Raw genomic sequence first — 72,089 nt, 5'->3', positions numbered from 1 at the left:
GACGTGTAACCAAGGAAAGGGCATGCCCAAGCCTCTGCGTTAGAGAGGAAAGTTCACAAGAGGCTGGTCCAGAGTGCAGAGGAGAGCAAGCAGCCTGGCAGGACTCTTGGCTCCCTTCCAGCTCCTGTTACTCCTTTTGCCTTCAGAGACCCCCGTTTCCTCCATGGATCCCCTAATGCTATGTGCTGGCCAAGAGAGACAGGCTTAGCCTTCACTGTGTGCCCAGGACCATCACAAATGTCAGGAGGTGTGCCCTCTTAGCTCCAGGATTCTGTCTTCGGAACACCTAGGAGCATCTTGGGGTAGAATGGAGAGGGTCAGGGCCATTCCACTGGACTCCTGAATTTTTTTGTTTTTGTTTTTGTTTGTGTTTTAGACAAGGTTTCTCTGTGTAGCTTTGCGCCTTTCCTGGAACTCACTTGGTAGCCCAGGCTGGCCTCAAACTCACAGAGATCCTCCTGGCTCTGCCTCTCGAGTGCTGGGATTAAAGGCGTGCGCCACCACTGCCCAGAACTCCTGAAATTTAAAACTAGACCACTGGAAAGAAAAATATTGGGTTTGGGGATTTAGCTCAGTGGTAGAGCACTTGCCTAGCAAGTGCAAGGCCCTGATCAACTCCAGCAAAAACAAAAACAAAAACAAAACAAAAAAACAACAAAAAAAAAAAGAAAAAGAAAAGAAAAATATCACCTCTGAAGAGCCAGTGACCTGGAGAATGGGGGGGCTGGTGTAAGCTCAACTGTGTGACAGGGGCAGGTTAGCCCCTCTCTCCGTTCTTCAGTTTCCTCATCAAACAACACCACCTGAGGTGTGAGCATAAGGGACTTGGAGTTGTGCCTGGTACATAACAAGTGCTCAACAAACAGGGCTGCTGTTGTCTCCTCTCTTGGGAAGCCTCAGTGGGGTGTCAGAAGCCTGTCTCTTGGCACATTTTCTTCATTTTTTTTTTTTTAAACTCAAAAGCAGGTGATCTAGTATTTGTGTTTGCTGAATCAGCTCTTCCTACGTTGGTGTCTCTGCATAAAGGACACAGGTTGTAAATCAATTTATTGCTATTATTATTTTTCATATGCTTATTATTCATTTTATTTCATTTTGGGGATGGCCATTCAATTATTTGGTATTTTGTAATACAAAAATTCTATACATTCATTCTCATGTATTTATGTATTATAAATACATAATAAGGTATTATAATTTTTTTAAGATTTATTTATTTAATATGTATAGTGTTCTGTCTGCATGTATGACTGCAGGCCAGAAGAGGGTATCAGATCTCATTACAGATGGTTGTGAGCCACCATGTGGTTGCTGGGAATTGAACTCAGAACCTATGGAAGAGCAGCCAGGGCTCTTAACTGAGGAGCCATCTCTCCAGCCCAAGGTATTATAACTTAATATATGTCATATAGAAATTAGAATAACAAAAAGTTTGTTGCTAAATGTTTATAAAAATAAGATAGTATATTAAAGTTATAATAATATTTATGAGAGTCATCCCCCAATCATAGTTTGCTTACATCTCATAACAATGTATTACAGGTATTTTCTTTTATAAGATGGCTTTCTGTTCATACAGTATATTCTGACTGTAGTTTCTCCTCCCTCAACTCCTCCCAGCTCCTCCCCACCTCCTCTTCCATCAAGATCCACTCTCCTTCTGTCTCTCACTAGAAAACAAATGTCTTCTGAGGGATAACAATAAAATAAAGTGTAGGATAATACGAGAAACAAAAGCTAACACATCAGAACATGACAAAACAATCAATCAGAAGGGAAAGAGCCCAAGAAAAGGCACAAGAGCAGATATAGACTCAGGAATCCCGTAAAAATACAAAACCAGAAGCCATCACACATATGCAAAACCTGTAGGGAACAAATAAAATAATTAAAAACAAAGTAAAACACAAGTAAGCCGAGCAGCGGTGGGTGGCACACGCCTTTAATCCCAGCACTCGGGAGGCAGAGGCAGGCGGATCTCTGTGAGTTCGAGGCCAGCCTGGGCTACAGAGTGAGTTCCAGGACAGCCAGAGCTACACAGAGAAACCTTGTCTCAAAAAACCAAAATAAGAAAAGAAAAAAAAACAGTCCTGATATGACATTGTAAGATAAGGGACCTCTAGTGATGCCGTTGACTTTGTTTCCTGTTGGCCGGCTGCTGGGCTCGCCGCCTACCCTTAAGAGTACTGTGCTTCCCCAGTGAGACGCCCTTGGTGTTTTCATTTGCAAATGATGGCTTCTAGGATAGGGGTGGGTCTGAGTTCATTTCTCCTTCAGCTCTAGGACCCCATCTGGTGCGGACCTGCACAGGCCATGGGTGCTGCCTCAACCTCTGGGACTTCGAACATGCAGCTCTTGTGCTGTGTTTAGTGGGCCTTATTTCCTTGGTGTCCTCCATCCCTTCTGGATCTCACACTCTTCCTGCTTCCTCTTCTTCAGGGTTCCCTGAGCTCCAGGGGAGGGATTGGATGGAGACATCCCATTTAAGGCTGAGTGTCCCAAGGTCTCTCATTGTCTGCATAATGTCTAGCTGTGAGTCTCTGTATCTGTTCCCATCTGTTTCAGGAGGAAGCTTCTCTGATGGTGGCCGAGGAAGGCACTGATCTATGAGTCCAGCAGACTGCCACTTTATTGCTATGTTCCTTTTGTAGAACAGTAGTATTTGCTTTTACCCTAGGTCCCTGGGCTATCTGGTCTCTGGTTCTCGGTCACCCAAGCAGTGCTGAGCATGGGTTCCAATCTGTGGTGTGGGCCTTAAATCAAATCAGATATTGGTTGGTTACTGTAGTTAGAATTTTTCTGCCTGGCCCAGTCAGGACAAATCTCTCTTACCCGCCAGTCCCACAATCGCTCAGACCAAACCAAGAAAGCACACAGAAACTTACATTGTTTAGAAACTGTATGGCTGTGGCAGGCTGCTTGTTATCTACTTCTTCTATCTTAAATTAACCCATTTCTGTTTATCTATACTTTGCCACATGGCTTGTGGCTTACCAGTGTCTTTACATGTTGCTTTTCATGGCGGTGGTGTCTCTCTCTAACCTTCTACTTCCCAGAATTCTCTTCTCTCTTGTCCCACCTATACTTCCTGCCTGGCCACTGGCCAATCAGAACTTTATTTACACAGAGCGATATCCACAGCACTTCCCCTTTTCTTTTTTTTTTTTAAGGAAGGTTTTAACTTTTACATAGTACAATTACATATAACAAAACAATTATCAAGCAAGAATTACAGTTACAATATTAAAGAAGATATCCTATCTGTCTTATATTTGTGAGTCTAACTTATCTTTTATCATAACTGAGGAAATTATAACTATCTAGCCTTCAACTACATCAAAGACCACAGAAGGATATAATATTACCTGAGAACCAGGAGAAGGATGCAAGCAACTTTTGGGAGTCTTGTAAGGTAGACAGAGACAGCTGGCATCCTGGATAGTCACCTAATATTCCTTTGTAATGTTGGGGCATTCAGCCCACAGGGCTAGAGTCTCTTGGTCACTTCTGTCAGTGTCCTGTAGAATGTCTGGCAGTTTCCTCTGCGAAGCAGGAACCTGAAGGACCATTTTGTCAAGCAAAGTTTAGTGGTCACCTTTCTATGGGTCCTGCATGTCCAGTTGATCAAGCATTCCAGGCAAGAACAGTTTCTTGCCCAAATGGCTATTTTTGCCAAGGTGAAGATAAGATATGAAGTAACTTCAATGCCCATCCTCCTCTCTGAAGTAAATCGTTGCTGCCAGGAGCAGACATGTCTCACTGTCCAGAAAGTCTAAATTTTAAAAATATTTTAAATGCCATATTCTGTAGACCTTTGAAGTGTTTGAAGATTACCTGTCTATCTGAAATATATCTATGTATACCTAGAAGACTTAACATGACTATAAATTTGACTATCATAGAAGACTAATTGGTCTGTATTTCTTAATTATCCATTACAATGTAAATGAGTTGCATAAACACAATACCTCAAACGAGGGTAGAAATATATATACAGTATAACAAAATTAAGTTTTTATCAATAGACTAAAATCTATACCAATGTAAAACGTTTTAAACAAGTTGTTGTTCTTTAAAGTAAGTTCATTAATCTACCCTTTCATCCTATTATATCTATATCATTTGCCTCTTTTTCTTTAGAAAGAGACAACATTTATAATCAACCTGATTTAAATAAAAATGTTGGTTTTTCTCTGTCCCACACCAGAGGGCTCTTCTGATTTGGAACACAAGAATCTCTTAACCTTTTTTTTTTTTTTTTTTTTTTTTAGCAATATGCCTGGGTTTAGAGAAGGAGTGAGCCAATTCCATCTCTAAAGCCAGGTTGGGAATTTGGGTGTTGTTTCTCTTACTACTTCCTGCTGGAGGGGGGCACTGTATCTTATGGGGACACAAAGAAAATTTTAGGATTATGGAGTAGTCCATTAGGGTGAACCTCTGAGCCAGTTGCCTTGAAACCATTCTGGATGTTGGATTATCTGGGCCATGGTGTCATCGGAGACTTTTCAGGTGGTCTTGGGTGATCAAACCTGATGTATCTTAATCTGGAACAAATCCATAGCCTCTGACTTTCTGTGGAAACAAAAGCAGAGACTCTTTTCCAAAGCAACATATCCTTATATCCAAAATTTGAAGTCAAGGTACCTTTAAAATTTACATATTTGTTTAACTCAACAGCTTTTACGATCAAATCTTTTTCTGCAGTTAAAAATCCCAAAGACAAGACAAACCAGATTCTCAGTGTAATATCCATCTTTGTAAGACTGAAAGGCTGCTGTGGCTGCTGGCTCCGCCCACCTCAGCTTTCCAACATGGCGGTGGTTCAGTTTACCACCAACTCTGTGTCTGGAGCCATGTGCACCATCAACTATCAGAAGCAGTTCTATCAAAGCAGTGCATAGCCCAGAAACTTTTTTTTTTTTTAATCTAGCAAAGGCTAAATCCACCCTGCAGCAGAGTAAAGTGCGGCTTGTAGATTCCTCATTCCAGCCATACTGCAGGTCAGATGCACACACCAGGAACCCGCCATAGTAGCTCAAACCAGCAGGCTGCCGCTAACTTGAGAGAGACAACTAGGAAGCTGTTTTTAGCTCCGTTTTAGAATCTTTTTTCTCAGGTTTTAGGTGGAAATTCTTGCCAACACGTTGGGCGCCATTTGTAGTTAGAGTTTTCCTGCCTGGCCCAGTCAGGACAAATCTCTCTTACCCGCCAGTCCCACAGTTGCTCAGACCCAACCAAGAAAGCACTCAGAAACTTACATTGTTTAGAAACTGTATGGCCATGGCAGGCTTCTTGTTATCTACTTCTTCTATCTTAAATTAACCCATTTCTGTTAGCCTATACTTTGCCACATGGCTTGTGGCTTACCAGTGTCTTTACATGTAGCTTTTCATGGCGGCGGCTGGCGGTGTCTCTCTCTAACCTTCTACTTTCCAGAATTCTCTTCTCTCTTGTCCCACCTATACTTCCTGCCTGGCCACTGGCCAATCAGAACTTTATTTACACAGAGTAATATCCACAGCAGATTACTCCCACCAGCCTAGCAGACGGGTCACCACTGTAGATCAAAGGGTTTGTGGCTGGGTTAGTGTTTATGTTTCTCTTTGGGTAGCATGCAGAGTACCTTTGGGTACCAAGAACACTAGCCAGTAGAGGTGGAGGCTGTCTAGCAAGGCCCCAGCTTGACTGTGCGTTCAGTGAGTTGTGTAGGTGTGATTTTCCGCAACAGGACCTTGCCATCAATTTGATATTATTGTTATTATTGTGTGTATATGTAAATGCATGGTGTGTGTGTATGTGTGCACAGTGTACATGAGCCACATTTCAAATGTGGAGATTAGAGGATAACTTCCAGGAGTCAGTTCTTTCCTTCCACCATGGGTCCGGAGCACTACTCAGGTCCTCAGACTTGAGCAGCGAGCTGCGAACACCTTTACCCACAGAGCCATCTCATTGTTCCCAGGCAGCAGTTTTTTTCTTAGAGTAGTGGGTGTATCTGGAAGAGCTCTTGAGACCCCTCAGTGGAGATGCTGACCCATTTCCCTGTCAGTGTCTCACTTTCCAGGGGCTTGGCACTGCTGAGGCCTGCCTGGCCTCGCCTCCTCTTTAGCCTGTCCCCTTCGCTCTTTCCACTTGGCCGTCCTGGTTCTGCTGCTGGTGGCAGGGGTCACCTCCTCCTCCTCCTCCTCCTCCTTCTTTTCCCTCCTCCTCTGTGTGTATAAGTTCCTGTGTGCACACTCCCGAGTTTATGCCCACATGTGTGCAGTGCCTACAGAGGCCAGAAGAAGGCGTCAGATTCCCTTGAGCTGGAGTTATGGATGGTTATGGGCAGCAGTGGATGCTGGGAAACAGATTCGGGTTTTCTGGGAGAGTAGTAAGTGCTCGTAGCCATTGAGCCGATTCTCCAGCTCCCTGCCAACCTTGGTTTGTTTTTTTTTTTGAGCTGAGGATCGAACCCAGGGCCTTGCGCTTGCTAGGCAAATGCTCTACCACTGAGCTAAATCCCCAACCCCCTTGTTTTTTAAGATATATTTTCTCCCTGAACCTGGACCTTGCCAATATGACAGGCTTCCCTGTAATCAGCCTGGCAGAAATGAATATATTCTAAAGAGACTCTTTGGTTACAACTATTAAAAATGGTCCCCAAGAAACTGCATTTTTCCCAGGAGCCTCATGCTGGTAGGCCAGCCTGGGCCAGCCAGAGCGGGGGGCTCTTCTCTCCTCCTGGAGAGATTTCCAACCTTCCAAAGGTAATCCTAGGGCAATGTTGGGTGGGACCTCACCTTGCCCAAGACAGCTCAGATGTGCACAGAAATGCCTCAGTTTAACTTCACTCTAGGACCCTGAAGGTGGGTTTGGGGGAGTCGCTGGGTCTCTTTGTTCTTCTTCCCGAAGTGACCACATTGACCAAATCTCCTTTTTCTGTTTTTCACTCTTAATTTGACTTTTCTAATTGGCTTATTGAGGACAGGTGACTGAGCCTGGCTTCTTGAGACCCCAAGTTCTATGTTAAGTGAGCCCCAGGGATCTGTTTGTCTTCTCCTGCCCAGTGCTGGGATGACAAGTGGGTGCCACCACACCCAGCTTGTTTCCTGTGGGTGTTGGGTTCTAGCATCTCATTACTGCCTCAGACCTGCTTCATTCCTGCTTCTCATGGACTCATTCTCACCTTGCCCCAGACCCTTTGCATTTGCTGTTCCCAGCTCCTGGCATGTTGCCCTTGTAGCTCTTGGAGACAGGCTCTCATATATCCCAGGTTTACAGCCCAGGATGACTTTGAAGTCCTGATCTCTGTCTCTACCTCCCCAGGGTTGGGATGACAAGTGTGCTTCACCCTTGTCATGAAGTGCTGGGAGTTGAACCCAGAACTTTCTGCATGCTGGATGAGCACTCTACCAACCGACCTGCAAGCTCTACCAACTGAGCCCCAGCCCCAGTCACTAAGATCCATTTTGGTCATTGTGTTCTGTTGCTCAGCAAATGTATGTTTTCTTGTTTGCCTGCTCGAATCAAGACACAAGCTCCATGAGACAGGAGTTCCCTGACTCCTTTATTATTGTTCTGCCCCCAGCTGTGGCCAGATTTACAGCGATGCCCATGTCCTCATGGTCATTGATACTCAGTCCCTGCAGCTGGCCCTCCACCCATCCTGACTTGCTGTGTGGTAGTCTGCTCAGCCCCAGGTGCTGACGGTCTGTGCTGCTCTCAGCCTTGGATAGAGAGCCTGCTTTTCGCAGTGAGCAGTCAATGGAGAGATGGTCAAAGTGCTGACTGAGGCTTAGAATGAGTGCTTACCCTAAAAAGGACATCTGCATTAAGCCTGTCACCCCCAAGTCTCAGGGCACATCTCAGATGACGTAAGAGCTGGAGGGTAGAGATGACCAGCCATCTTCTGGTCAGGACATGGCTGCTGTGGGATGTCTTTCTGTATACTGTGAATATGTGTTGTTCCCACTGGCTAATAAATAAAGTTGCATTGGCTTATGGCAGAGCAGGATGGAGCCAGGCAGGATGGAGCCAGGCAGGAAAATCCAAGAGAGATAGTGAGAGAGGACGGGAGAGTGAGGAAACGCTGCACGCTGCCGCCAGGAGAGGCAGGGTGTGAAAGTACCAGTAAGCCATGAAGCCACATGGCAAGACATAGATGAATAGAAATGGGTTGATTAAATTATAAGAGCTAGCTGAGACATAGGTCATACAGTCTGTAATTAATATTAAGCCTCTGAGTGATTATTTTATAAGCAGCTGCAGGGCCACGGATGGGAGAGATTCGTCTGGCCCTCTGGGCCTGGTGGGGCCGGAGAAACATGGCCATCATGATAATGTTGTTACCTGCGCATGATCAAGCCAGTCAAAGTCTCAGCAGATACGGGGGTGATGGTCCCCAGGCCCCACCTCTTACTGGGGAGCTATTGGCAGTGGATAGTTGCTGGGGAGGGATAATTGTTCTTTTTTGAGAATGTGGCCACTGGCAGATTTCCCGTGGTCTAGTGGATGTCCACACACCCATGCTCATACGTATGAGCATCACTAACTGCACTAGGTGGATTATTACAAAAAAAGACATCAAGTTGGGAAGGGGAGGTGTTACAGAAATACGGGGGGAGTGGAGGGGGGGAGGTAGCAGAAGATGCCACCATTTCATTGTGTACACGTATGAAATGCTCAAAAATAAAGGAAATATTTAAAAAGTGGTGTAACTGCTGTCAGGGAAACTGAGACATGTCGGGAGAAGGAAACCTCCCTGGCTCACCACTAACCGGTGACAAACGGGAGCTGGAGTGTCAGTCTTCACCGGTTTAGGGGAACCACGCTAAAGTGAGATCCCAACAATAACCACTAGAGGGCCAATGTGCTGTCGTGTTCCTCCTAGGGAATCTAACCCTGGATATTCCGTACAATGCACAAGCACATTTTCTTTTGTTTATAATTTTCCTTAAACTAATTACTTTATTTGTCTGTGCACCTGAGTGCATGCATGTCATGGGCTGAGTGTGGGGTTTCTAGAACACCTTGTGGGAACTGGTTCTCTCCTTTCATCTTGTGGGTCCTGGGGATAGAACTCAGGTCGTCAGGGGTGGCAGCAAGTGCCTGTATCCCTTCAGCCATCTTTCCGGCCTCACCTTGTTTTTTGAGCCTGAGTCTGTCCTATGACCTGGGACTCACTAGTTTGGCCTGACAGCAAGCCTCAAGATTCATTTCGTCTCTGTCTCTCCAGCAGCGGGATTCTAAGTGTGAACGAACCACCACGCCAGCTTTTCACGTGCGTTCTGAAGATCAAGGTCAGGTCCCCATGTTTAGTGGGCAAGCGCCTTAGGCGGTGACACCTCCCCAGCCTCAATTTTATTTTCTTTCCATCTCTTGGTATTGGGGTTGAAATAGCAGAGAATAGTGAGGGGAATATTGGGGTGTCAGAAAGAACTCCTAGCCCTATATGGATTTTTTTTTCCAGAGCTGAGGACCGACCTCAGGGCCTTGCGCTTGCTAGGCAAGCGCTCTACCACTGAGCTAAATCCCCAACCCCGATTTTTTTTTTTTTTTAGGCATGTGTGATGTAGGTACACACACTTGCCTGGGTGTGTGCATGGAGAACAGAAAAGAGCCCACATGTCTTTTATCACTCTCTGATTTATACTCTTTGAACCTGGACTCACATTTTTGGGGGCTAGATTGGGAGCCAGCAAGCCGAAGCAATTCTACTATCTCTGCCAGACTTAGTGGGGCCGTTGATCAGGAGGCCTGCTGGCATGTTAGTCCTGAGGCTTGTGCAGCAAGTGCTCTTAACTACCATGCTGTCCTTCAGTTCTGTCTGGCTTGTATTAGTTTCCTGCTTCCTGTCTATCATCTATTACACAGTTCAGGCACCCTCTCCACTATTGCTGGGAGTCTTAGCTGAGGCCATCCTTGTGGATTCCTGGGATTTTCCCTGGCACCAGGTTTCTCCCTAGCCCCCAAATGCCCCCCATCAAGATATCTCTCTCATCACTCTCCCCCTCCATCCTGCCCCCACCTGCCCAACCTGCTCCCTTAAATTCCCATCCTCTCATACCGCCCTGCCCCAGTTTACCCAGGAATCTCATCTATTTCCCCTTCCCAGGGTGATCCACGCATCCCTCTCAGGGTCCTTCTTATTAGCTAGCTTCTCTGGAGCTGTGGATTGTGGTCTGGTTATCCTGTGCTTTACATCTGGTATCCACTTATGAGTGAGTACATACCATGTTTGTCCTTCTGGGTCTGGGTTACCTCACTCAGGATGATTTTTATCTAGTTCCATCCACTTGCCTGTAAATTTCATGATGTCTTTTTTTTTTTTTTTTAATCACTGAGTAATAATACTCCATTGTGTAAATGTACCACATTTTCTGTATCCATTCTTCAGTTGAGGGTCATCTAGGTTGTTTCCAGGTTGTGGCTATTACAAACAAGGCTGCTATGAACATAGTTTAGTAAGTGCCCTTGTGGTGTGGTTGAGCATCCTTTGGGTATATGCCCAAGATTGGTATAGCTGGGTTTGAGGTAGATTGGTACCCAATTTTCTGAGAAACCATTATACTGATTTCCAATGTGGCTGTACAAGCTTGCATTCCCACCAACAGTGGAGGAGAGTTCCCCTTACTCCACATCTTCTCCAACATAAGCTGTCTTCTGTGCTTTTGATCTTAGCCATTCTGACAGATGTAAGATGATATCACAGAGTCATTTTGATTTGCATTTTCCTGATGACTAAGGATGTTGAGCAATTACTTAAATGTCTTTCAGCCATTTGAGATTCTTGAGTTGAGAATTCTATGTTTAGATCTGTACGCCACTTTTTAATTGGATTGTTTGGTATTTTGTTGACTAGTTTCTTGAATTCTTTATATATTTTGGAGATCAGCCCTCTGTCAGATGTGGGGTTGGTGAGGATCTTTTCCCATTCTGTAGGCTGCTGTTTTGTCCTATTGACCGTGTCCTTTGCCAAGGCAGCTCTTATACAAGGAAGCATTTAATTGGGGCTTGCTTACAGTTTCAGAGGTTTAGTCCATTATCACCATGGCAAGGGAGCATGGCAGCCCACATGGCATTGGGCCAGGCTTGGCCTTTTGAAACCTCAAAGCGCACCTCCAGTTACACATATCTTCCTCCAGCAGGGCCACACCTCCTAATCCTTTAAATGCTTCAAACAGTTCTACTCCCTGGCGACCAAGCATTCAAGTATAAGAGCCTATGGGGTCATTCTCCCTCAAACCACCTGTGCTGGCTAGTTTTATGACAACTCGACACAAGCTACAGTCCCCTGAGAGGAGGGGACCTCATCTGAGAAAATGCCAACATAAGATCAGGCTGTAGAGCATTTTCTTAATTTGCGATTGATAGAGGAGGACCCAGCCCACTGTGGGTGGTCCCATCCATGGGCTGGTGGTCTTGAGTTCTATGAGAAAGCAGGCAGAGCAAGCCAAACAGAGCAAGCCAGTAAGCAGCATTCCTCCATGGCCTCTGCATCAGCTCCTGACTCCAGGTTCTGCTGTGTGCCAGTTTCTGTCCTGACTGCCTTCAATGAGTAACAGTGATGTGGAGGTGTAAGCCAAATTAACCCTTTCCTCCCCCAAGTTGGGTCCCCCCACCCTGGTTTTTTGAGACAGGGTTTCTCTGTGTAGCTTTGTGCCTTTCCTGGAACTCACTTTGGAGACCAGCCTGGCCCCAAGTTGTTTCTTGGTCATGGTGTTTCATTGAAGCAGTAAAACCCAAACTAAAATACCACCACATCCCCTGAGCCTGAGCCATCTCATTAGCCCATGCCTAGCATTTTATGTGGGTTCTGGAGATCAAAATCAGTTCCTCAAGCACTTAATCAGCTGAGCCATTTCCCCAGCCGTGAACAAGCTTATTCATCCAGCACCAAGTCTTCTGCATTCTAATCAATAGGAATCAGAATAGCATGGAGGGCGGTGTAGCTGGACAATTTCCTGTATCCTAACCTGCAGGCAGTCGGGATAAATCTCTTCCACTCTTGACCCCCAAGTAAACACACAGAGGCTTATATTAATTATAACTGAATGGCCATGGCTCAGGCTTTTTGCTAGCTAGCTCTTATATTTTTTTTTCTTTTGGTTTTTTGGTTTTTCGAGACAGGGTTTCTCTATAGCTTTGGAGCCTGTCCTTGACTAGCTCTGTAGACCAGGCTGGCCTCAAACTCACAGAGATCCACTTGCCTCTGCCTTCTGAGTGCTGGGATTACAGGCACGTGCCACCACCACCCAGCTTAGCTCTTATATCTTAAATTAGCCCATAACTATTAAGCTATGTATTACCATGTGTTCCGTGGCTTTACTTGTGTGCCATTACAAGCTGCTCCCTGGACAGCGGGCTCGCAGCTCCTGACTCAGCCTTCCTCTTCCCAGAATTCTCCTTCTCTGCTTATCCCACCTATATTATACTTCCTGCCTGGCTACTGGCCAATCAGTGTTCTATTAAGCCAGTGTACAGAAGCGTTATTTCACAATAGGGAGGCATGGCTGAGAGCTGCCCCATCCACTTAGGGAAGAGAGTGTTTGTCTCTCTGAGGAGGATCCTGACTTGGTCCCCCCAGGACAATAGAGACAGAAACCGCAGGACAGGACCAATTTCTTAGCCAGGTGGTGTTCCCTGCGGCCACTCTTTCTCAGGGCTGTCATCCCAAGCTTGGTTCTCTCCAGAGGTAAGGAGACCTGGTCCCTGCACAGCCATCCCCAGCCTGCAGAGGGGGCTCTGTAGGAAGACCACAAGGCTGGAGCAGAAGGGACTGGCTGGTTTCTGTCCTTGAGGATTGGAAATGGTGACAGACTCAGGTGCCCTCATCACCTGCCTCCGTGGACTTTGGGATAGTCCAGTTAGGATCACTGACAGGTGTCTCCCCAGAGATGGTCCCTAAACTGGGATTAGAACCTCAGCCTTCCTGATACACCGTGCAGGGAAGTGGTAAGAGCCAACCACTTAAACAAGTCTGTGGCTAGGAAGATGGCTCAGTGAATAAAGGTGCTTGCCACTAAGGCGATGGATGAGCTGAGTTCAGTCCCCGGGCCCCACGTGGTGGAGGGAGAGAACCAGCTGCTGTCAGTTGTCCTTGTTATGGAATCTGTGACCCTGGGAAAAGAACACAGCCTCGACCCAATTATAACTACAAGATTCATTCATTAGCTGCTAGCAGGACGAACAGTCTTTGAGCCAAATTTGAGACTGCTGTGAGGAAGGGGTAGAGGGAAGGCTTTTGGTAGGGGAAAATTTCAAGAAGTCCTTCAATACTCATGCAAACAAGCAAAAACTGGTCTGTTCTGCCAAGGTAAGTGGTTAAGGCAGCTCAAAACTATCTTTGGGTGCCCAAGCCCTGCTTTGGTGAGTGGGGGCTAGGGGATGTGGTGGGGGTAGTGTTTGAGTCCCAAAAGGATGTGTGGAGTCCGTGGAGGAAGGAAGGGGGTGGACACGGTCTGAGGGTGAATGGAGAGGGCTGCTAGTGCCCTTTATTGAAAAAATACACCTTTTGTACTCAATAGTTTAGCCACGGGCAAGATTGAAAGTACACTCAATGCTTCAGGGACAGAAAGTGCAGATTAACCTCACTATAGCATTTTTCCTGAGACAAAAGCAAGTGTCTAATGCCTATTGTTCTCCAAGGTTCAGGAGCCCTCTTAATTAATAGAGGGACAAGTTCCTCCTGCCAGAGATGAGGAGATGACTGCTTTAGCAAGCAGGAACTTTCCCCAAGCCCCTGAGGGAATAGAGGCCCTTACCCAAATGCCTGACCTTGGGAAAAGGACTTCCTTGGGGACCAGACACTCCACTCCAATTTAAGAGCAATTTTCTTTTCTCAAGGGGCCTGATGCAGTGTAAGCATTGAGCTGTTCCCTAATTGTGTTCCTTTGTGTCTTAGTCTTACTCTATGGGCCTGTTCCCCTCATACACTCCCCAAAGGGCAGGTCCTGGTGTCTCACTCTTTGCTCATTATACCATTCTGATTTCTCTACACTTGTTAACTCAACTCTTGACCTTAATGGCTCTAGATCTGGATTGTAGGCATTTCATCCTTGGGATCAGGTGTGCTGGTAAATCTCTAACATTTCAGTTCTTGGTGTAATTAGGAGGGCACATTGGGATTCCTAGTTCCTTGGTGGTGGGGATTTTTTTTCCAAAGAACTATTTTGTTAAGAGGCTGCCATTTTATATATTTTCACCCTGCAAAGCCTACACAAAATTTCACAAAAGAAAAGGCACTGTATGGCCATGGCAGGCTTCTTGTTATCTGCTTCTTCTATCTTAAATTAACCAATTTCTATTAGTCTATACTTGGCCGCTTGGTTTGTCTCTCTTGTCATGGCGGTGGCTGGCAGCGTCTCTCTGCCCCAGCCTTCTACCTCCCAGAATTCTCTTCTCTCTTGTCCCACCTATACTTCCTGCCTGGCCACTGGCCAAACAGCATTTCATTTATTCAGAGTGATATCCATAGCACTTCCCCCCCCCTTTTTTTTAGTAAGGAAGGTTTTAACTTTAACATAGTAAAATTACATATAACAAAACAATTACCAAGCAAGAATTACAGTTACAATATTAAAGAAGATATCCTATCTATCTTATATTTGTGAGTCTAAGGTTTTATATCTAACTTATCTTTTATCATAATTGAGAAAATTATAACTATCCTCTTCAACCACATCAAAGACCTCAGAAGGATATAATATTACCTGAGAACCAGGAGAAGGATGCAAGCAAATTTCGGGAGTCTTGCAGGGTAGACAGAGACAGCTGGCAGCCTGGACAGTCACCTAATGGCTATACAGTTTGTAAGCAATATAAGTTTCTGTGTGTTTACATGGTTGGGTCTGAGCATCTATAGGCCTGGCAGGTGAGAGAGATTTGTCCTGACTGTGGGCCAGGCAGGAAAACTCTAGCTACATATGGCTACTGCTGTTTTTGCTTTGTAACTTGCTTATGCAGACAGCCAAATGGCATGGACCACATGGCAACCATTACTGCTTGACAAAGTTCCAGCATTTTGATATTGCAGGTCACAGTTCTCCAGCACCTTTTAACTTTCATTTTTAATGATTCTCTGAGAACACACAGAGATCCACCTAGCTCTGCCTCCCAAGTGCTGGGATTAAAGGCGTGCACCACCACCACCCAACTTCTGCTATAGCTTGCTCTGACCCATTTTCTAGCCACCATTTTTGGCTTTGTTCTAGTGGCTGTCTGTTCTCTGACCCAACTCCAGATAAATTTATTAGGGTGCACAATATTGTGGGGAACACAATACCACAACAATTTCTCTTTTTTGGTCTAAAATTAAAAAATGGTTATAACTAATACAAGAAAAATCATATCCAATAAGTATATACAATATACACAGTGAAGATTACATTAATGATGTCTAGTCCATTAACATTTGACAGATTCAGGTGAAAAACTCCATTAATATATAACAATGTCCAGACCAGTAACATTTGATAAACTCAGGCAAAAAAATTTTCAGTACTTATCCTATTTAAAACAAGTAGTTCCTTTTTTTAAAAGTAGATTCCATAATCTCCCTTTTTATCTTATTGTATCCATATTCTCTCTTTTCTTTTCATAATAGAGTCAATAATCTACCTTTTTTCATCTTTATATATTTTTCCCTTTTTCTTTTTAGTGTAGATTCAATGATCTACCCATTTATCCTATTATTTCTTTATCTTTTTTCTCAGGGTAGATTCAGTGTTCTACCTCATATCTATATTCTCCTTTTTCTTTTTTAACCAAAAACTCTATTTTTGGGTTAATTGTCAAGTCCTGTATCATTTGTCCCACCGCTGCATGATGAGAAAGTGCAGGGCTTGTCACAAGTCCTTGTTCAAGTAGTCTGTCAGGCTGGATCATCTCAGCCAGTCATCTCGAAATTATGCTGAGCCGTTTGTAGTCCAGAGTCGATCTTTCCGTGGTGTTAATCAGCTTAGTGGCTTTACCATAGTCCATGTGGCATCATCGTTGTGGGATCCTGTCATCTTTTTGAAAATTTCGAAGTCATTGTTAGGTGTGGTCATAGTTCCCTTTAGAATTTGTGTGTGTGTGTGTGTGTATGTGTGTGCCTCCTCTGTGGTTTGGAGCAATCACAGTCTGATAAATGTCTGTCTCTCAGAACCATGAACGTCATTCCCTAGAAGAGAATATCTTCACAGCAATTTCTCTCCACCATCTGTCTTGCCAAACGTTTCCAAACTGACCTTTGCCGATGCTTTCTTGTAACGCGATGATCCTGGCAATTCTTCTCTGAACAAGCAGCAGTAAAGTCTTTGTTCCAGGTAGCAGCATCACCAAAGTCACCAACACGATGAGAAGCAGCCGGTAACTCGGAGCAGCAGTCACTGCCTCCATGGTTCCACCACTGTTTGTGGCTCGGCCCCAGCCGAAGCTTCTCCTAGGCTGGCCTCAAACTGGGGATCCTCCTGCCTCTGCTTTCTTCAATGAATCCAACCAGGGTGCCACCACAACCAGCCGAGTGTAGATCGGGCCTGAGCTGGGGCCCACAAGGATACAGGCCAGCGTGGAGACACATGCCTTTAATCCCAGGGAGTGATAGCAGAAAGAGAAAGATAGATAAGGCGTGAAGACCAGAGCTAGTTAAGCATTTGGCTGGTTAAGCATTCAGGCTTTGGAGCAGCACAGTTCAGCTGAGATTCATGTGGAGGAGGACTCAGAAGCTTTCAGTCTGAGGAACTGGCAAGGTGAGGTAGCTGTGGCTTGTTCTGTCTCTCTGATCTTCCAGTGTTCACCCCAATAACTGGCCTCAGGTTTGAGTTAATCAATAAGACTTTTAAGATTCCAACTACAGCCATATCATAACGAGTAGATGGTCAGGGCTGTGTATTTCTAGGTGGGAGTCACTCCATTGAGGTTACTGGGAACTTATCTTCCAGGGTCTGGAGTCAGAGACAAACCACTGGTGGCTGCCAAGATGGATGCCCAGCATAAAATGGAACTTCTTTAGCCATCATACCCTCTGACCTTCACACACTTGCCATGGCACACAAATGCCCACACACAGTACATACATACCAAAAATATTTAAGATGTTTTATTGGAGGGTATTAGTAATATATAGTAGTGAGTTTCATTCTGACATTTTTGTAAGTGTATATACTGTGTCTTGATCACATTCGACCCTCAGTAGCCTCTTTCCCCATCTTGCTCCCATTGATCCCCATCCCTTTCCAAGCTAGTTCTTCTGCCTACTCTTGCCTTTTTGTGTGTGTGAAGTGGAGTTTCACTCTTGCAGGAGCATGGCTAAGAGGTTATTTATGGGAGTATGGACACCTTACTAGTAGAGGCTGCACCACTGAAGAAAAGCTCTCCACTCAACAACTGATAACTGTCTCTGTGGATGCTTCAAAACTGTTGATGAAGATTTTTGTTATTTTAAATGATGCGTACGTGTTTGTGTCTATGTGTTTGTGCATGTGAGTGTAATGCCAGTGGTGGCCAGAAGAGGGCGCCAGATCTCCTGCAGCCGGAATTGTAAGCAGTGTGAGCTCTTTGATGTGGGTGCAAGAATGGTACACATTCTTTTTTTTTTTTTTTTAATGTAAACCATTTATTTATTTATTTAATTTTTTCCCCCCTGGAGCTGAGAACAGAACCCAGGGCCTTGTGCTTGCTAGGTAAGCGCTCTACCACTGAGATAAATCCCCAACCCAAACTATAATAATTTTTTTGTTTGCTTGTTTTTTTGAGACAGGGTTTCTCTGTGTAGCTTTGGAGCCTGTCCTGGAACTCACTTGGTAGCCCAGGCTGGCCTCGAACTCAGAGATCCACCTGACTCTGCCTCCCCAGTGCTGGTATTAAAGGCGTGAGCCACCACCGCCCAGCTTGGTACACATTCTTAAAAGCTGAGCCATCTCTCCAGCTTTAAAACTCAACCAACCAACCAGTTAATCAGTCAATCAATTACTGTGTGTGTGTGCACACATACCTGTCATGTGGAGATTAGAGGACAACTTGCTGGATCGGGTTCTTACCTTCTATCATGTGGGTTTTAGGTACTGAACTCTCATCTCAGTAGCAAGTGCCTTCTCCCATGAGCCATCTTGCTGGCTCCTGGATGCTCTTGAATAAAGTTGTCTTCTTGAGTTGCAGCTCTTGCTCTGAGGCAAGATGGGACTTTTTGGGACTCGGTTTTCCTGATCTTAGAGCCTTCATGGAGTGCTTTCCACTGGTGCAGGATAGAGCCTAAGCCAGGTCAGGCAGGGGGAACAAAGGAGAACCTCGAGGCTGTTCTGGAAGCTTGTGTCTGACCCGTCTTGACGAAGGTGCAGGAGGTGCGGGAGGACTTCATTCAGCTGAAGAAAGGCGAGAGGGATGGGAAGGACGCCTCCACATCTTCTCTTTAACCACCCCCCTTTCTCTCTGGGAATTACAGTGAGGTAAGGACTTGCAGATGCCCAACTTGACCCGGATTTCATCCAGGATATTAGAGGCAAAAGTGGTGAGGGCGGGGAGGGACCGGGAGGAGAAGGGTCCTCCCCTCCATGTGGGTCACATGGTCTCTCAGCAGCAGGGGCTACAAAAGAGTCCCCCACACAGAGGGCTTCTTGGGAAGTTTCAGTTTTTGAAAATGTACATTTACTTATTTGTGTGAGTGGAGGTCAGAGGACAGCTTTGTGGAGCGGGTTCCCTCCACTATGCGGGACCCTGGTATCGAATTTGGGTGCTCTTAACACCGAGACATTTCTCCCGTCTTGAGAAAAGGAAGGGAAGGAGGGAAAGAAAAGAAGAAGAGAAAAAGAAACAGAAAAAAGAGAAAAGAAAAAGTTGCCCCAGAGTTGAGCTGAAGCGCTGCCATAGTTCTGCACACTAAGCAGTTGGAATGAACCCTCGCCCCCTCTGCCAGCTCCTCTCCAGAGCTCTGCCTGTCAGTCACTCAAGTCTCCTGAGCATTATCCCAGGAAGACACCACAGAGCTCAGCAAAGATCCTCTTCCGGGTAGTCTAGTGTCCCCATACCTCAACTCACCCAAGTTCTCTTCCACAGCAGTACCTGGGACTTTCAGGGATGCTTGGGACGAATCCAAAGTTGACACAGGATCCCTTCATCTGTGCAGTGAAGCAGCAGCCAGGGAGCTGCCAGGAGGTGAGCTTTGAAGGCACCGCTCAGGGCTGAGTTGCACAGATGGACCACATTCTGGAAGAACACGCCTCCCTCCTCCACAAGCCTCAAGCGCAAACTCTGGCAGGGATGGAGCAAGTACAGGCGCTTGCTGCCAAGTGTGACGGTCCAGTTCAATTCCCAGGAACCATAGAGTGGTAGGCGCGCACAGACTCCAGCGAGTTGTCCTTTGGCTTTCCCATTGTAGTGGGAGAATTAGTAAAGCCCGGCATGAGCACTGGAATGTTGGGATTGTTTTAAACGCACCTAAGTCCTGAGGAAGTCTTTAGTATCTGATCAGTGATTTTTTTCTGAGATTTATGGAGCTGGTTTTCTGAAGGAGCTTTATGGCCTTCGCATGACTAATCACAAGACATTCCCTGCGAACCTGGAATTCTTGTATTATTTGGTACTGCAAACAGTGCACATAAGGACTGAGAAGTGTGTGGGTCATGTGTTCTTTCAGGCAGCACATAGATCATATCAGAGGCTGTGGTATGAGAAATCTGACTTACTCTAAAAATCACTTTTGTGTAACCATCAGTAAATAGGTTTCTGCAAAGCTGCTGGGGGTTCAGGCCATTTGAGCTGCTGCAAAGCTCCATTGCATCCTCGAATGTCTCTCTTTGGTTGTCCTGAGTAACTTAGTATACTAACACACTGTGGCATGTGAGCCTACACACACACACACACACACACACACACACACACACACACACACACACAGAGAGAGAGAGAGAGAGAGAGAGAGAGAGAGAGAGAGAGAGAGAGGACTCTACACCACCACATACCAAGTGAGAGTTGCAAACTCCTTCTGAAATGGATGGCCACTCCTTCACAGCTCTGAACGTCTTTTCAGGCATGAATGACATCACAGGAAGCTAGCCACCTATCTTGTGTGTGTATCATATAGATAGGACCCCACATGTGGATGAGGGTCATTCAAAGGGGAAGGTCCTTTGAAATCAAGCCCCTCTCAGTTTTTTAAGTCTTATTTTATCATTTTTACATGTATATTATGTGTATATACACGTGCAGGTGTGTGTGTGTGTGTGTGTGTGTGTGTGTGTGTGTGTGTGTGTGTGTGGAGTTGAGGTCGATTCCATTTTTTTTCAGTTGCTCTTTATCTTTGATTATTTATTCATCTTTTATTGTTTTATTTGTGTTGTATTTATACTACTATCACCATTTTTCAGTTCATTGAGACTGAGCCTAGAGGCCACCGAGTGGTTAGACTGACTAGCCAGTGAGTTCCAGGGATCCCCTTTTTCCGTCCCTGATGGACATGTGCTTGACTTTTGCCTGGGTGCTGGGAATCTGAACTCACGCACAGCACTCTTCACCACGGAGCCATCTCCCACCCTTACATTATTTTTATCAAAATATTTACATTTATAGAATAAGGTTTGTGAAGGACAAACTTTAGAAAGCACCTCAGCGGAAACCACCGAACGTGTGGCCGTGAGTAAGGACCACCACACACTTGAGCAGCATTGCTGGTCAGGAACACCCGGGAGTGCCCTTGAACCGCAGCTCCTGATAGAACAGTCAGGGGATGCAATGAAGTACAGTCGCCTTATTTATTGGTCAGCTGATTGTGGCTTGTGTGTGCGACATCAAGTGTGTGGAGGTCAGAGGGCAACTTGCAGGAGTCGGCTCTCTCCTTCCACCGCGAGGCTCTTGGGGAACGAGTGTTGTTATTCACCAAACTGTCATTAGTTTAGAAGCTGTCGTAAGGGGTCAGATACTAATCCAGTAAACCATGACGTCTCAGGTTTAAATGTAGCATAGCTAATGTTTCCGGAGGGTTAGCTGAGGTATTTAAAGGTACTTCCCCTCTTCTGATGGGTCCTTTCCCAGGATTCTCCGCCACTCCTACTTAGAGATGCATAATCACAAACCACAAGCCAATCCTCCACGACGGGGTGGGAAGCCCAGTGCGGTTGCTGCCTTTGCAGAGGGACATGGACCCCACTCCCTGCATGCACTCGGTGGCTCAGAATGGCCTCTAACTCCAGTCCCAGGGGACTCATTGCCCAATTCTGACCTCTGCAGGTACCGGCACACCAATGGTACTCATTCACCCCCCAGAATAAACCACTCTAAAAGCCACATAGAACAGAACATGTGACATTTGTTCTTCTGAACCCGTCACACTGCTTCAAATTTTATTTTCCAGTTGCCTCCATTTTTTTTACAGTTGAGTAATATTCCATTGTAATATATCCCCCATCTTAACTCTACTGTGCAGTTGTGTTTTGTCTGATTCCATTTCCAGGCCTTCGGGAACAGAACAGCAGTGAACAGGGATGTGCACGTGTCTCTGGTGGTGGTGCACGCCTATAATCCCAGCCCCTGGGAGGCAGAGGTAGGTGGATCACTGAGTTCAAGGCCAGCCTGGTCTACAAAGCAAGTTCCAGGACAGCCAGGGCCCAGGGTGACAAGGGAAACCCTGTCTCGAAAAGCAAACAAATCCCTATTTCTTGTGTGGGTGTTTTGCTTGCATGTAGGTCTGTGGGCCCTCCCACTTGGCTTTTTATGTGAATTCTGAAAACTGAACTCAGGTCCTTGTGTTTGCCTGGCAAGCGCTTGACAGCTCTCCAGCCCATCATTTCACACCCATCGGTTATAAAAAAAGCTAGCACTAGGTTTTAAGAAACTGTTTACGGGTTGGGGATTTAGTTCAGTGGTAGAGTGCTTGCCTAGCAAGTACAAGGCCCTGGGTTCGATCCTCAGCTCAAACAACAAAAACCTGTTTACTGACTCTATCGAGATTCCCCTGAATTGACTTGACATTGCTGGCACATGAGGGGGTTCATGAGATTAGTGTTGCAATAGCATCCCAGGCTGAAGAGATGGCTTCATGCTCTTGCAGAATAGCTAAGTTTAGTTCCTAATACCCATTTCAGATGTCTCAACTGCCTGTAATTCCAGCTGCACTTCCGGAATCCCTGGCACTGACACACATGTGAGTGTGCACACACTACACACATACCACCCACCTCTTCTCCTCCCTCCATCTTTTTATACCTTCCTTGACAACACATGGAATGGTGCACTTTGGAGGAAGGCAGCTGGAAAAGTAACTTTTTGTAAGAACATGGTAAATTCTTTTTGCAATTGCATTTTTTTTAAAGAGAATTAAATCATTTGATTACACATAACAGATGATACACAAGCTTCACTCCCATGGTTATTTTATCTGATACCATTATTCAATTTTGAGATGCATAGTGCCAAGAACCATTTTATAACCAAAATTGTGACTTTGCTTGAATAACCCTTTTAATGGTGAGTCTCATTGAAGACAATAACTGGCCGCTTAACTACAATTCTTTTTTTAAAAAAGATTTATTTATTTATTATGTATATAGAAGAGGGCGCCAGATCTCATTACAGATGGTTGTGAGCTACCATGTGGTTGCTGGGAATTGAACTCAGGACCTCCGGAAGAGCAGTCAGTGATTTTAACCTCTGAGCCATCTCTCCAGATGTACAATTCTTAAGATAACTAAAGTTGCCAGGAGTGGTGGCAGAAGCCTTTAATCACCCCAGCACTAGGGAAGGGGAGGCAGGCTGGATCATTGAGTTTGAGGCCAGCCTGGTCTACAGAGTTCCAGGACAGCCAGAACTGTTACACAGAGAAACCCTGTCTTGAAAGTCCTCCCCCACCTCAGAGAAAAGGATAACTAAAATTTCCTACATTAAGAAACTAGGGATGGTGAGATGGCTCAGTCAGTAAAATCACTTGTGACCAAGCCTGATGACCTACCCGAGTCAGATCCCTGCAACCTGAACTCACGGGCACCCCCCCCCACACACACACAATGTAACAGATATAAAAAGCATAAAAAGAGGTACTATTTTAGTATGAATGATTGAGTAAACTTTGTGCGGAGGAAAAAAGACATTTTTATTAGAAAACAAATGTGGAATATATAAATGATAAGGTACAGCCACAACTAGCCAGACAAAATCTGGACAATTTACAAAGTCAGATTTTATTGGTCCCTTGATCACAAAAGCACTTAAATTATGTCGATCAAACATGTATAACTAAGCCAGGCGGCAGTGACACACGCATTTAATCCCAGTACTTGGTTGGGAGGCAGAGCCAGGTGGACCTCTGAGTTCGAGGCCAGCCTGGGCTACAAAGCGAGTTCCAGGACAGCCAGGACTGTTATACAGAGAAACCTTGTCTTGAAAAACCAAAAACCCAAACAATCAAAAAACAAACAAAAACAAAACAAAACACAAAACAAACAAAAAATGTATAACTAAATCAAAATTTAGCAACAGAATTATGACTAAGAATCAGAAATCCACACATTTAGCAGTGAGCTAGAGAAAGATCACAGGACACTATCACATTTCTTTCCAATTGTGGCTTCTGGACAGCACAGGAATCAACAGATTTTAAACTTCTTAGGTTTATGAGATTTGGGGACTCACTTCATTCCATGGGTTTAAAAAAACGTTAACATTGCAAGTATTCCTTCATTTACAGAGTCTGGGTCTGTGGCTTATTGAAGACTTTCCCACACTGCTGAAACTCAAGGTAAAACTTTCCCCATGCATGCTATTAACAGTGATAGGTTTTCTTTCCGCTGTGTCTTCCCATGTGTGCTAACAAGGATGGGCCAAAAGCTTTCCCAAGTTAGCATTCTTCTCAGGTCCTCAGCGCTGAATTGCTTCCCAACAGGATGTCAACTCGTAGGGTCTGACACATGAACAAACTGTGGCACGTATTCTGACTGAAACCAGACTTCCGCACACACTGCACCGGCAGGCTCATTTTTAACCCATGTGCTGGAATGTGTGGGGCTCTGCTTCTACTTACACTCAACTTCTTCTAACTCATACTTAAAACTATCCACCACCAATTGACTGTGTATATGCATGTGTCTCCTAAGACTTTTGGAATACGAGAACCCCTTACCACATTCTTGACATTTGTAGGGCTGTCCATTGTGTGTTCTCATGTGGTTCTGGATGTAACTGGGACAACTGAAGGTTTTCCCACACTCCTTACATTCATACGGCTTCTCTCCAGTGTGAGTGGTCAAATGGTTTCGTAAGGAAGCACTATATTTAAAGGTTTTCCCGCACTGCATACATTCATAAAGTTTCTCCTTGGTGTGGCTTTTTTCATGGTTTCGAAGCGAATACACATATGGATAAGCTTTCCCACACACATCACATTTGTAAGGCCAGGCTCCACTGTGTGTCCCTAAATGTCTTCGTGCGCAGTGGCCAGAAGTGAAGGTCTTCCCACACTCTTTACATTCATACGGTTTCTCTCCAGTGTGAATTCTCTCATGTGCTTGAACATGGCTGGAATGTCTGAAGGTTTTCCCACACTGCTTACATTCATAAGGTTTCTCCCCAGTGTGAATCCTTTCGTGTAGTTTAAAGGAACAGTAACTCTTGAAAGTTTTCCGGCAGTGTTTACATTCATAAAGTTTTTCTGTTGTATGAAGCCTTTTGTGCATGTCGAGGGAACTGACAGTCCAGAACATCCTCCCACATTCCTTACATTCAGGTATCTCTCCGGAGTGAATTATCTTATGTCCCCGCAGGGCATCGGCATTAGGAAATGTTTCTCCACACACCTTGCATTTATGCCTGTCTGCACTGTGAGTCAGCATATGCCTATTGGCACAGTGACGGTAACGGAAGGCTTTCTCGCAGTGCATACATTTATAAGGTTTCTCCCCGTTGTGGATCTTTTTATGTTTTTTAAGGGAGCTTGGGCACATGAAGGCTTTACCACACGTTTCACATTCACAGTATTTCTTGACATATTTCTGATAGTCACATGGTCTCTGTTTAGGGTTGAATGTAACTTGCCTCTTCGGGGACGACTGACTGATGTTGTGGCAATCAGGAAGTTCAGGAGTCTTGTTTGTGATATCGACTGGATCTTGGGCTATGGCTTCTCTATGCTGGCCATTGTCTGTAAATTCATGGTCTCTCTTTACCATTTGGATTCTGTGAGAATAAGAAATATAACCTTAAGAGTTTACTTATTAGCAGTGTTATACTTATTAGTAGATATTAGATTTACACTGGGAACATTCACAAGGTCCTTTGGGCTTTTGTGCCCCAGTGTGGGCAGAAGTCCTGAGTGAATGCATGTTGCTGACATGGGCAGAGCCATGTCTCAGACTAACGACAATGGCGAAGCCTTCCTCCAGTCTGCGTGCTAATGTCGACAGTGTAAAGTATTTACAAACGAGTGACCCGTGTGTGTAAAGACTAGCAACTGCAGCTTCCTCATCCCAGATGTTTACAGCCTGAGATTGCTGCCTCCAGCCACCTCCTAGAGAGACCAGCTCCGTGGTGTGCTAATACATGCACTCAGGGGCCAAGCATCGCCTGGCTGGCGCCACTCCAGCACTGCCTGCCTGACCCCAGCTTCCCTTACAAGTCTGCCCTTCCCTCACTCCCTGTGGCCCCAGCCACACAGAGTATAGCACTGGAGAGAAGTTTTAACATAAGTGGGTTCAAGGGCCTGTAAGATGGCTGGACCATAGTTCCTATCATTTTTTAAAAAGATTTAGTTATTTAATTTTTTAAAAAAGTAATTTATTTAGCTTTATGTGCACTGGTGTGAAGGTGTCAGATGCCTGGAACTGGAGTTACAGACAGTTGTGAGCCGTCATGTGGGTTCTAGAAACCGAACATGTGAGTTCTCTGGAAGTGTTCTTTTCTTCTTTTTTTAAAAGATTTATTTATTTACTATGTGTACAATGTTCTGCCTGCATGTGTCCCTGCAGGCCAGAAGAGGGCGCCAGATCTCATTACAGATGGTTGTGAGGCACCATGTGGTTGCTGGGAATTGAACTCAGGACCTCTGGTAGGGCATTTGGAGCCATCTCTCCTGGATCCTTAGTTTTCTCAAATGATGTGTATGTGCTAGTTTGAATGAGCATGGTGCCTCAGGCTCACGGATTCGACTGCTCTGTCCCCAGCTGGAATGTCTTACATAAACTATCTTGCAGCTCTCTCTCCCCCCTCCACCCGGTCTCTCTCTCTCTCTCTCTCTCTTTCCCAATAAAGCTCTAGAAAGGTAAAAAAACAAACGAACAAAACAGAACAAACAAACAAAAACTATTTTGCAGACCTTGAATATCCACAGGACATACAAGCATTCATTTTCAGAGCTTTAGGAGATTGTTTTTAAGAATAAATAGTATGAATTTGTGCTTTTTAATATTTTCCCCACATCCACTGATTCTCAGCTGTTTCTTTGTGGGTGATCATTACCTCATATATCTCTTTAGCCTTCTGCAGTAAGCTTCCACATCCCACTGTTCCCATTTTGTTCCTAAAATACAGATGCAGAACAATTTTAAAAAAGTATAGAGTGATGTCAGCTGCTTAATGTGCGAGGCCAACCTTGGCTGACGCGTGCGCGAGTCTTCACTCTGAATCAGCACTCACCTATAGAAGTCAGATTCCTGTAGGTCTCCTGCATCACATCTCTGTAGAGATTCTTCTGGAAACTATCCAGCAAGGCCCATTCTTCCTCGGTGAAGTTCACAGCCACATCCTCAAAGGTCACCGGGTCCTGAAACATCCCATGTTATTACAAATAAAGAGACTGGAAACGGCTGGTATTTACTCTTCACTGATACCAGGCTGACAGGAAGATACTTCAATCAGTTCTAGGGCTTGGTAATCAGACCTACCGTCTACACTGCCTCCCACACCGCCACTGCAGGCAACACATCGTGTTCTAGTTAGGTTTCTGTTGCTGCGATGAAACACTCTGAGCAAAAGCAACTTAGGTGAGGAAAGAACGTGTGGTGGGCTGAGTGAGAATATGTGCCCACTGGTTCACACATGTCAATGTTTGGGTCCCAGGTGGTGGAACTCTCTAGGAAGGATTCGGAGGTGTGGCTTTGTTGGAGGTATGTCACTAAAGGTGGGCCAAAGCCATTCACTCTCAGTATGCTCTGCTACCTGCTTGTGGATCAGATGTAAGCTCTCAGCTACAACTCTAGTGCCGTGCCGTGCCTGCCTGCAACCCTGCAATGACGGTTATGGACTCACCCTATGATACGGTAAGCAAGCCCTTAAATGCTTTCTTTTATAAGTGGCTTTGGTCATGGTGTAAAGTAACCACAACAGTAAAGTAACTGAGATGAGTTTATTTGGCTTACACTCCCAGGGTCAGTCTCTCACTGAGGGAAACCAGGGCTTGGATTCAAGCGGGCATTTAGAACAGAAACTACAGAGGAACACTGCTAGCTCACTTAAGGCTCATACTAAGCTGGCTTTAAAAATATATATACATACATATATATATAGCCCAGGTCCATTAGTCTAGGGAATGCTGTTGTTGACAGTGGGCTGAGCCCTCCTATATCAATCAAATCAACAGTCCAGACAACTGCTCACAGACAAGACAACATGCCAGTCTAGTCTGGGCAGTCCCTCAACTGAGACTGCCCCAAGATACACAGAAGGAGCAGCCTTTCATTGATAAGTGCAGGTGAAGATGTGTATAGTGTGGATTACTCCAAACACTAAGAAAACTTATTTGTGTGTATTGGTGACACATCACAGGTTTTTCAGGTTAGAGTCCATGGCCCCTGGAGTACTGCGTGGGCAGTGAAGCTCAGGCTGTCTTGTGTCTCTCTCTATGATCCCGTAGAAGCTTTGAGAGGACACTTAGTCTTGGACATTCATCTTGTATATCCTGCAAACATCACTGTATCCTGGCAACTACAACTCTATTAATCCCAGCAATGCCATTATATTCCGTTCCTGATAAAGGTATAAAAAGCCTGATTGCTCTCCATCTTTCCCTGAAGAGGGATCTCTGGATCTGAGAACATGGTCCCAATTACAAAGAGCAATTCAGGGAGAGTCAGATACAAGGAGACCAGAGAAAATTCCTGGTGATGCCGTTCAGCTTCGGAAAGAAATCAACACAACAGCAAGATAAAAATGACAGAGTTAAAAATAAATATGAAAGTGGTCAGGAAAAAACAACAAACAGGGGAAGAGGGAAATCAGAACTGAAGACAGTCCTCTGTCTCTCTGTGAGGAGGCTGAGGGGTTCCCTCTATGTGCTGAGCTTGCTCCTGGATCTACCGTTCCAATTTCCTCTGCTCGCAACCCCTATCCACCAAGTGCAGTTCCTCACAGCACGGACACTCCACTGCTTCACTTCATCCCTTACTCAAGTTCTTAGGGTAAGAGAATTAACTCCTAAGTCAGGGTGCGGGTCTCGGATGCATTGTGCCCAGGAGACAGGAGAAGACACAAGGGGACTTGATCTTTTCCCAGTGAGTGAAATGCCTGATCCCAATAATCCAGGACAACAAGGTAGGAATTAAATACCCATTTCATTGAAGACTTTAGGGTCTTAAACAGGCTTGTGTTCAGGCTGGACCAGCCGCTCCCTTTATACCGTCTCTCCTTGATTCTGTTTCTGGGGAGCTTTTCTTTCCTTTGACTGGAGGGTCTTAGCAAAGGCTTATCTTTTTTTTTTTTGGCATTAAAACCATATTTTTTATTTTCTTACAGCTATTCAAATTTTACATGATATAATCTAACCAATTTGCAACGGAATCAGTTTAGTAAGATGGATGGAATATTAAATAATCTTTTTGTCCTTAGCCTCTAAGTTCTTTTATACGTATTTTATAAAGCCAGGTGGTAGTCTCGCTGATGATGATGAGTAAAATGCTGTGCAATAGGGTCCTTTTAGGTGACAAAATGAAAGAAAGAAGAAACAGATTAAATGTGATAGTTTCATGGTTTACTGAGTACAAAAACAGTACTTATAATTTTAAAATTTTATATGTTTTTGTATATGTGTCTGTCTCGTGATGAACATGTGTGGAGGTCAGCATACAACTTTTCCCTCAAACTGGGTTGCCTTGCCCAGCCTTATTGCAAGGCAAGGTGCTCAGTCTTACTTAATACCTGATATGCCGCCACGTTTTGTTGCTATCCATGGGAGGTCTGCCCTTTTCTGAACAGAACTGAATAGAAACCAAGGAGAGGATGGTGGGGGCAGGGAGGCAGAGAGGAGGGGAAGAAGGGGAACTGTGGTTGAGTAAATAAAAAAGAAAATTCAGATGGTTCATTTAATTTAGAAAATTAGAGATTTAAATGGCTATGCAAACACTAACTGCTCTGCTCACTTACTCAAGATATTGTTTCAAGGCTGAGATGATTAGGAAAGCTTTCTTCAGCCCTCCATTTTCTCAGTATGACAGAGGACTTTTATTTTCTACTTTTGCTATTTTTTATACTGCATTTCCAGGATTAATGATGGCAATGTGTTTAATTACAAAGTAGACTTATTAACATTTTTTAATTTCATGGGGCCAGTGAGATTGACTTTAGTTCAATCCCTAGTTTGAAGGAAAAACAAACAAAAAACAACTGCAGGGCTGGAGCGATGGCTGCTCTTCCAGAGGTCCTGAGTTCAATTCCCAGCACCCACACGGTGGCTCACAGCCATCTGTAATGAGAGCTGGCGCCCCGTTCTGTGTACATAATAAATAGATAAATCAAGTCACTGGCATATGAGGACGCTAACTGGCAACCGTCTGGTTCTGTCCTGACATTGGGCCTTCACGATTACCCCGCTGTGGCCCTTGAAGGGCAGGAGGCACTCAACTATTAGCAATCATTTCAGCAAGAAATGAGGAATGACAAACGGCCCAACTCTGTGTCAAAAGTTTGCTGCTTTAAAAAGCTAAAAAATCGTTTCTTCTTGCTCTTATTATACATTATATAGATATTTTGCTTTCTGCCAAAAATAAGATGCTAAAAGAACTCTTTGCAAAAATAAAAATTGGCCAGGAAGTAAGTGGTGGTGCAGCCTTTAATCCCAGCACTAGGGAGGCAGAGCTAGGCAGGTCTCTTGTGAGTTCAAGGCCAGCCTGGTCTACAAAGAGAGATCCAGGAAAGGCACAAAGCTACACAGAGAAACCCTGTCTCAAAAAACAAACACAAACATAAAAATTGGGTTAATCCTTTAGATTTATTCCTCAAAAAATTAATTTTATGTATGTATGTGTGAGGGTGTCAGAAGCCCTGTTGTGAGCTCCATGGTGGTACTAGGAATAGAACCAGGATCCTCTGGAAGAGTAGCTAGCGCTCTCTACAACAGCTGAGCCATCTATTTCTCCATCCCTTACCTTCTATTTTATTTACTTAAAAAAAATTTAAATTTAGGCAAGGGTGGCCTCACTGCTGATCGTGTTTTTGGGCCCCTTCAAAAACAATTCAGGATCCCTGTCCTTTGGAGAGATGATATGTCTGGCCCTTTGAATGGCTGGGGTCCAGAAATTCACTGGAGCTGAAGGCTGTTTGTGTTTTTTCCTCAGGGTGTTGAAAAGTCAGTGTGGATATCTGAAAGATTGACTCAATCTGTGGAAGATGGATGAAGAGCTTCCAGAGCATCTCCAGGGATTACAGTCGAAGTGACAGAGGAGCGGGTGACGGAGGAGCAGCTGAAATCTCAAGGGAAGGGTGTGGCTGCAGAATGCTCTACCTGCAATGCTCTCTGTTGAAGGCATCTGCTACTGCATTTACCCTGACCCTCCTGCACCTGACCTTCCTGCGCTTCACTCTACTGGCTGGAAAGAGAATAACATCCTTGCTTATGCAAATAACTCAGATCCTGGTGTCACTTCTGCTAATCAAGTTGTTCCCTAAGCAAAGATGGTCACTTGACAATTTAAGTGTTGATGTTGAGACCCTGCACTATGAAATACTAATTATTCAGCATTCAAATGAGATGAATTGCCCGCCTCCATTGTTGCACAAAACCAAAGATTTTTGATCATTATTTTTCTGTCTCAAATTGGACTTCTAAATTATGGTCCAAGAAATGTCTCTGGGAAGTTTGTTAATGGTTATACTGGGAAGCATTATAGCTTTGAGACTGATTCGCTACTCCATGTCTGCTGTAAAGACTGACTTGCATACCCCAAAATTAAAAAATAAAAAAGGGGGAAATTGCAGGAACCATAGATGTGGCCTGGCGTAGCTGACCCGAGAGGCATGCATTATAGGTTTTCCAGATTAAAGTCCATGGCTCCTGGGGCACTCCCTCAGGCAGTGAAGCATTCAGGCTGCTTTGTGTTTCTCTGTATGTTCATGTTTGTTCCCTCTAGAAGTCAAGGAAGCTTTGACAGGACAATTGGTCTTGGACATTCATCCTGTGAACTCTGAAAAGTTTGCGAACATCACTGTACAGCTGTATTGATCCCGGCAATTGTCACTATATTCTGTTCCTGATAAAGGAAGGTATAAAAAGTCTGATTGCTCTCAATAAAATTGTCACAGGCTCGTTCTTCCTGGCTGCCACATCAGGTAACCTGGAGCAGTCAGTCCAGTCCTTCTACCATGTGGGTCTCAGGGATCAGAGGTTACAAGACTGGGCAGCAAGCACCTTTACCTGCTGAGCCATCCAATTGGACTGAACATCTCCTACCCAGGGTCTACTTGACTAACTGCAGTGCTACTGTCTGGAGTGCTGAAGGAATTACTAAGCATTCCCAAGACTGTCCCCTGAGCAGACAGTTCAGTCTTCAACCACTGATGGCATCTAGGATCTGAGTTGGGGGAAGGGATCTCACCAGCTTAAGTAACGGGAGAATCACACCAGGACCTAGCGGGACTGTTCAGTGGGTAAAAGTGCTTGCTGTACAAATCTGTGATGTGAGTTTGAACCCTGGAAGGAGAGACTACTGTAAGGTTTTTTTTTTTTTTTTCCAGCTGAGTATCGAACCCAGGGCCTTGCGCTTGGTAGGGAAGTGCTCTACCACTGAGCTAAATACCCAACCTTTAAGTTATTCTTTTATGTCCACATGTCTGCCATGGCACATGTGCACCCCACACCCAATAAACATCATCATACTGGCAATGGAGAATATCTCAATGGTTAAGAGCATCTTTTGTTCTTGCAGGACCCAGGTTTGATCCCCAGCACGCACATGATGGTTCACAGCAGTCTGTAACTCAGGGTATCTGAAGCCCTCTTCTGATCTGTGTGCACTGCATGCATGGGGTACACATACATGCAAACAAAACAACCCCCCCCCACAATCTTAAAACAACAACTCACACAATCAGAGATGGTAAAGAAACAGAAGCCAGGCTTTGGTGGCATAGCCTGTCATCTCACTGCACACAGAGACACACAAGTAAAAGTCATTCTTTATCACAAGTGTAATTTAAAAACAAATTTAAAAAAGGAAGCAAAGGAAGAAGGAAGGAAAAAAAGAGAAGGGGAAGAAGAGGAAGAAGGAAGGAAAAAGAAGGGGAAGAGGAGGAAGAGAAAAAGAACAAGGAATAAAATAATAACAATAATAATAAGTTAGTGGAAGGGAAAAAGTCATTCTTTTCCAAGATGACCAGCTCCTTCAAGCTCCTGAAGCTGTGACAACCCCACCATGATGAACTGTAAACAGGAACTGAAATAAACCCCCTCCCTTAAAAAAAAAAAAAGAGAAATAAAAAGCTACAGTAATAAAAACAGCCTGGGACTGGTATAAAAACTGACACATGGACCAATGGAATCAAACTGAAGACCCTGACATTAATCCACGCACACATGAACACCTGATTGTTGACAAGCCAAAACCATACAATGGAAAAAGAAAAGTATCTTCAACAAATGGTGCTGGCATAACTGGATGTCAACATGTAAAAGATTGCAAATTGGGTTGGGGATTTAGCCCAGTGGTAGAGGGCTTGCCTAGCAAGCACAAGGCCCTGGGTTCAATCCTCAGCTCTGGCAAAAAAAAAAAAAAAAAAGATTACAAATAGATCCATATCTGTCACCATGCACAAAACTCAAGTCCAAGTGGATCAAAGACCTCAACATAAATCCTGTTACACTAAACTTAATAGAAGAGAAAGTAGGAAGTACTCTTGAACTCATTGGCACCAGAGATCACTTCCTAAATATAACACCAACAGCACAGACACTGAACACAACAATTAATCAATGGGACCTCCTGAAACTGAGAAGCTTTTGTAAGGCAAAAGACACGGTCAATAAGACAAAAAGACAGCCTACAGAATGGGAAAAGATCTTCACCAACCCCACATCTGATAGAGGACTGATCTCCACAGTATATAAAGAACTCAAGAAACCAGACATCAAAATACTGAACAATCCAATTAAAAATGGGCTAAAGAGCTAAACAGAGAATTCTCAAAAGAAGAACCACAAATGGCTGAAAGACATTTAAAGAAATGCTCAACATCCTTAATCATGAGGGAAATGCAAATCAAACCGACTCTGAGATACCACCTTACACCTGTCAGAATGGCCATGATCAAAAACACTAATGACAGTCAATGTTGGAGTGGATACAGAGCAAAGGGAACACTCCTCCACTGTTGGTGGGAATGCAAACTTGTACAACCACTGTGGAAATCAGTATGGCGGTTTCTCAGAAAATTGGGAATTGAACTACCTCAAGACCCAGACATACCACTCTGGAGCATATACCCAAGGAATGCTCAATCATACCTCAAAGATACATGCTCAACTATGTTCATAGCAGCACTATTTTTAACAGCCAGAACTTGGAAACAACCTAGATGCCCATCAACTGAAGAATGGATTAAGAAAATGTGGTACATATACACAATGGAGTACTACTCAGCAGAGAAAAACAATGACAGCATGAGGTTTGCAGGCAAATGGATGGAACTAGAAAATATCATCCTGAGTGAGGTAACCCAAACCCAGAAGGACAAACATGGCATGTACTCATTCATAAGTGGATACTAGATACAAAGCAAAGAACAATCAGACTGCAACCCACAGAACCATGAAGGCAATATGGGGGGGGGGACGCTAGGATGACTGTGGCTTATAATAAGTTTTGATTTTACTCAATTACTGAGCAACCCTCAATGAAACATTTCACTATTAAGATAAGAATTGATACTGTATCAAGCTGATAATAGAAAAATAAATTTAAAATAACAAGGAATAAAATAATAATAGGGGTTGGGGATTTAGCTCAGTGGTAGAGCGCTTGCCGAGCAAGCACAAGGACCTGGGTTCAGTCCTCAGCTCTGGAAAATAATAATAATAATAATAATAATAATAATAATCATAATAATAATCATCAGCTAGTGGAAGGGAAAAAGTCATTTTTCAAAGATGACCAGCTCCTGCAGCTATGACATTCCCACCATGATGAACTGTAAACAGGAACTGAACTGAAATAAACCCCCTCCCTTAAAAAAGAAAAAATGAGATCCATGTGCTTCTAGCACTAACTGAAAGAAGGATGCAATACCTAAATTAACTGAGACGACACAGAATCTTGAGAGAAACTGAGGAATACTGGGATCAAGCAATGCTAATGCGGTCAGCTGCCAATGAAAATGCAACAAGCCCTTACAGGCATGTTGGCTTCTAACATGGTATCAGATTACATGGGGGTCACTCTGCTGCTGAGTCACCTGCTATTTTTCCAGAGGGCTCAAGCCAGTTCCCAGCACTCAAGACTGGGTGGATCCCAACCCCCTGTAATTCCTGCTCCAGAGGATCCAGTGCCCTCTTCTGGCCTTCCTGGGCAATGCACTCATGCATCACACACACACACACACACACACACACACACACACACACACACACACAATCTTTTAAACCATGCAAACTCAAGAACATGAGAAATTAAACTCAAGATAATAATAAAAGGAAAAGCCCTTTATTTTGAAAAAGGCATGAGATTTGATAAAATTCAACTAGTCAAACTAGAAAGGAGAGAGTACGTGAAAGTGTTTGCAGCCAAGTCCGATGACCCGAGTTCAATCCCTAGGACCCACTGTGGAAGAGAGAACTGATTTCTGAATGTCTAACACACGCACTCCATGGCACATGTGCACATATCTATACACACACACATGAAAATAAAATACAAAAAAAATGCTGGGGGTGTGGCACACGACTTTAATCCCAGCACTCGGGAGGCAGAGGCAGGTGGGTCTCGGTCTCTGTGAGTTCGAGGCCAGCCTGGCCTACTGAGTGAGTTCCAGGAAAGGCGCAAAGCTACACTGTCTCAAAAAAAAAAAAAAAAAAAAAAAAAAAAAAGATAATCTAGAAATTACTAATATCTATGTAAGAGGATCCAGTGATTAATAATCTAATGGGGTTGGGGATTTAGCTCAGTGGTAGAGCACTTGCCTAGCAAGCACAGTTCCTGGGTTCAGTTCTCAACACACGCACATACACAATTTTTTGCCGGAATATTTAATACCTTGGCTGTAATTAACCAATTCTAAGAAAGAAACAATATACTAAAATTGATACAAGTAGAGGCAATCATAGGATGATTGAAGGCTCAAGGCTCAAGGCCAGCCCAAGCAGCAAGAGCTCCCTGTTTGCCCTAGTCCTTATTATTCTACCCACCAATGATCCAACCAATAAAACCAAATTCGTACAACATACCATGAAATGGAATGCTTATTTTAGAGACGAGGTTTAATTATGTAATCCAAACTGTCCTAGAAGTTACTATGTAGCCCAGGCTAGCCTTAAACTGCCAATCGTCCCACCCTAGTCTTCTGAATGCTGGCTGGGGTTACAGGCATGAGCCACAATGTCTTACCAGGACAAAAATTCTCACCTGCTTGACTAAAACAGAATTTCATGTTGGCAAGATTCTACAGAGTAAGTCCACCCAGCAAAGCTGCCTTGTCACTCCAGTTCACAGGGGACCCCATATTCTGAAGGGGGATGCATGTCTTGCCTGGCCCCAGTGGTACCCGAAATCCCAGCTGAAATGGAGAGTGAGCCCAGGCCTGGGCATCAAAGTGAAACCCTGCATGCATCACAGACAAACCTGAGGCTGGTGAGAGTTAAGAGCACTTGTTCTTTTAGAGGACCTGAGTTTGGCTCCCAGTACCCACATGGCGGCTCACAACCATGTCACTCCAGTTCCAGGGGATCCAGTGCCCTCTTCTGACCTCTGCGGGCATCAGGCACGCATGTTGTGTACATGCACACACATAGGCCAAACAAGTACACATGAAATAAATCGGGAGGAAGAAAGCAAGAGGGGCTGGAGAGATGGCTCAGCAATTAATTAAGAATGCAGACTGCTCTTCCAGAGGATCCAGGTTTGGCTCTCAGGACACGGCAGCTCAATAACCATCTGTAGATCTAATTCCAGGGGATGATGCTCTTCTGGCCTCAGGGGGCACCAGGCATGTACACGGTGCACATACATATACACAAACAAACATTCATATACATAAAAGAAAAGGGCTGGAGGGATGGTTCAGTGGTTAGAAGCACTTGCTCTTGCAGAGAACTCAGGTTTGGTTCCCAGCACCTTCATAACCATCTGTCACACCAGTTCCAAGGGATCCAATGTCCTCTTTTGGCCTGTCAGTACCAATATACACATCATGCACACACCCCTCATCCAGATAATCCCAGTGTGGGCTGTCTCCCCGCCTACACCTACACACACACTGTCTAGCTAACCTCAGTGTGGGCTTTCCCTTTTTATTCCTACACTTCTTCCAATAGTCACACCCTACTTGTGTTCATCATTTTATTTCCTTATTTGTTGTTGTTCAGTTTCAGTGTAGCTCAGGCTGGCCTTGAGCTCCCAATCCTCTTCCTTCTACTTCCCTAGTAGTGAGATCACAGGCATAGACCAATTGCCTTTTCCGTTTTTTTTTTTTTTGGGGGGGGGGTGTGGGTGGGGGTGGTCAAGGTCTCAGGCAGCCCAGGCTGCTCCTGAACTTAATTCTCTGGCCTCTGCTCCCCAGATGCTGGGGATTCAGGGACCCACCGCCATGCCAGGCTCACTAGGCATGCTTTTCTCTTTTACTTTAACAAACTATGTGTATGGGTGTTTGCCTACATGTATGTGTAGGTGGCATGTACATGCTTGGTACCTGCAAAGGCCAGGAGGTGCCACATCCTTTGGGACTGGAGTTACAGACAATTGTGAGCTACCATGTGTCAATGCATACATTTTGAAGGTAAGGTCTCATGTAGCTAGAGCTGGTCTCGAATTCTTGATCTTCCTGCCTTTATTTCCCAGAGCTGGATCACAGGTCTGGACCACCATGCCTGGTACCCACATACAAAGGAAGACATGAAGGGGTCAATGTAGGAGACTTGCCACATTTAAAGCCATTTTATGATTGCTTTAGCTGCATTAGATATTAACCTCAAGGTAGGTCTGTTATTTCCTCAGGTCTTGATGGTTTCCTGTGTTCAGAACGTTCTGCTTCTACAGTTAAGGGGCTTTCCGCTATGGGATGGTTGCTTAGATACCCGTTTTTTGCAAGAGTTAGAGCTTCATCACCCCCTTGCCCTGTATCTACCCTGAGATGTTCTTGAATAAATGAGACTTGATCAGAATCCTGTCATGTCTCCATCTCTCGTGTCTCTTGTCTCCCACATTCTCACTCCCCCTCTAGGGTCTCTCCATTGACTTCCCCGCCGGTCATGACAGGGCCACGAGCTGGCTCAGCAGTTAAGAGCATTTACAGTTCTTACAGATCTCAGTACCCATGTCAGGTGGCTCACACTGTTTCTAACACCAGCTCCAGGGAACCTGACACCCCAGGCTGCAGGCACCTGCAATCAGGCACACACAGAGACATACAAACTCACACACATACACAAAATCACAATAAAACAAAAAAGCCATGGAAGTATGAGGGATCAGAGGCTCAGTAGATAAGGGCGAGAATGAGGTATGTGGTCTATAATTATAGGGCTGCAGAGACACCTCAGATGGCAACACAGCACTTTTGCTACTCAATTATGGGGACAGGAGTTTAGACCCAACAAAAAGCTGGATCCCCCAAATCAAACAATAAAAAATGTTGCCGGGCAGTGGTGGCACTCGCCTTTAATCCCAGCACTTGGGAGGCAGAGCCAGGCAGATCTCTGTGAGTTCCAGGCCAGCCTGGGCTACAGAGCGTGATCCAGGAAAGGCGCAAAGCTGCACAGAGAAACCCTGTCTCGAAAAACCAAAAAGTGTCTCTCCCACCCCAGCCTGAGGCCACACAGTCCCTCCTTTACAGCCACTCTAAGAACAGGGAGGGGGGGGGTTGGAGAGATGGCTCAGAGGTTAAGAGCACCAGCTGCTCTTCCAGGTCCTGAGTTCAATTCCCAGCACCCACATGGTGGCTCACAACCATCTGTAATGAGATCTGGCGCCCTCTTCTGTATACATAAAAAAAAAACAAAACCAAAAACTTAAAACAAAATAAAAAAGGCTGGGCAATGGTGGCGCACGCCTGTAATCCCAGCACTCGGGAGGCAGAGGCAGGCAGATCTTTGTGAGTTTGAGGCCAGCCTGGTCTCCAAAGTGAGTTCCAGGAAAGGAGCAAAAGATACACAGAGAAACCCTTTCTCGAAAAACCAAAAAAAGAAGAGGGAAGGTAGCTGGGGCGTCCCAGCTTTTAGCCCAACAGAGAAAGTGTGAGCCCCAGATACTGCCTGTTGGCAAGTGTTACTTAGAGGTCTCAGGGCTGGGTACCCGGGGCTCTAAGGAAGCCTGGAATTTCCTAGGGTTTGGGTATCAGTTTCCTGGTAACTCCATGAGAACTGAAGTTCCCAAGAGGGAGAGCAGAACTCTAGGGGAGAGAGAGAAGAGAGGTTAAAGAGATGAAAGATTGCCGGGCGGTGGTGGCACACGCCTTTAATCCCAGTCCTAGGAAGGCAGAGGCAGGCGGATCTAAGTTCAAGGCCAGCCTGGCCTACAGAGTGAGTTCCAGGAAACGGTGCAAAGCTACACAGAGAAACCCTTGGAAAAAAGAAAGAGAGAGAGAGAGAAAGATATGAAGGATTCTAGGCCCAAATTGACTGACAATATTGAGGATCATGAAGAGAGGTGACCATACCTTTAATTCCTGGCACCTGGGAGTCAGGGAGGATTCTCTGAGTCCCGGGCCAGCCTGCTCTACAGAGTTCCAGGGATATAGTGAGAGGACTCCCCCACAACACCCCCAAATCCTAAGGGGCTGAAGCAATGGCTCAGTGGTTATAAGTGCCTGTTGCTTTCCCAGAGGCCCTGGGTTCAATTCCCAGCACCCACAGTGGGCCACACACAAGATTATGGAGTTTTTGTACCTTTGAAAGCCCACATACATCCTTGTGACTATCAAAAATCCTACAATTCGGGCTGGAGAGATGGCTCAGCAGTTAAGAGTACAGACTGCTCTTCCAAAGGTCCTGAGTTCAATACCCTGCAACCACACGGTGGCCCACAGCCATCTGTAATGAGATCCGGTGCCCTCTTCTGGCCTGCAGCCATATATGCAGGCAGAACATTGTATACATAATAAATTAAATCTTAAAAAAAAAAAATCCTACAATTCTTAGCCAACCATGCACCTCCACCAAATCCAGAATATCTGAGAATGTCAGACACAGCTTGAGAAAACCACAGCATGGAGTTCCTACTTGCTGCAAACATGACTCTGTTTTTTCTTTACTTTTCTTTTTTGAGACAGAGTTTCTGTGTGGCCCTGGCTGTCCTGGAACTTGATCTGTAGACCAGGCTGTCCTTGAGCTCAGAGATCCACCTGCTTCTGCCTAAGGATTAAAGGCGTGCACCACCACTGATCATGCAACCACTTCCACAGTGGAACACCATGTGAAGAGTGTTTGGGGGTCCCGGCCATGGCCACTCATGTCTGGATTCAGAATAAACTATGCCTTTATTCCCCTGAACATGCCCTGTATTATGAGTGCTCTCCCTGCTGTTGCTGGGACTGGTCCCTGTTTCGGTTCGTAAGTGGGTCAGGGCCACAGGTTGTCTTCAGACACAGGTAATGAAACCCCAGCTGGGGTTCCAGTGGACCTCCAGCCCCCATCCCTTTTGTTTGTGATGTAATGGGGAAATGAGAAACCTACAGCAGCTGAAGCAAAGTTTTTCCAAGAAGTTGTAAATTTTCTTGGTGGGAACGAAGACTTTTCCCCTCCTCGAGACAAGGTTGCCCTCTGTGGCTGTGGCTGTTCTAGAACTCCCAGAAATTCGTCTGCCTCTCCCTCCGGAGTGCTGGGATTAAAGGTGCCTGATGTCACCGCCCTGCCGGCTTTTCTTTTTTCTTTTTTGACTGCTCTGTTTGCATGTATGACTGCAGGCCAGAAGAGGGCACCAGATCTCATTACAGATGGTTGTGAGTCACCATGTGGTTGCTGGGAATTGAACTCAGTACCTCTGAGCCATCTCTCCAGCCCCGGAGACAAAAACTCTTTCATCCTAGGAACATGGTCTCACCAGGTTTGTGAATATGCACATGAGGAAACGCATCTTTAGGAAAAAAAAAAAAAAAAAGGTTAAATGGCGCACGCCTTTAATCCTGGCACTCGGGAGGCGGAGGCAGGCAGATCTCAGAGAGACGAGCCTGGTCTAGGGAGCTAGTTCCAGGACAGGTAGGGCTGTTACACAGAGAAACCCTTTCTCGAAACAAAAACAAATAAACTAACAAACAACAAAAATAGTGAAGGAAAAAGAAGGAACCTGCGCGATGATTCTGCTGAAAAGGTGCTTGTTGCCAAACCGGACGACTTGCGCGATCCCCAGAACCCACACGGTGGAAGGCGAGCCCAGACGCTGCCCTCCCCACGGGCCCACCCGTACAAATAAGTGTAACTAACCAGACACCAAAAGAACGCATCCACGTCTCCCTTTCCACTCGAGCCCCTGAGCACACACATACACGGCGACCCCTTTTTCCTGCAGTTCGGCTGCGGGCTCCAGGAAGAGGCCGCAGAGTCGGTCTGCAAACGCTCAGCAAGTTCCGGGAACTTCCGAGCGGCCAACCGCGCGGAGCCCGCGGCCCCTCCGCCCTCCGCCCCCCCACCGCGTCTCCACGCCGCACTCACCATGGCGCGCTCCCGCTCCCCCTGCGCTCCTGGTACCACTGCGGACCGTGCGCGCTGCTGCGCTGCCGAGGTGAGCGCCCATCAGGGCGGCACCGGAAGAGCGGCTGCCCGCTGCTGATTGGAAGACTCCGCTTTACACGCCATCCTGATTGGCTCCAGGGAGTCCCTGCTCCTTGATGGACAGGACCAGCCGCCTCCAGTACAGTCCCGAAACCGGTGCGTTCCTGCGTAGTCCTGCCCAGGCCTGGTTGCTGTCCGGAGGCATTCCACAGCTGGCTCAGATTTAACTGGGCACGTGCTCGGGGCTGAAGGTAGAAACGGGAAAATCTGGAGTTGCAGCGTAGTGAGAGGTCAGCCTGGGCCGCAGGAGACCTTGTCTCCAAAAAGGACATGAGAAATCCAGATTTATTCACGGAAAATTGGGTGTGATGGCACACACAACTTGTCACCCAGCATTGGGGAGATGGAGCAGGAGGATTAGGAGTTCAAGACCAGCTAGGGCTACAATGAAACCTGTCGGGGCCAGGCCAATCTGCTCAGCGGCGCTGATGAAAAGACAAAAGGAAACACCAGTTTTGTGTTCTCGTCCAGGCGCAGACTTGGCAAGGTTTCAGCCGACCTGCCCACCTCCCAAGCCTTTGGTCACTGGTTCCAAGGCCATTGTGTGCTTGCTGTGATGTTCTTGAGATATCCTGTATTCCCTTTGTGTAGCAAGGTCTGATAAGGTTGCCTGTTAGGAACTGATGGAGGTAACTTGGAAATGTGTGAAAGCAGATAGACGTCTCCAGAAGCTGAATTATTCTTTAATCGGAATGTTGTGGGGTATTCACCAAAGAAGACTCCGCAGACATGGGTTTAAGCCAACAGAATTGAGGAACCTGCCTCAATTTTGAAGGCAGGAGCCATTATGCTGTATTAAAAAAAAAAAAAAAAAAAAAAAAGTTTTCGCCGGGCGGTGGTGGTGCACGCCTTTAATCCCAGCACTTGGGAGGCAGAAGCAGGCGGATCTCTGTTAGTTCGTGGCCATCCTGGGCTACAGAGTGAGATCCAGGAAAGGTGCAAAGATCCAAGAAAGTCTGTCTTGGAGAAAAAACAAACAAACAAACAAACAAGAGTTTCTATTGCCAATAAGAGCTGAATTGCTCTGTTTCCTGAAACCTGACCTTCCACAGCCCATGACCTTGACTTATTTTGGGACTATCCCGCTCCCTCCCTGACCCCTCCCTAATCTGATGTTTGGTGACCACTTGATGTTTTTAAAGGTTTGTTTGTTTTGTTTTATTATTTCCTTATTGCCCCTTTGTCTCCCCTCAGTAAAACTACTTGTGATTTTATTCCTTAAAAGGGGCCCAAGAGGTGGATTTGGGACTGCTCTCTTTAACATGACTTAGGAAGTAGTCTCTGGCCAGCTCTTGGCTATACTCTAATAAAAATCAATCTTTAACCTGACTTAGGAAGTAGCCTCTGGCCAGCTCTTGGCTATACTCTAATAAAAATCAATCTTGCTTCAAATTTGGTTGAAATTGTAGTAGTCTTATTCATTTATCTATCTATCTATCTATCTATCTATCTATCTATCTATCTATCTATTTTTTGGAGCTAAGGACCAAACCCAGGGCCTTATGCTTGCTAGGCAAACGATCTACCACTGAGCTAAATCCCTAACCCCATGTAGTGGTCTTATTCTTGAAGTTGGGATTAACAGAATGTCTTTTTTTCTCTCTTTTTTTTTTTTTTTTTTTTTTTGTTGTTGTTGTTTGTTTTGTTTTTGAGACAGGGTTTCTCTGTGTAGCTTTGCGCCTTTCCTGGAACTCACTCTGTAGCCCAGGCTGCCCTTGAACTCACAGAGATCCACCTGGCTCTGCCTCCGGAGTGCTGGGGATTAAAGGCGTGTGCCACGACCACCCATCAGAATGTCTTTATTAGCTAGCTGGCGACTATACTTGATGTTTGGGATCCCAGTGTAGCCCCCAGCCTTTCTCAGGGTGAACTTTTTTTTTTTATTATTTTTATTTATATTTTGTGTACATTGGTATTTTGCCTGCATGTCTATGTGAGGGAGTCAGATCCCCTGGAACAGGAGTTACAGACAGGTGTAAACTGCTATGTGAGTGCTGGGAATTGAACCTGGGTCCTCTTGAAGAGCAGCCAGTGCTCTTAACTGCTGAGCCATCTCTCCAGCCCCAGGGTGAACAAAACATATGCTGGGTTGACATACTTCAGTCAAGAACAGTTAGTCAAAAACAGAACAACAGAAGCCCAAAGCAAGGTTAGTCATTTAGAGACTTTCCCAGAACTATGGGCTTTGTTGGATTCGGTTTATGTTTTTCATTTTTCAAAGGTGGTGCTATGTGCTGAGTTTCATGGCCTTCCATCAAGGAGTTGGCTGTGCTAAGGTCTGGGGCCTTGTCATGAAAACATCCAAAGGGCAGCCATTTGTCCTGAGTTCTGAGACCCAGTGTGTGTGTGTGTGGGGGGGGGAGGTGTCTTGGGGTTTTACAAGTGGAAAGGGAGGTTGTGATAGAAAATTACATGTCCACACGGTTGGGCTTGCCTGGAGGACCGCCTAATTATTTCCGGTTCAAACTAGCCATTTCTAGGTCAGAACATCTCGCGTGGCTAGGACTCCGTGGCTTTACATGGTTGCGTAAAGTGCATGCAGCCTTGTAATCTACGCGCATGCGTGGAGTAGCCACATGCGGTACGCATGCGCGACCCACTCTTTAAAAAGCCGGCGCCATTTTGCACAGGTCTCTCTTCTCTTCTCTCCCCTGTTCTCTCCCCTCCTCACTCATGTGTGTGCTTCACACAGGCCTGTCACATTCTCTTTCTATCCTATATTAATAAACAGCTCTTCTATGGATTTGTCTTGTTTGGGACGTGTTCCTCACAGGGTAAGAGCGCCGCTAAATAACTAACAGGTTGAGGATGAAGAGTCTGTCATTTCCCCTGCAGTCTGGGAGAGGTGGATACCAGCAGGTTTCCTTTGTGGATCCCCTTACCAGAAGCTCCCACAGGTGACGTCAGTCAGGTCCACTTGAGGCTTTTAGGTCTTTAACCTGTCATTCCAGACCCTGACAACAGATAAGATGAGGCGATGGATTCTCTCCCTAGCTACTTGGTATTGAAGAGGGACAGGGCTGAGGGTTGTCTCCAGGATCTAAGGGGGCCTAGGTTGGACTGACTTCATGTAGCAGGAAGACAGCTTTAACTTGATTGGCTGGGCTCTGGTGGATCCTGAAATTGCCATCAGGCTCTCTTAGAGCAGCTTCTGAAAAACAATCTTTAGGGGGCTATGCTGGAGACCAGCTCTTTCAGGGTTCAGGGCCCATAGAAGATGTATGGAGTTGGGGGGAGGGGAGAGGGCTATGACTGACAGGATCTGAGGGTGAATAAGTATGGCTGCCTGTTCGGTTTATTGAAAATAGAATATACCTTTTATACTCTATTGCACATAGGATTAAATGGGACAAGGGCAAGTGAGCTGGGGTGTGGCTTGTGATCAGGGATCCGGGAGGCTAGCATTGACCTTGACAAAGTTAATAGGCACCAGTTTTATATATATATGTTAATGGAGGACCACAAGTTCTTCTTGCCAGAGATAAGAATGTCTTTTTTTTTTTTTTTTTTAAAGCAAGCAAGAACTTTCTTTAAGCCCCTGAGGGAATGGGGGGCTTAATGTCTAAATGCCTGACCTTGGGAAAAGGACTTTCTTGGGGAATCATACACTACATTATAGATTCTTGTAGGGCTTAGTTTATCCAAATAACTAAAGCTTAAAAGTGAGCAAATGCCAGGGACGGCATACACGATGCCTGACGTGCTGCTAGCAGAAACCGGAGATGAGGGACCTGAGACTGTGGACTGCCAACCCTCCTCCCATTCCCCTCCAGATCTTCTGCTTAGCATGCCTCTAGAGGGCCAAGGCAGAAATGCCTACGTGTCCCAAGGTCATGCTTTATGGCGTGCACATGTCACATTCTCCTCCACATAATTACTTCTTGTGATCTTAGATTCTTAGATCTATCTGATCTTCATGTTCTGTGTACCTAGACCAATGGTGATTTCTGTGAAATGGGATGGGAATGAAACAAGTATCACGGGAAATTAAGCAGAGATGATCACCCAGGCTGGGGTCAAGGCAGTTATTCAGGTCATGGGAAAGAACCTGCAGCCTGGGGAAGCTTTTTCAGGCTTAGATAAAAGGTACTGAATGTGTGGTCAACTATAGCACACGGTATGATGTGTGTCAGCTCAATGGACTCAAATTGGCCATGATGAATAATTCAGTTTCTGAGGATATTCCAAGGGCATTGTTAAAATCTTGAGACCCTAAGGGGTATTGGCTGAAGACTGTGGATGGAGTAACATATAGATGGGATGACAAACGGGAAGTGTGGGAACTTAAGAGGAAAATGGTGGCCTCCACCAAGCAAAGGAGATGGCAACTTTAATGCAGATATTTCCATTCCTCTGAAGGAGTGTGGAGACAATGTGTCAATGGCTGGAGTGATTGCTGCAAGCTTTATTGGGCTCCTAGATTGAAAAGAGCTGCCAGGAAAGGTGAGCTCCCTTCAGGTCTTCCTTGGAACTGTCAGGATAAGAAGGACAAAGTCGCTGACTTGCAGGGGCAGATCTCTTGTCTGAGGTCATGGTGACCCACAAGTCATGGGGTTTGGTGTTTACAGAGGGCTGAGGAGGAACTTAGGCAGCTGCAGAGGTCTTGAGGTCTGAGCAGGCTGTGTGAGAAGGAAATGACTGTCTGGTACATTAACCACTGTTCTTATTTTTATCTTGTGTGTGTGTGTGTGTGTGTGTGTGTGTGTGTGTGTGTGTGTGTGTGTGTGAACTTGCATGTTGCTAGCCTTTGGATCAAATGCTCAGAAGAATGTATAATCATTAAAGAGTAAAAATAGATTGTGCTTGCTCTGGCATTAAGCCCAGGATTGTTTCTGTGTTTAATCAAAGATAATGAAAAATATATTGGTGATTTTCTAAGAATAACCTTTGGAATTAGGAGAATACTCCGTATTGGGTGACTTCCCCTTTCCTTTCTGTTCCCCCTTGCTCATGATAATAAAAGACTGAGGTCACCAAGACAGAAGCAGAAGCTACTTAGCAACTGCAGAAGCCCGAAGTGACCTGTCAGCTTGCATGAACATTGTCCCTGAGTCGTTACTGCGCCTTCCAGGTATCCCGTCCTTCAGACCCCCCAAACTGCTGAGGCTGGTCCCCGTACATCTGGATTGAGGGCATCAGTTAACCTCTGTGCCTCACCAGCTCTTAGAAAACCTTAAAGACATTTCACAACGTGGGGGGCCAAAACAGCTTGACCATACAGCTGCCATGACCAGTTTAGAGGCCCACACACAGCTTCTGTGTCAGGCTTACCCACGGACAACACCCAGACCCAGGAAAAGCCATAAGCTGATCCCACCCGTGGAGGGCCTACATCTTAGGGGAAGTACCTGACATCCCAAACATTCCAACCATTAGATAAGGTGGCCAGAAGTCCCTGAATCTAGCACACACCTATTTCTGTTCTACAGATTTCCCTAGACATATGTCAGCCAATCCCTCACCCCAACCTCTGCTATGATAAAAACCTCCCCTGAGCTCAGGGCTCTCTGCTCTCTCACTGCTGCATTAGACAGACAGAGATACCAAACTTGGAGCTTGAAAATAAAGGCTCTTTGCTTTTACATATGGGATTTGGTCCCTGTGGTGGTCTTTTGGAGGTCCCTGAGATGTGGGCATAACATAATCATCTTAACATCCTTCCAGACAAATTCCATTCTTCCACTGCTGCGTACTCCAAAATTAAAGGAACCTAGAGCTGAGTATGGCTAAAGATGGGATTTGTGTCCTCCTCCACAAAAAGTGCTGCTCCTTACCAGAAAGTCCCAACTGGATTAAGATGAGGCTCAAAGATGCAGGGACCAGACAAAAATTCAATGATAAGCCTCCTCCTATGTGTGGCCTTGTCCCTCCCATTCTGGCTCCTTCCCTTGAGTGCTCCTTTTCCTTATTAACCATCTTTTAAAACCATCTTTTAGAGGTTTTACCTACTGGACCTACATCCCTTACAGTAATGAGACTTGCCCCTAGACCCAAATAGGAATGTACCATGCAAGCTACCATAAAAAGATTTATTCCCTTGTTAACCACAGTTGCCTGTTCTTTCCTGCCCAACCTGCCAGGAGGAATGGTGCTCTTTAATAGTAGAATTTATGTCCTGTGACTACCCTCTGTTCCCTGGACGTGGAAGGAAAAAGTGGTGGAAGGCTTGGGGAGCATTATGATGTAATCTTGAAAGTTTTGGGGAATTGATTATGTAAAACCCAAGCTTTACATGCCTTGCTGCAAATAATGGTTTCATTGTTAGAAGGATAAATAAAAGAGGTCCTTTCTTAGAGGGAGGGAGGGAGGGAGGGAGGGAGGGAGGGAGGGAGGGAGAGAGAGAGAGAGAATAATCAATACACCCCTGTGTGTGTCTACATTCTTTCCATGGGACTCCATACTTTCTTCTTGGGACCTGAACCCCACTGGAGCTGGACGCTGGCAACATAGACTTTTGTTTCTTGTCTCCTCAACCCGGATCCTTCACATCTGGTGCCAATGTGGGCCACACACAGTCTTCAGTAAAAGCATCTGAAACCAAAGGGAAATAATCTGCTCAGAAGTCACAAAACTTTCAGTATTAACAGCAAAGAAATGGGAAATGTCTGCCAATTGAAGAGAATATCTCAAAGCCTTTCTATGTGTAAAAAATAGAACTTTTCCCACAAACTTTAAACAGGAGTTGCTATTGGTTCCACCCAGGTGGGAGGACTATTTTAATTTATAAGACATGGATGCAAATAATGAAATCTCTAAAGAGAGCTCATCAAAGAGGGGAAAATATTCCCTTTACTGTTTGGTCCCCTTGTACCTTAATTTCCAGTGCTTTTAAGCCATTACAGACTGATACCAAAAGCTTGTCTAATTAGGCTATGACTGATAGCGAGTTAGAGAAAAAGCCAATGGAAATAAAAGACAAAAACAAATCCAAGCATTTGACAGCTGACACAGGCAGCGCTTAGGCTTCTGCTCTCACTACATAAACTCAGCAGGTTAGAATTCAGAGTCAGTTAGGTTCTGATATCTTTTCTGATGAGCAGGAGGAGGAAGGCATTAAGAAAAAAATTCCTCTTCAGAAGAAGAGATTGTTATTTCCAAAAATCAATGTAAAAAACAGGATAAGCAGGGCTGGAGACATGGCTCAGTGGTTAAGAGCACCGGCTGCTCTTCCAGAGGTCCTGAGTTCAGTTCCCAGCAACCACATGGTGGCTCACAACCATCTGTAATGAGATCTGGTGCCCTCTTCTGGCTTGCAAGAACACACGTAGGCAGAACACTGTACATGTAATCGATCAATCAATCTTTTTTTGTGTATGGTTTTTTTTTGTGTGTGTGTTTTGTTTGTTTGTTTTGTTTTTGTTTTTTGAGACAGGGTTTCTCTGTGTAACTTTGCGCCTTCCCTGGATCTTGCTCTGTAGACCAGGCTGGCCTGAACTCACAGAAATCCGCCTGCCTCTGCCTCCGGAGTGCTGGGATTAAAGGCATGTGCCACCACTGCCTGGTGATAAATAAATCTTTAAAAAAAAAAAAAAGATAAGCTATTCAGATGGGCGAGGGTCCAGTTGATGAGGTTCTTCATGATTGACCTCCAGCATGTAATCCCAAGTTTTCTAAGCCTTTTTCTTTTTTCTTTTTCTTTTTTTTTTTTTTTTTTCAGAGCTGAGGACCGAACCCAGGGCCTTGTGCTTGCTAGGCAAGTGCTCTACCACTGAGCTAAATCCCCAAGCCCCCCTAAGCCCTTTTCTTTCTTTCTTTCTTTCTTTCTTTCTTTCTTTCTTTCTTTCTTTCTTTCTTTCTTCCTTTCTTTTTTCAGAGCTGAGGACCAAACCCAGGGCCTTGCACTTGCTAGGCAAGTGCTCTACCACTGAGCTAAATCCCCAAACCAAGCCTTTTTCTTAAAAAACAGGGATTGATATGAAGCTCAAAGAAGGCAGGATTTTCCACATGTTCCATAGATAATTCGTTTCAGTTCCCTATAACTACAACTCAAGTTGGACCTAATGATGAATTCCCATATGGAGCTTTCAATTTTACTCATATTTCTATTGCCTTAAGACAATAAAGGAAGGCTGGAGAGATGGCTCAGAGGTTAAGAACACTGACTGCTCTTCCAGAGTTCTGAGTTCAATTCCCAGCAACCACATGATGGCTCACAACCATCTGTAACGAGATCTGGTGCTCTTCTGGCCAGCAGGCATACATAATAAATAAATCTTTTTTTTTTTATAAAGACAATAAAGGAGCCGGGTGGTGGTGGCACATGCCTTTAATCCCAGCACTCGAGAGGCAGAGGCAGGCAGATCTCTGTGAGTTCGAGGCCAGCCTGGTCTACAGAGCGAGTTCCAGGAAAGGCGCAAAGCTACACAGAGAAACCCTGTCTCGAAAAACCATAAAGTAAAACTTTATTCACAGTACATTTGTGATCCCCAAACATTTCATAGGTGCCCTTGTATAGATTTCTACACTATTGCTCAGAAGTCAAAGATGAAGAAGGAATAACCTTTTGCATCTAATCAGAGGCCAATACTAAATTTAAAATTCTTGGATGTATGATGTCAAGAGACCAGCTTTCCTGGGGCATACATTTTGTTTTCCCATGTTACCTTTCATAATTAGAAATGGGGTGCTCACAGGAAATGCAGGAGGCATATTTACAGGATTCTGGTGGAATACAAACATGGTAAAACAGATACATTTTGGCATTATAAAATTTAGCATATGTCAAATTGTTGGATATGCATCCATATACATTCACATTAATTATGTTGATTAATGTCATGTTGCTATTCTTTCCATTCACTTGATTTCAGAGTGCTAATGAAGACTTGGTTGAAGGTCCAGTGTGGTTCTGAGAAAGTGGTAAATAACAGTAAGTATCATCCTAAATGTTAAGTTATATCTTGTCAAATTCCAACATTGGCTTTGGCTTTTTATTTCCTCTTTATAAAGACCCATGAAGTGGATCTTCTAGGAATTGAAATACTATGAAAATGGTGCCCATCTTTTTCAGTTAATGAATTACATTATAAAGACAGGAAATATTAGTGATTTGGAATTTAAAAAATTATGGCTGCTTACCTCATACTCTTTTTTTTGTTTTGTTTTGTTTTTTTGAGACAGGTTTTCTCTGTAGCTTTGGAGCCTGTCCTGGACTAGCTCTGTAGACCAGGCTGGCCTCAAACTCACAGAGATCCACCTGCCCCTGTCTCCTGAGTGCTGGGATTACAGACGTACGCCACCACTGCCTGGCAAAAAATTTTTGGTTTTTTTGTTTGTGTTTTTTTTTTTTTTGTTGTTGTTGTTGTTTTTCCTTCAAGTCAGCATTATTTTTAATTTTTTTGGTTTTTCAAGACAGGGTTTCTCTGTGTAGCTTTGGCACCTTTTCTGGAACTCACTCTGTAGCCCAGGATGGCCTCAAACTTACAGAGATCTGCCTGCCTCTTCCTCTTGAGTACTGGGACTGAAGGGGTGCACCATCACTGCCCCACACATGAACTCACTTTTAATTACATATATTAGAGCACACCAATCTCACTGCCCTGCGGCCGATGCTAATCAATTCATAGCTTCTTTTTTGTTGTTGTTTTTTGTTTTTTGTGGGTTTTTTGTTTTGTTTTTTGAGACAGGGTTTCTCTGTAGCTCTGCGCCTTTTCTGGAACTCACTTGGTAGCCCAGGCTGGCCTCGAACTCACAGAGATCTGCCTGCCTCTGCCTCCCGAGTGCTGGGATTAAAGGTGTGTGCCACCACTGTCCGGAAGTTCATAGATTCTTTAATCAATCCATGTCAATTATATTCCTGTACTTTTTTTTTTTACCTGAAACTATTAAGTTTCATCCATATATACATGCTAACTGGAGAGCCTTAAAAAATTTCCCACAGCTTGGCAAAAGACACAGTCAATAAGACAAAAAGACAGCCTACAGAATGGAAAAAGATCTTCACCAACCCCACATCTGACAGAGGACTGAACTCCAAAGTATATAAAGAACTCAAGAAACTAGACATCAAAATACTGAACAATCCAATTAAAAAATGGGCTACAGAACTAAACAGAGAATTCTCTCTCTCTCTCTCTCTCTCTCTCTCTCTTTCTCTCTCTTTTGGTTTTTCAAGAGAGGGTTTCTCTGTGTAGCTTTGCGCCTTTCCTGGAACTCACTTGGCAGCCCAGGCTGGCCTCAAACTCACAGAGATCCGCCTGACTCTGCCTCCCAAGTGCTGCAATTAAAGGCATGTGCCACCACCTGCCTGGCTAGAATTCTCAACAGAAGAATCTCAAATGGCTGAAAGACATTTAAGGAAATGCTCAACATCCTTAGTCATCAGAGAAATGCAAATCAAAATGACTCTGAGATACCACCTTACACCTATCAGAATGGCTATGATCAAAAACACTAATATTAGAGAGGATATGGAGCAAGGGGAACACTCCTCCACTGTTTGTAGGAATGCAAACTTGTACAACGACTGTGGAAATCAGTATGGCTGTTTCTCAGAAAATTGGGTATTGATCTATCTCAAGACTCAGCTATACCACTCTTGAGCATATACTCAAGGAATGCTCAAATTATACCACGAAGATACATGCTCAACTATGTTCATAGCAGCAGTATTTGTAATAGCCAGAACCTGGAAACAACCTAGATGCCCTTCAACTAAAAAGAATGGATTAAGAAAATATGGTACATATACACAATGGAGTACTACTCAGCAGAGAAAAACAATGACAGCATGAAATTTGCAGGCAAATGGATTGAACTAGTATATCATCCTGAGTGAGGTAACCCAGACTCAGAAGGACAAACATGGCATGTACTCACTTATAAATGGATACTAGATATAAATCAAAGGGCAGTCAGACTGCAATCCACAGACCCAGGGAGGCTACATAGCAGGGGGGACCCTAGGATGACTGTGGCTTATAATAAGTTTTGGTTTTGCCCAATCACTGGGCATGCTTGAGTGAAACATTTCACTGTCAGGATGAGAATTTGTACTGTATCAAGCTGATGAAAGAAAATGCTGGCTGTACTTTCAGGAGGGGAGGCTAAAATCTTTTTAGATTATGGATTAGCCTATAGAAAAATGCCATAAATCAAAAAGTGAAGGGGAAGATGAATAGGAATCTCACTTACACAACTTAAGTAAAACATAGCTCTCTGAACAGATGAAGATATGTTTCTTCTGTATCCCAGAATCTAATCAATATTTATATGTATAATTCAGCTATTATTTGGCTTAAAAGGGCTTATTGGGAAATGTTATCATTTTTACTATTTTCTACAGAGAAAATATTTTCCAGCTTCAAATAACCCTGGACTTTTTTTTCAAGTTATCTGTGTATTATTTCTCCTGCAGTTGTACATAAAATATTTTACATTTATAAAAGGACAAATGCCAGGCAGTGGTGGTGCATGCCTTTAATCCCAGCACTTGGGAGGCAGAGGCAGGCAGGTCTCTGTGAGTTCAAGGCCAGCCTGGTCTACAGAGTGAGATGCAGGAAAGGCGCAAAGCCTTTCTCGGAAAAAAAAAAAAAAAACTGTCTCAAAAAAAACCCCAAAAAAACAAAAAACAAAAAAGGACAAATATTATAGAATTGTATTAATGAAATATATAGAATATACAAATTCATAGAGACAGAAAGACTAGACATTATATCAATATAGAGAAGAAAGGAAAATAGAGCCATTATTTCCTAAGTACAGAATCTCTGTTTTGTGTGATGGAAAAGCCCCACAAATGGACATTAGTATCAGGACATAATATTGTGAATGTAATAAATCAATACAATTAATGTAATTAATGAATATTATAAATATAGTTATTGAATGAATACTACAAATATGATCAATTAACACCACAAATGTAATTAATATCATGAGTGTAATTAATGAATATCATGAGTATAGTTAAAAAAATAATAAATAAAATTTCCTAAAATTAAAAACTTTACATGGTGAAACTTGTCAAACTCTTCATAGGCCTCAATTAACTTCTGGTAACAACCCCAGGGGTAATATATTGAGTAAGATATGGCAAATGGGCTGGATGGTGGTGGCACATGCTGAATTCTAGAACTCAGGAGGCAAAGCCAGGCAGACCTGTGAGTTCAAGGCCAGCTTGGTCTATAGAGCAAGTTTGAGAATGGCCTGGGTTACACAAAGAGAATCCCTGTCTCAAAAAAACAAACAAAAAATAAATAAAATAAGATATGTCAAATGGATGCAATGTACATTAATTTTTTGGTAAATTACAATATGTACATCATTCTCTTGACACATTTTCAGCATTTCAATAGACTACCACTTCATTAAGAAATGAAAAGTCTTCATCAGTTATATTACTCAAAAAAAGGAGGTTTTAATGTCAAGGGTATTCCTAAACAAATTAAAATGGACAGTGCTCCAGTTTGTATGTCACAAAAATTTAGAGTTTTAAAATATTGTAATATTAAACATATTACCAGTTTCCTTAGTAATTCTCAAAGATAGGCCATTACTAATAGATCTAACAAGACATTAAAAGAGATACTAATTAAACAAAAAGGGGGAAAGATGACCCTTTGCCACGCCCACAACGGTGTCACCCACATGACAAATGCCATGGATGAGGTAGTTATGTGGAAAAGGGGGGCTCGTGGCCCTTGGGTCTATGCCCCTGGCGACCCCTCATCAATCTGCCCAAATCGTGGTGCCAGGCTACATGGAACCACGCAGATCTGCTTGCAGAGGCTGGCTGGCACTCTGCCTTCTTGTCTTTGCAGCTGTAATTATTACTGTTTCCTTGTGTATTAATTCCAAGAAGTTAACTCTTAGTGTTCCTGATGTGCCCCATAAAGAGAGTAATGATTCCTCAAAAGTGGCTTCAATACCCCCACCTATGACTTAAGCTCTTAGGCAAACAGTTCAAGAGGGTCCCTAAAGTTTGGGGGAATTCATGAATGATTTAGAGCAGAAAGAACTTATGATTCAGAAGGACAAAGACTCTAGCGAAGAGAGAATGAAAGTAAAGGTACAGGCACTCATAGGCAATTCACACGCGCAGCCGACAGCAGCTGCGAGGAAGCAGTTACAGGAATTAGCCATTCCTACAAGAATTATCCAGAGACAAATAGAGTTTCTCATCAAGGGTCGATGGTGGCAACCCCCTAACTTTAATCTTAGATATAATAATTATTTAGAGCCATTACCTTTTATGGGAGCTTATGACGTACATGGGAACCGATGTGTGAATCATAATGGTATGAAAACAGAATGGCATAAGTTACAGTTCATGGAAAGATTAGCTAGGCCCCGACCCCCCTGGTGCCTTCTCACCAGACAAAGGTTAAAATATTCTCACACAAATGAAACCATGGTTAGAACAATGATGGAAAGGGTTTAATTTTGATACAGAACAAAGGTTTAATAATTATGTAGAAGGAAAACTACAGCTAGGGCCGTAATGTTCTCTGTCCGGATGAGGAACCACAAAAGAAAAAATAAAGGCTGTACACATGAGATCTGTTAATCATTCTGAGAAAATTGTGTGACTACATTGTTGATTCTATGTCTATCACCCTACTGGCCGATTGCCGTGTTTCCTCAAGTAACCGTATAAAATTCACTGCTTGGTCTGAGTAAAATTGCAGCAGCTTCACAACATACTCTCGTGTCTGTGGCTGTTTGTCACTCGCCGAATCCCAGTTATCCTGAGTACCTTCACCTCATTCTCCCTCAGTCTGGTGGTCCAGCTGAGATCCAGTCCGAGGCAACCCTTAACTCTAGGAACATCATATTAGACTCATTATTTATTTTAAATTTTTTGAATTGTAAGGACAGTGCTCTTCTGCCAACTGAAATTCACTGGCAATGTATTACTGAAGAAAGTACTGAGGGTAATAGACTACAACCTATTGGGTATAAAGAGGAAAACTCTTCATAGTGGAATAAAGGAAATGTTATAAATGGGGAAAAGCATATGCTTATGTTTCCACAGATTCAGGTGATTGTTGGTTTCCAGAGAGACTGCTGAAATTGAGTGGTGAGCAAGTGACCACTGTTTGACCCTATCTTGCCTACTAAACAAGTGGCTCATCTGACTTTTGGTCAAACATCCAAAACAATTGTGAAACCATTACCTTCCGCAATCAATGGCACCTTTCCTACCTGGGGACAGCTGGAAAAAAAAAAACCTAGCCAGTGAATGAGATGAGATGGTTCATAATCTGGGGCAAAACACAGCATCTGAAACCTTGTTCTTGGCCATGTTATCAATCCCCACTGTTCATATAGTGAGGCAAAGAATTTTTCTTACTGGGCTCATATTCCTAACCCTCCATTAAACAGATTGGTACTTTGGGGGATTCCACTATTCTAGTTTATACTAATAACTCTAATTGGATTCTAGGACCTTATATCAGTAGAGGTTCTTTTTTTTTTTTCCCCAATGAAGAGGGTTTAAATGTAAACTCATGAAATCCGGGTGGAAGGACTTCCTCTTTGTAATGGACATGAAGTTCATTGTTTGAGAGATATATCTAGGGAATGGTTATCAATTATTCATAATGGAACAAAAAAGAAGGGAAGAAAAACCTGTTCATTTTAGTAGCTAAAGGGTTTAAAGGAAATATTACTAATGACTCTTTCACTCCACCTCATTCCTGTTGTCTCAGAGTTAAGTGAATAATACATAGGGAACAAAGCAGAGGGCCAGAAGTGTGAGTTCTGAGCAATACTTCATATGGTAGTGTCATAGATTAGAGCCCTGTAGGTTCTACTCATATCAAATGGGAAGACAGAGGATTAAGATGGTTTTTTAGTAATAATACTGTTACCACCCATAGCAATGGGCCTGAGGGGTTGGTGTGGCATGGAGGGATTACCTTCCTTCTCCGTGTGGGGAAAGGAACTACTCAAGAACATCCATGAAAACTAATATCAGCACTGGATAACATTTGGAACTGAAAAGGGACTATATGAAAAAATACTTCTAATAATTATTGTTTTCTCTTTTATGAAAAAATTATCATGTGTTCATCCTCCCTATTTGTTTATGATTAGAGAAACTACATGGAATCTATCTGAAGGACATGTGACTTGTATATATATATATGTTTAAATGCTTGTATACCTTTTAATGTGAGCTCCCAGAGCATTTCTATACTCTGAGCCTGGATTGGTGTTTGGATGCCTGTACAGATGGATCAAGCCTTGGAAGAATCTCCCTCTGTGTCTATGCTTTATCATGTATTGAATCAAATGGAGGAAAGGACTAAAATATGATCAGGCTATTATTGCCACTGTATGGGATTGTTACTACTGCTGCCATTGTTGCTACTGCTGGACTAGTCCTGCATTAAAGCATGCATATTGTACATTGCAGTTAAAGATGACACTCTGATTCAGAAGAATTATGGAACACTCAGAGACAGTATGCTTCATGCTGAAATCACTGATTTGCAGTCAGCTGTGGTCATGATAGGTAATCAAGTTGTTAGCTTACAAAGACAATCATGAGGTGGGTGGTGGTGGTGCATGCTTTAGTCCCTGATCTCAAGAGGCAGGACAGACAAATATCTGAGTTTGAGGCCAGCCGGTCTACAAAGGAAGCTCTAGGACAACCAAGGCTAACCAGAGAAACACTATCTCAAAAAACCAAACCAAACCAACAAACTGAAAGACCCCCCGGCACCCCTATAGGAATGCTATGTTTGTAAGGCTTATAAGGGAACAAAAGACAGTCCCAGGAAATAGAATGGCCCCACTGCAGCCCAGATAGCCGATAAGCATTGCCCTGTTGTGCAAACCCCCTAGCTTGTGAGGCACGTAGGGGAACAAAGGAATTCAGCTAGAAGGCAACCAGAGCAGCTGGAATTCTAGATAGGGGTTGAGTCGACACACATATCTGGTTACCAAGGAAACCCACAAACCGCCCTGAGCCTGAATCCACGCCCCATTTGATTTATGCTTATATATTCGCGCCTCACTTGAATTGTCCAATCAGAACCATTCGCGCCTTGTTTAAACTATCCAATCAGAACCCTTTGACTATTCGCGCCTCACTTGAATTGTCCAATCAGAGCTTTGTAACCATTCGCGCCTTGTTTAAACTATCCAATCAGAACCCTTTGACTAATGCTTTCCCGCGCTTCTTGCTATAAAAACCCATCCCACCAACCCAGAGGCGCACTGGTCTTCCGAGAGGCTTTGTTGCCCCAGGTACCTGTGTTTGAATAAACCTCGTGCTGTTGCATCTGATCGGTGGTCGCTGCGTGCTCATTGAGCCGGGGGTCTCTCCTGAAGGGAGACCTCTCCGGGGGTCTTTCAAAACAAAAAATCCAAAGACTATCATTAAGATGTGATTAGAGACGTCAGAACTGGTGAGTGATCCACCTGCCAGCCACTGTACCCCTTCCTGAGTTCTGTCCTCCTTGACCCTTTTTCAAGCCCATGCCACCCCTGCTTGTCCCTGGCCCTGCTGCTTCTGGGCCCGCTCCTAATCCCAGTGGACTTCTGTCACTGAGGAACAGACCACACCAAACACAACTGGTGAGTGACCCTTCTGTCCCATGGCCCACCCCTTCCCATCTCAGAACCGGTACCAACTGCTGGGCCCTTCCCCCAAACCCAGAAGAATCCCACTGCTCTGGTGCAGCCCTCACCAGTCAAGGAGCTGGTGAGCGACCCATCTGCCGGCTGGACTGCTGCAACCCCCTGAATTCTGTTCCACCAAGAGTCACCCAACCCCTCCCACCTCATCATACCCCCATGACCAACCATTTCCCAGAATTCCAGCAGACTCAACAGGCCCAGATATAGTGATGGTTTTAAAATGATAAGGTGGCACTGGTTACTGGTGCTGAAAGGTCATGAGGCATGATAAAACCCAGTATCAGAGCTTTATTAGGAGGAAGGGGGAAACAAAAGAACCAGGCCTGCCGGGGGGGGGGGGGGGAGAGCATGTGCAGAGAGCAGAGAGAGGGAGAAAGATGAAGAAGGAGGACAGAATAGAAAGGAGAAGGAGGGGGTCTGTGGTGGGTGCTGGGAATTGAACTCAGGACCTCTGGAAGAACAGTCAGTGCTCTTAACCTCTGAGCCATCTCTCCAGCCCTGTGTGGCTTTTTAAGGCACAGGTGGGCTTACAAAGCTATGCCAGGCATGCACTGATTGTGTGACCATCCTGCATGCACATAGTCAATAACAGCACACACTGATGACTTAAGACACAAGACACTTTGCTTAGCTCCTGAACTGCACATGTGCGGTCATGCAGCTGGAGCATGGCAGAATCCCAACACACAATCCAAACAAGTTGGTAAAACAGTGCCAGCAGCTCTACTAGAAGCCAGGCTGGTCCTAAGTACCCTAGGAAAAGACTCAGGCTTTATTGGAGGGCAGGCTGCATCTAGAGACCCAAGAAGACTTCATCTTTACCAGAGCCCATACCAGATCCAAGGTCCCCCAAGACCTGAGCAGAGACACCCTACTGGACCTGAAGACTCACCAGTCACCCTTGGCCACTTGGCTAGAAGACCAGAGAGGAAACAGAAACCAAGGAACAAAACACCCATCCAACAAAGAAAAACATAGTAATCAACACCTTGACCTATAATCATCCTAAATCTAGATGCCTAAAGGCCAGTATAAGAAGACAATCAGGGCTGGAGAGATGGCTCAGTGGTTAAGAGCACTGGTTACTGGTTGTTCTTCCAGAGGTCCTGAGTTCAATTCCCAGCAACCACATGGTGGCTCATAACCACCCGTAATGAGATCTGGTGCCCTCTTCTGGCCTGCAAGCATGTATGTAGGCAGAACACTGTATACATAATAAACAAATAAATCTAAGAAGAAGAAGAAGAAGAAGAAGAAGAAGAAGAAGAAGAAGAAGAAGAAGAAGAAGAAGAAGAAGACAATCAATAACAGAAAGGGCAATATGTCACCCCCAGAGCCCAGCTATCTTATGACAGCAAGACCTGAATATTCAAATGCAGCTGAAGCACAAGAAAATGACCTTATGAAGATGATGTCCTTAAAGAGGAAATGAAAAAAATCCCTCAAAGAAATTGAGGAAAAGACAAACAAAAAATTAGAGGAAATAAATAAATCTCTTAAAGAATGTCAAGAAAACCAGGGTGGGAAAACAAACAGGTGATGGAAACAAATAAGTGTTCAAACCTGAAAATGGAACTAGAAGCAATAAGGAAAACACAAACAAGGGAATTCTGGAAATAGAAACTCTTGGTAAGCAACAGGAACTACAGATACAAGAATCACCAACAGAATACAAGAGATGGAAGAGAGAATCTCAGGAGTTGAAGATATGATGGAGTAAATAAAAGAAAAGTTAAATCTAAAAGGAAAGTGTTAAATCTAAAAAACTCCTAACATAAAACATCCAGGAAATCTGGGACACTATGAAAAAACCAACTCTAAGAATAATGGGAATAGAAGAAGGAGAAGAATCCCAGCTCCAAGGCCCAGAAAATATGTTCAACAGAATAATAAAATACAAATTTCCCAACCTAAAGAAGAACGTACCTATAAAGATACAAGAAGCTTACAGAACACTACATAGACTGGACCAGAAAAAAGTCCCCTTGCCACATAATAATCAAAACACTAACATACATATCAAAGAAAGAATATTAAAAGCTACAAAGGAAAATAACATATAAAGGCCAAGTAACATATAAAGGCAGATCTATTAGAATCATACCTGACTTCTCAATGGAAACTCTAAAATCCAAAAGGGTCTGGTCCGATGTCTTGCAGATTTTAAGAGAACACAGATGCCAGCCCAGACTACTACACCCAGCAAAACTTTCAATCACCATAGATGGGGAAAACAATATATTACATGATAAAGTCAAATTTAATCAATATCTATCCACAAATACAGCCCTAAAGAAGGTATTAGAAGGAAAAATCCAACCAGGGAAATTAGCTACACAAATGAAAACCCAGACAATGTCAGTAAAACCCAAAAAAAGGGAAAATACACACACACACACACACCAACCACCACCACCACCACCACCACTACCTCCACCACCACCACCAACAACAACAACGGCAAAACAACAACATTAACAGGAAATAACAATCACTGGTCATTGATATCCTTCAATATCAATGGACTCATTTTCGCAATAAAAAGACATATGCCAACAGAATGGACATGAAAAGAGGATCCATCCATCTGCAGCATACAAGAAACACACCTCAACTTCAAAGAGAGACATTACCACAGAGTAAAGGGTTGGAAAATGATTTTCCAACCAAACATACCTAAAAGCAAGCTGGTGTAGCTATCCTAATATCTAACAAATTGTCTTCAAACCCAAATTAATCAAAAGATGATGGAGATTTCATATTCATTAAAGGACAAATCCACCAAGATGATGTCTCAATTCTGAACATTTGTGCCCCAAATACAAGGGCACCCACATTTGTAAAATAACATTACTAAAACTTAAATCACATATTAAACACCACATATTGATAATAGGAGACTTCAATACCTTACAGTCACCAATGGACAGGTCATCCAGAAGGAAACTAAACAGAGAAATAAAAGAACTAACAGATGTTATGACTCAAATGGACGTAACAGATATTCACAGAACATTTTACTAAAACACCAAAAACTATACATTCTTCCAATCACTTCATGGAATCTTTTTTAAAACTGACCACAAGCAAGTCTTAAAAAAATAAAATTAAATAAAAAAAAAAAGAAAGCCAGAACATTTATGGGGATTTAGCTCAGTGGTAGAGCACTTGCCTAGCAAGCACTAAGGCCCTGGGTTTGATCCTCAGCTCCACATTAAAAAAAAAAAAAAAGAAAGCAAGTCTTAATGATATATAAAAAAAATTGGAATAACTCCCTGTATCTTATCAGATCACCACGGGGAAACAACAGAAAGCCTACAAACTCATGGAAACTGAACAAGTCTCAACTGAATTACCACTAGATCAAGGAAGAAATAAAGGAATTAAAAATTTCCTATAAGTCAATGAAAATGAATGCACAACACACCCAAACTTATGGGACACACTGAAAGTGGTGCTTAGTGCTAATTCAAAGTACTAAGTGCCTACATGAAGAATTTGGAGAAATCTAGGGGTTGGGATTTAGCTCAGTGGTAGAGCGCTTGCCTAGCAAGCGCAAGGCCCTGGGTTTATTCCTCAGCTCCAAAAAAAACACCAAAAAAAAAAAAAAAAAGAAAAAAAGATTTTGGAGAAATCTCATACCAGCAACTTAATGGCACACCTAAAAGCTCTAGAAGGAAAAAAGCAAACACACCCCAAGAGGAGTAAATGGCAGGAAATCATCAAACTGAGTGCTGAATCAATAAAATAGAAACAAAGAGAACAATACCAAGACTCAATGAAACAAAGAGTTGGTTCTTTGAGAAAATCTGCAAGATAAACAAATGCCCATCCAAACTGACGAAAAGGCAGAAAGAATACCCAAATTACTAAAATCAGAAATGAAAAGGGACACATAACAACAGACACTGAGGAAACCTAGACAATCATTAGGTCATACTTCAAAAACCTGTACTCCACAAAATTGGAAAATCTAAAAGAAATGGACAAATTTCTTCATAGATACCACATACCCAAATTAAATTGAGACCAGATAAACAATTTAAATATACCTATAATCCCTAAGGAAATAGACTCAGTCAATAAAAGTCTCCCAACTATAAAAAGCCCAAGGCCAGATGGTTTCAGCACAGAATTCTACCAGATTTTCAAAGAAGAGCTAATACCTATACTCAAAGTATTCCACAAAATAGAAACAGGAGGAACATTGTGAAATTCTTTTTATGAGACCACAGTCACTATGATACAAACCACACAAAGATGCAACAAAGAAAGAGAATTACAGAACAATTTCCTTCATGAACATTAATGCAAAAATACTCAATAAAATGCTAGCAAACCAAATCCAAATTGAAAAGATCATCCATCATGATGAAGTGGGCTTCATCTCAGAGGTGCAGGGATGATTCCACATATGAAAATCTGTCAATGTAACCCACCATATATGAAAAAAAAAAAAAAAGATCATCTTATTAGATGCTGAAAAAGCCTTTGACAAAATCCAACATCCCTTCATGATAAAAGTCTTGGAGAGATCAGGGATACAAGGAGTATTCCCAAATATGATAAAAGCGATATACAGCAAGGCAACAGCCAACATCAAATTAAATGGAGAGAAACTCAAAGCAATTCCACTAAAACCAGGAACAAGGCAAGGCTGTCCATTCTCTCCATATCTATTCAATATAGTACTTGAAGTTCTAGCTAGAGCAATAAGACAACAAAAGGAAATCAAGGGAATACAAATTGGAAAAGAAGAAGTCAAAGTATCACTATTTGAAGATGACATGAGAGTATACATAAGAGACCAGAGAAATTCTGCCAGGGAAGTCCTACAACTGATAAACACCTTTAGTCAAGTGGCTGGATACAATATTAACTAAAAAATCAGTAGCCCTCTTATTGATGAAAAGGCTGAGAAAGAAATCAGGGAAACAACCTTCACAATAGTCACAAACAATATAAAGTATCCTGGAATAACTCTAATTAAGCAAGTGAAAGGCCTGTATGACAAGAACTTCAAGTCTTTGAAGAAAGAAATTGGAGTAGATATTAGAAGATAGAAAGATCCCCCATGATCACGGGTTGGTAGGATTAACATAGTAAAAATGGCCATCTTACCAAATCTACAGATTCACCATAAAATTTCAATTTTTTTTTTTGGGGTTTTCAAGACAGGGTTTCTTTGTGTAGACCTGGCTATCCTGGAACTAGCTCTGTAGATAAGCTGGTCTTGAACTCAGAGAGATCTGCCTGTCTCTGCCTTCCAAGTGTTAGGATAAAAGGTGTGTACCACCACCACCTGGCTCAACATAATTCTTTACAGATCTTGAAAGAATAATACTCAACTGCATATGGAAAGACAAAAAAAAAAAAAAAAAAAAAAAGCCAGGATAGCTAAACCAGTCCTGTGCAGTAAAAGAACTTCTGGAGGTATCACCATTCCTGATTTCAAGCTCTACTAAAGAGTTATAGTAATAAAAAACAGCCTGGTATTGGCATAGAAACAGACACATGGATCAATGGAACTGAATTGAAGACACAGACATAACTATATAGACCTATGGACACCCAATATTTGACAAATAAACCAAAATTATACAATGGAAAAAAGAAAGCATTTTTCAACAAATGGTGCTTGCATAACTGAATGTTGGCATGTAAAAGAATGCAAATAGATCAGCCAGGCAGTGGTGGTGCATGCCCTTAATCCCAGCACTCGGGAGGCAGAGGCAGGCAGATCTCTATGAGTTCGAGGCCAGCCTGGGCTACAAAGCGAGTTTCAGGAAAGGCACAGGCTACACAGAGAAACCCCGCCTCGTAAAACAAAACAAAACAAACAAACAAACAAAAAGAATGCAAATAGATCCATATTTATCACCCTGCACAAAACTCAAGTCCAAGAGGATCAAAAACCTCAACACAAATCCAGTTATACTGAACTTGATAAAAGAGAAGGGAAATAATTTTGAATTCATTGGCACAGGAGACAACTTCCTGAACAGCACAGACACTAAGATTGACAATAAATGGGACCTCATGAAATTGAAAAGCTTCTGTAAGGCAAAGGACACTGTCAATAGACAAAAATGACAGCCTACAGAATGGGAAAAGATCTTCACCAACCCCCTCTTCAACAGAGGGCTGATCTCCAAAATATATAAAGAACTCAAGAAACTAGACTTCACAAAACCAAATAATCCAATTAAAAATGTGGTGCAGGGGCTGGGTAACACTGGCACATGCCTCTAATCCCAGCACTTGGGAGGCAGAGCCAGAACGATCTCTGTGAGTTGGAGACCAGCTTAGTTTATAGAGTGAGATCCAGGACAGGCACCAAAACTACACAGAGAAACCCTCCTTGAAAAACAAAAACAAAAACAAAACAACAACAAAAAATGTGGTACAGATTTAGAGAATTCTCAACAGAAGAATCTCAAATGGCTGAGAGACACTTAAAGAAATGCTCAACATCCTTAGCCTTCAGGGAAATGCAAATCAAAATGACTTCGAAATTGCATCTTACACCTGTCAGAATGGCTAAGATCAAAAACACTGAGGACAGCTTATGTTAGAGAGCATGTAGAATAAGGGTATCACTCCTCCACTGCTGGTGGGAGCATAAACTTGTACAGCTACTATGGAAATCAATTTGGCAGTTTCCCTGTAAATTGGGAATCAATCTACCTTAAGACCCAGCTATATCACTCTTGTGCATATACCCAAAGGATGCTCAATCATACTGAAGGACACTTGCAGCTTTGTTTGTAATAGCCAGAACCTGGAAACAACCTAGATGCCCCTCAACTGAAGAATTAGTAAAGAAAATGTTGCACATTTGCACAGTGGAGTGTTACCCAGCTATTAAAAACAATGACATTAGGAAATTTGAAGGCAAATGGATGAAAACTAGAAAAAGATCATCCCGAATGAGGTAAACCAGATACAGTGAGACAAATGTGGTATGTACTCACTCATAAGTGTATTATTAGCTCTGAAGTAAAGGATAACCCTGCTACAGTCCACAGCCCCAGAGGGGATAGGTAACAAGGAGGGCACGGGGGTGGGGGGCGCCCCTGGCATGGTTCTCCCTAGGAAGGGGAGTAAATAGAAGAGATCTCCTGGTAGACTGGGGTCAGGTGGGGATGGGTACATGAGGGATCATGTTTGGGGTGGATACTGGGGGAGAGTATTGAAAGAGATGACTGGAAAGGGGGTGAATTTCAGGGCCAGGTAGACACCTGATGCAGGGGAAACTCCCATAATCTACAAGGATGACCCTAGCTAAGATTATCAATAGTGGATGTATAGCCTGAACTGGCCATCTCCAGTGACCAGATTGGTGGCTATCCCAATTGTCATCAGAAAGCCTTCATCCAGTAACTGATGGAAATAGATGCAGAGATCCACAAACATTAGGCTGAGCTTGGGGAATCCTGTTGAAGAAAGGAAGCAAAGATTGTAGGAGCCAAAGGGGTAGAGGACATCCCAAGAAAACCTACAGAAACAACTAATCTGGGCTCATAGAAAGTCACAGAGTCTGAACCAACAACCAGGGAACCCGAATGGGACTGATCTAGACCGTCTGTATATATGTGACAATTGTGTAGCTTGGTCCTTTTGTGGGACTCCTAACAGTGAGAACAGGGGCTGTCTCTGACTCTTTTACTGGCTACTGGGACTCTACTCCTCACACTGGGTCACCTTGCCAAGCTTTAATACAAGGGGAGATGCTTAGTCTTACTGCAACTTGATATGCCATGCTTTGTTGATACCCATGGGAGGCCTGCCCCTTTCTGAACAGAAACAGAGGAGGAGTGGATTAAGGGGGGCATGGCAGAGGAGAGGCATGGGGAGGGAATGAGAGGAGAGAAAGAAGGGGAAATTGGAGTAAAAAAATAAAAAATAAATAAAAAAAGATGTGATTGGAATGTGACTCAATGCTGTTTTACTCCTGTGCAATGGAATGAGACCTTGTTCCACTGGGACAAGGCTAGAAAACATTCATTATTAGTATTATTATATGACTAATATACTAATATAGTATATCGCTCAGGAAATATTGAAGTTACAGTCTGATATTACTCACATTGCAAAACAAATGTATGGACTGTCTGGAGATAAATTACTGGTGGGTATTGCTAATGGCTTGGGCAAGTTAAATTCATTAAATCAACTTAAGAATGCAAGCTCCTCCTATGCCTTATTGTTTTTTATTGATTGTTTGGTTTTGTTATTTTTAATAGTCTGAGAAAAAAAGCTGACAATCAAGAAATGACTCAACATTGAGCAGCTATATGCAATATTATGTTACAAAATATAGATAAATAAAAAGGGGGAAATAAAAGAGATTTGTCGAACTGATGCCAGGCCAGGACAGTGCACTTACCAGACATTCCTTGAGAACAAGAGGATGTTTGCAGAATTTGGGCGGAATGCTGCCTTCACACTCCAACAAATATTTCTTGGCCAGCTGTCATGTTCTTTGGATTTATCTTTTGGGGAAAGGCTCAGTCAGCAACATATAAAAAGCTGTTCTTTATCCAGTAAGAAACAAACCAACATTACAGATTGGTATCTTATGTATTATGCATTTTGTAATCAGAGCTGTAACAGTATAATGGGGCTAAGAATAAAGACTCTGGGGCTGGAGAGATGGCTCAGAGGTTAAAAGCACCAACTGCTCTTTCAGAGGTCCTGAGTTCAATTCCCAGCAACCACATGGTGGTTCACAACCATCTGTAATAAGCTCTAGTGCCCTCTTCTGTACACATAATAAATAAATAAATCTTAAAAAAAAAAAAAAGACTCTGTATTCTGCTTCCTGAATAAGCTGAGTCCTTTACAGTTCCTCATTTTGGTGTTCAAAGATTCTTTGACCTCCTTCTTGTTGTTGTTTGTGTTTTTCCTCTTTAGGCTCTTTGACTTTTCAGGGGCCTGCCACTGAGCTCCCAAATAAATCACACATGATTTATCACTTATAAATGCCCAGCCTTAGCTTGGCTTGTTTCTTGCCAACTTTTCTTAACTTATATTATCCTGTCTATCTTTTGCCTCCAGGCTTTTATCTTTCTCTTTTTTCTGTATACCTTTTCTTTACTTCTTACTCTATATGTGGCTGGGTGACTGGCCCCTAGTGTCTTCTTCTTGTTCTCTTGCTCCATCCTTCTATTTATTTTCTCTGCCTGCCAGCCCTGCCTATCCTTTCTCCTGCCTTGCTACTGACCATTCAGCTCTTTATTAGACCATCAGGTGTTTTAGACAGGCAAAGAATCACAGTTTCAAAGAGTTAAACAAATGCATCATAAAAGAATGCAACATGTCTTTGCATTATTAAAACAAATGTTCCACAGCATAAACAAATGAACCACATCTTCAAATAATATTCTACAACACTATTTCAGAGGAGAGTGTGACATTCTGCCTTCTAGACATGACATGGCTGCTACACACATCAACTTACGTCAGCTATGGTTACCTACACAAGATCAAGCCAGTCAAAATTGCAGCATGGATGGGGGAAATGATCATAAGGCCCCATTACAAGTGGAGGAACTATTGTCAGTTGATGGCTGCTGAGGGAAGGAGAGCTAGTTTTCTTTGGTGATGTGCCTGCTGGTAGATTGTCCATTAACCCTGCCCCCACAGTGAATGTCCCATAACCATGTGCACAAAGTCAGCATTAATTTGTCTCAGCATTACTAATAATCATACAAAAGCTGGGTGGCGGTGGTCCATACCTTTAGTCTTAGCACTCAGGAGGCAGATGTCGTTGCATCTCTATGAGTTCCAGGCCAGCCTGGTCTACAGAATAAGTTCCAGGAGAGCCAAGGCTCTCTTAAACAAAACAAAAAACAACAACAAAAAAATCACAAGCAACTTTCTCAATCTATAGTTTACCATTACATGGATGACATCTTACTAGCTGATTCAAATGTAGATACTTGAAAGAATGTTTGAAGAAGTAAAGAAAAATTTGCATTGTTGGGGATTATAAATTGCTCCTGAAAAAATACAAAGAGGAGATTCTATTAATTATTTAGGATATAAATTGGGTCTACAAAAAAATTAAACCCCCAAAGTTGCAAATTGGGAGAGATTGATTGCAGACTCTTAATGACTTTCAAAGATTCCTAGGAGACATTTTCAATCAATGGCCCACTATTGTCATAAAATATAATGAACTGATTAATTCATTTAAAACCTTATATGATGACTTAAATAGTCCAAGAGAATTATCATCTGAAGCTAAGAGAGAATTGAATTGACTTTGGTGGAAAAGAAATTACAGGATACACAATGTGGATCATTTGGATCCAGAGCTCGATTGCATCCTGGATATTTTGACCTCTATGCATTCTCCTTCATGAATATTAATGCAGAAGAAAGATATTATCTTAGAATGGATCTTTTATCATATAAGCAGAATAACAAATTACAAACTTATGTGAAAAAGATTTCTGAGTTGATTCTAAAAGTAAAATTGAGGCTTCATCTAATTGATGAAGGAATAGACCCAGCAAAAATTGTAGTACCTTTAACTAATGATGAAACTGACAAATTATGGGCAGAAAATGAACCGTGGCAAAGAGCTTGCAGTAATTGTTTTTGGGAGAGATTAACAGCAAATATCCCAAAAGCAAGAGAATTAAATTTATAAAGAGAACTAGCTGAGCTGGGCATGATGGTGCACACCTTTAATCCAAGCACTCGGGAGGCAGAGGCAGATGAATCTCTGTGAGTTCAAGGCCAGCCTGGTCCACAAAGTGAGTTCCAGGACAGCTAGAGCTGTTACACAGAGAAAAACAACAAAAAGGAACTAACTGGATTCTTTCTCATATTGTATAGGGAGCACCAATTTCTGGATCCTCTACATTTTATACTGATGCAAACAATCCAGGAAAGGCAGGTTGTAAATTAGGAAATTAAAGTGGCTCAAAGTCCTTATCATTCTGTCCAAAAGTCAGAATTATATGCTGATGGTATTAATGGATTTTACAGAACCTCTTAACAAAGTTACTGTCTCTCAGTATGCAGAGTTCCTTTACATATTGAAACTGCTGAATTTATTCCTGATCAGTCAGAATTAATTTCATTATTTATTCAGTTACAAAAAATAATCAGAAGTCAGGTGGTGGTGGCACACGCCTTTAATCCTAGCACTTGGGAGGCAGAGGCAGGTGGATCTCTGTGAGTTTGAGGCCAGCCTGGTCTACAATGTAAGTTCCATGACAGCTAGGACTGTTATATAGAGCAACCCTGTCTCAGAAAAAAAAAAAAGTATCAGAAATAGGAATCATCTCTCCTATATAACACACATCAGATCCCATATGCGTCTGCCAGGCCCTCTAGCACAAGCAATGATGAAACTGATCAACTATTAATAAGGAATGTGCTAGAGAGCTCAGAGTTTCATAAAAAACAACATGTCCATAGCAAGGGGTTGAAAAAGGATTTTCCATCACTTGGCAACAAGGCAAGGAAATCATAAGGAAATGTCCTACTTGTTCTCTATAAAACCAAACTTCATTGCCTGCAGGAGGTAACCCAAAGGGTACTCAAAGGAATGAAACTTGGCAGAAATATTTGTTTCATTTTTCAGAATTTGGAAAATTAAAATATGTACACTATACCATTGATACCTATTCAGGATTTCAATGGGCAACTACTTTGAGTTTTGAAGAGTTTGATTCTATAATCACAAATTTGCTAGGAGTTATGGCCATCATGGGTATACCTGTACAAATTAAGACTAACAATTCTCTAGCATATGTCTCTGGTAAAATGAAACAGCTTTTTCTTTCTTTCTTTTCTTTTCTTTTTTTTTTTTTCAAGACAGGGTTTCTCTGTGTAGCTTTGCACCTTTCCTGGAACTCGCTTTGGGGACCAGGCTGGCCTTGAACTCACAGAGATCCACCTGGCTCTGCCTCCCGAGTGCTAGGATTACAGGCGAGTGCCACCACTGCCCGGCTCATAAGCTGGTCTTTTAGTAGTCCCAGTCCAACTAAAAAATTAAAGCTGGCTTTGGAGTTGGGAGTGTGGCTTTCTCCTTCTCTAAATCCAAGCATGCTCAGTAAAGTAAAATCTAAAATCTGTCTCATGTTAGAGGAGCCACCTGATATTGGATAGAAGAAAACCCAAAATTTAGGGACTATTTTATTGCCACTAATCTCAGAATCTCTCTCTCTCTCTCTCTCTCTCTCTCTCTCTCTCTCTCTCTCTCTGTGTGTGTGTGTGTGTGTGTGTGTGTGTGTGTGTGTGTGTGTTTGTTTGTTTTCAAGACAAGGTTTCTCTGTGTAATTTTGGTGCCTGTCCTGGATCTCACTCTGTATACCAGGCTGGCCTCGAACACAGAGAGATCTGCCTGGCTTTGCCTTTTGAGTGCTTGTGGTGATATTGTGTTTCCAAAAATATTGTGCACCCTAATAAACTTATCTGGGGTCAGAGAACAGAACAGCCACTAGATATAGAGGCTAGAAAATAGTGGCACACTCACTTTTAATTCTAGCATTCCAGAGGCAGAGATCTGCCTGGATCTCTGTGAGTTCAAGGCCACACTGGAAACAGCCAGGCATTGTAACAAGAGCCTTTAATCCCAGGAAGTGATGGCAGGAAGCAGAGAGGTATTTAAGGCACAAGGACAGAGGAACTAGAGGCTGGTTAAGCTTTTAGGATTTTAGCAGCAGTTCAGCTGAGATTCATTCTGGATGAGAACTCAGAGGCTTCCAGTCTGAGGAAACAGGATCAGCTGAGCAATTGGCAAGGTGAGGTAGCTGTGGCTTGTCCTGCTTCTCTGATCTTTCAGCATTCACCCCAATAACTGGCCTCAGGTTTGATTTTATTAATAAGACCTTCTAACAATTCATGCTACAAGTGCTGGGATTAAAGGCACTGCCCAGCCATCTTTTGGTTTTGTTTTGACTCTTTAACAGCTTTTCTTAAGGTATAAATACTATTTCAAAATTTATAAAATTAATACATAAACTTTTTGTCATAATATTAATGGTCATATAGAGTACTAACTAATTCTAGAAAAAGGCTTCATCTAGCTTTTTGTACATGATTTCAGGTTTGAGTTTTTATCAGGTAAGTAGGAATTACGTTTTTGTATTCTGGATGTATGTAACAAATATTGATCCTTTAACCTCTTTGAGATCTGCTCAAACATCTAAAATGTTTAAGTTTTTTGCAATGAACCATGACTACACCTAGCAGCAACCTTTGAAGTCTCCAAAAGGATAATGGGCCCCACAATTCCCCTAGAACTATGATAACACCACTAAACTGACAAACACCACCCAAAGATGAGCTTTCTACTACAAACTGCTCAGGACAATTTTGAGGTGACTAGCTGAGATGATCCAGCCTCACAGACTACTCTAGCCAGGATCTGAGACAAGCCCTGCACTTTCTCATTACAGAGAGACTGGATAACAAATGATACAGCAATCCCTCTGAGGACTTGACAAGTAACTCAAAGTTTTCTTTTCAGGACCCCTTAAAGATGCCATAACCCCCAGACATCAGGAAGTAAACTTAAGAACATGCCACCCACATTTCCAAGAGGTGGGGCCAGTGGTTTTTGGTCTTTCAATGGGTTATGGATATTTGTCATCATTTAGAGTGTTAGGTTATAAGTTGTTATTGGTAATGGTCAGGAAAAAAAGATGAACAAAGGAGTTTAGTTTCAAGATTCTTGTTTTACAAAGAAAAAAAGAGGATATAGATATGATAAGATATTGCCAGGCAGTTGTGGTGCATGCCTGTAATCCCAGCACTTGGGAGGCAGAGGCAGGCGGATCTCTGTAAGTCTGAGGCCAGCCTGGTCTACAGAACAAGATCCAGGACAGGCACCAAAACTACAGAGAGAAACCCTGTCTTGAAAAACCAAAACCAAAACCAAAACCAAAAAAAAAAAAAAAAAAAAAAAAAAAGGTAGATTATTAAATCTACTCTAGAAAGAAATGGGGGGATAGAAATAAAATTAAAAGGTGAATTATTGAATCTACTTTTTTTTCCAGAGCTGAGAACTGAACCCAGGGCTTTGCACTTGCTAGGCAAAAGTGCTCTACCACTGAGCTAAATCCCCAACCCCTTGAATCTACTTTTAAACCAAAAAATGCAACTACTAGTTTTAAATATTTTACATTGATATGGATATTTGTATATTGATACAAATTTGAAATTGATTTTGTTAGGACATACTGTACATCCATTTCTACTGTTGCTCAAGGTACTGTACCTATACAACTCATTTAACAATGTCCTTAAAAGTTATTATTACCAACTACTTAGAATAATAAGGAAATGCAAGTTAGTAATTATTCATCTATTACACTTGAACTTGAAGTTATATCAAGTATGTTTTCAAGGTGAAACAAGA

The 72,089-nt window shown here is 43.3% G+C and overlaps 1 protein-coding gene across 4 annotated transcripts; it reads right to left on the bottom strand.

Annotated features, from left to right (window-relative positions):
* Positions 1-23,352: 23,352 nt before the first annotated feature.
* Positions 23,353-44,916, bottom strand: LOC118569119 (zinc finger protein 709-like). Of its 4 annotated transcripts, none has more exons than XM_036166851.1 (5): positions 43,999-44,916; positions 40,997-41,906; positions 26,575-26,701; positions 26,398-26,458; positions 23,353-25,119 (listed from the first exon to the last, which is right to left on the bottom strand). In XM_036166851.1, the coding sequence occupies exons 2-5, from the start codon at positions 40,997-40,999 to the stop codon at positions 23,961-23,963; spliced, it is 1,350 nt and encodes a 449-aa protein (XP_036022744.1). In that variant the 5' UTR covers positions 41,000-41,906; positions 43,999-44,916; the 3' UTR covers positions 23,353-23,960. The 4 variants fall into 4 exon arrangements, with proteins under 4 accessions (XP_036022744.1, XP_036022745.1, XP_036022743.1 ...); XM_036166852.1 differs by having other exon boundaries at positions 40,997-41,301; XM_036166850.1 differs by lacking the exons at positions 40,997-41,906; positions 43,999-44,916 and adding an exon at positions 40,769-40,918.
* Positions 44,917-72,089: the final 27,173 nt, after the last annotated feature.

The sequence above is a fragment of the Onychomys torridus genome, chromosome 17, assembly GCF_903995425.1.
Source record: "Onychomys torridus chromosome 17, mOncTor1.1, whole genome shotgun sequence".
Taxonomy (NCBI): Eukaryota; Metazoa; Chordata; class Mammalia; order Rodentia; family Cricetidae; genus Onychomys; species Onychomys torridus.
Note: the sequence above shows the minus strand (reverse complement) of the source record. Positions and strands in the feature narration are given on the sequence as shown.

Bases quoted from the DNA above. Each gene is read 5' to 3' on its own strand.
- LOC118569119 (XM_036166850.1), bottom strand. From the start codon at position 40,828: ATGTGTGTGCTCAGGGGCTCGAGTGGAAAGGGAGACGTGGATGCGTTC. The intron at 26,702-40,768 runs GTTAGTTACACT...GGGATGTTTCAG, and splicing joins ATGCGTTCTTTTGGTGTCTG to GACCCGGTGACCTTTGAGGA. The intron at 26,459-26,574 runs GTGAGTGCTGAT...TCTGTATTTTAG, and splicing joins CAGGAATCTGACTTCTATAG to GAACAAAATGGGAACAGTGG.